General features: G+C 43.6%; 1 protein-coding gene across 2 annotated transcripts; it reads right to left on the bottom strand.

Annotated features, from left to right (window-relative positions):
- Window positions 1-15,882: 15,882 nt before the first annotated feature.
- Window positions 15,883-42,355, bottom strand: CNDP2 (carnosine dipeptidase 2). 2 transcript variants are annotated; one of them, XM_048840102.2, is made up of 12 exons: window positions 42,199-42,355; window positions 33,756-33,845; window positions 32,407-32,550; window positions 30,331-30,493; window positions 25,999-26,087; window positions 23,371-23,571; window positions 22,569-22,653; window positions 21,585-21,745; window positions 18,972-19,136; window positions 17,930-18,071; window positions 17,268-17,415; window positions 15,883-16,728 (listed from the first exon to the last, which is right to left on the bottom strand). In XM_048840102.2, the coding sequence occupies exons 2-12, from the start codon at window positions 33,813-33,815 to the stop codon at window positions 16,659-16,661; spliced, it is 1,428 nt and encodes a 475-aa protein (XP_048696059.1). In that variant the 5' UTR covers window positions 33,816-33,845; window positions 42,199-42,355; the 3' UTR covers window positions 15,883-16,658. The 2 variants fall into 2 exon arrangements, with proteins under 2 accessions (XP_048696059.1, XP_048696058.1); XM_048840101.2 differs by lacking the exon at window positions 42,199-42,355 and adding an exon at window positions 41,863-42,013.
- Between the last annotated feature and the right edge of the window lie 27,796 nt (window positions 42,356-70,151).

The following is a 70,151-nucleotide window of genomic DNA, read 5'->3' as shown; positions in this document are numbered from 1 at the left end:
CAATAACATGTCGACTTCGACCTAACTCTGTAGTGTAGACCAGGCTGTAGTAAATACATACAGTTATCACTTCTACAACTTAAAAACAGACAAAGCTCATACCTTAGACCGCTTCCGCATCTAAGTCTTGCCAGAAGCCTGACCAGACTCATACTTATGGCTTTGTCTATATGAACACTTAGCTTTCAGCAGGCTAAGGTGTAAATCTACCTCCCGCTAGCTTGCCGTACAGTAGCTCTCCATGTGGACCCTGCTGCCGTACGCTAGAAGTTCCCCAGTGCACTTTGATCTGCCCTACATTGAAACCAGAGTAGATTAAAGTACACTAGGAACTTTTAGTGGATGGCAACAGGGTCAAACACGGACAGTTAGTGCTTGGCAGACAAGTGTGAGGTGGATTTACACTCCAGCCTGCCACAAACTGAGCGTTCGTCTCGACAAGCCCTAAGCGGAGCACCTTCAAAGTTAAAGTGTTGTGCAATCTCTAACAAAACTGACAATTGACAGCGCATGAAACGTGATACTGCCACACCGAAAGCAAAGAGGCAAACATTTGAATTTGGGCGCCTAAAGTTTAATCCAGGGGTCAGCAACCTTTCAGAAGTGGTGGGCCGAGTCTTCCTTTATCCACTCTAATTTAAGATTTTGCGTGCCGGTAATGCATTTTAACGTTTTTAGAAGGTCTCTTTCTATAAGTCTATAATCTATAACTAAACTATGGTTGTATGTAAAGTAAATAAGGTTTTTAAAATGTTTAAGAGCTTCATTTAAAATTAAATTAAAATGCAGAGTCCCCCAGACTGGTGGCCAGGACCCGGGCAATTTGAGTGCCACTGAAAATCAGCTCGTGTGCCAACTTTGGCACGTGTGCCATAGGTTGCTGACCCGTGGTTTAATCCATATTTAGACACCTTAAAAAGTGCCTGTATTTAAGCTCGGATCCTGCTGCTACTGAAGTGAATGGCAAAAAGTCCCATTGACTTCAATGGTTCTGGACCAGGCCCTTAAATACGGATTTAAGGGTCTAACTTTAGGCACAAAAGTTTGAAATTTCAGCCAGACTGTTCAGGAGAATCCTGGGAGGTGAGCAAAAGTTCCTTTCCTTTTATTTACTGTATTTCAAAAGGGATTAGGTTTCAGAGTAAGTTAAAATGCTAAACGTTTATCTAGAGTTATGGACTCAAGACCACACTGAGGGGAAAGTATTCCAGAGGAAACCCCAGCATCACCTAAAAGGAGTTTACTGGTCTAATCCTAATTTCTATTTGATATCCATCTCACTGTGCCATCATATAAACAGCAACTTCTAGCAAGAAAAGCCCACCATTTGAGAAGTAGAGGTTGTGTGGGTTAGGGCTAAAGCGCTGTGGCAAGGGTGTTTTTGAGAAGCAGGCATGAGGACTAGAACACCATGTTTGGCTCTGACCAGTAGCATTAGGTCCCAATCCACTAAATTACCTAAGAACACCCTTAAATTAAGTACCTGAGTAGTTTTATTGTAGTTAATGGAACTGTTCATGTGCTTAAAGGGCTGCTTTGCTGCACCCAGGCTTTAGTCTCTTTCTTCCAAGAGCAACAAATACACTCCAGATTTTAGAAATGGCGAGAAACAGAACAAAAAAAATTATATATCAAAGTATGTACATGTGTGTGTTTTTATTAGAGAAGAGAAGACAGGAGACATGCAGAAAAGAGATAAGGAAAACCATGGCTACTCCCACTGGCAAAACAAACAAGGAATAAAGGAATTTATGATGTACATGCCTTTTTAGTGGTAAAAACTGGAACAGTTACATCTTGGTTATATAAAAGGTAAATTCAACCAAAACACGGCTCGAGGAGACAGACCATAGTTGCTAATGTGGTCAAAGTTATTATGCAATTTTTTTTTTAAGAAAAAAAAATATCCCCAGTTAAGGGAAATGGAGAGGATATGAGAATTAGCCCCCTCTTTAATAGGGCTGTGCATGGATTGCTGTTTAATATCGTAGCTAAACACAACCCCTTTGGTGATGCCATTTTTAACTTTCACAACATGGATCTGACTTTTTTGCGGTTCTCTCACATTTCAAACTGGACATTCAAATTTTGCAGTTGCAGTTCTTTATCTAAATCCAGGGCACACTGTTAATTAAAAGGACTTACCATGATGTAGTATTGAAGCTAAAAATTTTTGCAATTCTTTCCCACTTCTTCTCTTCCTACATGGAAAGCCACACCTGGTTGGTCTTTTTCTTTGTTATCCCTTTTTATAAAAATATGTATGTTTTGCTCATCAGTGTTAACATTTCTCATACCACAGGTTAATATCCAGGGTTACAGAAAAGGACTTAGAACATGTCAACAAAAGCTTATGTGCACAAGAAAGATTAGATAACATAACTGAACTCAGAATACATCTCTCTCTCTAGGCCAGGGGTGGCCAACCTGAGCCTGAGAAGGAGACAGAATTTACCAGTGCACATTGCCAAAGAGCCACAGGAATACGTCAGGAGCCCCGCAGCCACTCCCTAGTGCCTCCTGCCTCCTGGCAGCCCCCAACAATCAGGGCCTATTCCCCCTTCCCCCCGCAATCAGCTGTTTCACATGCGCAGGAGGCTATGGGGGGGAAGAGGGGAGGAGCAAGGGCATAGCAGGCTCAGGGGAAGGGGCAGGGGCCTTGGGGGAAGAGGTAGAATGGGGACAGGGCTTGGGGCAGAGCAGGTGGTTGAGCAGTGAGCACCCCCCGGTACATTGGAAAGTTAGCATCTAGATATCCAGCCCTGGAATCAGTGCCTAGCTAAGGAGCCGCATATTAACGTCTGAAGCACCGCATGCGGCTCCAGAGCCATAGGTTGGCCACCTCTGCTCTAGGCTATGTATGTTGGTTCGACAACGCTGACTGGAATAAAAAGCAGTAAACTTACTTTATCACTAAAATCAGCAGATTTGATTGAATCCAACTGGGAGCAGGTCTATTAAGAAAGAAAGTACTTTTTCTTATATACATAGTCACTTTTTATAGTAGAATCACACTTTTGGTAAATGGTGTAACATTAGCCATAATGCATGAGTGATACCCCTTGATACCCCTTGATTTCATAATTCAGCGTATGCAAAATTTATCTCAGTAGGTTATAATTCTACCTAGAGATTTCATTCATCCTCGTGGTTGGTAATTCAGCCTTAAACTGGACAAGCGATTTAGTAAGGTCAGATTCTCAATTTTAGAGTGATGTGAAAATTAACAGGGTTTTTTTTAAAATAGAAAGATAAATGGCTGTTTTCCAAACCATAAAATACCAAATTTAAATATTATGAAAAGTATTAGATCACTTGTAAATCACTTACTGTTGTGATTTTTCTTAAGTGTGTAGCCAATGATTCTACTTTATTATCCATTTATGGTGTGATATGATTAATCAATATGTTATATTGTATATATTAATTTATGTTAAATAGAGTTAATTTGTAAGATTATAGAAGTATAAGATAGATCAGTAGAGGAATCATGTATTAGATACAAGTAAGACAATGCAAGAAACGCAAGGCCTTGGAGACAAGAAATGCTGACACAAATAAATGACCGAGGAATAACCTGATGCCCTAAGATTATAGGAAAAGAGATATCAAGTGATAATATTGCAAAAATCTAGCCGGAAGATGAATTTTAAATTATAAAAAATGCTGTAAAATCACTCTTGTCTTCAACATGTGTCTTAACTACAGGATAAAGGTGGTACATCCATGTTCCCCCACCCCCCCATTACAGCCATGATTTGTCGTCTTCACTATTCAAAGTAAAAATAAGAGACCCTGGCCGGGCGGAGGTGCCAGCTGATCCCAGCTCAGGGGACCCACCCAGCTGCATCTGTTTCCAGTCTCACAGGACATGTCCAAATCCCACCTTGAGCCCTTGTGCAGCATCCTTCCCCGGCCCAGGGCCACAGCAACTGCAGGGGTGTTGCCATACAGGTCCCACCCTAAAACTTCTTGCTCTTGCTCAGGTTATTGCAGCACCAGATGTTGTGCTTCCGCAGGAGCCTCCAGTACTGGGGCATCTCGGGGTCCAGCTCCTCCAGTTTCTTGGAGGGGCTGAGGTGCACCTGGAAAAGCCAGTCGGGATACTTAGAGTCGGCCTTCGGAACCATCTCTGGGCCCTGTCTGTAGAAGTTCACTCCGATGAATGGGAGATATATGTATATCCCTATTTAAACAAACATATGGATTCATTTGACCATGCAATGCTCCAAATATTCACACCTTTAGTTATTGATATGACTAAATATTCAAATAAATTGTTGTGGAAAACGAGTCACACCATCTGTTTGGTTCAAACTGTCTGAGGTCCTTTATTGAATACAAGCATGCAGGGAGAAGGAGACAGAGATGGTCACACGTAGGTGCCACCCTGGTCTCTCTCTGCCCTGCCCTGCCCCTAGAATACCAGACTTATATAGGTACAAATTCAAGCCAAATGATACATTTCCTTACCAAGCAAGCATTATTAATAAAGCCTTATAAGGAATTAATGGAAGGGCAGTTTCATACCTAGCACCGTGCTGACACACCGTGTTATTATCAAAATCTTATCAAGATCTGCAGTTTGCTGTGGCAGCATTTTGACTAGAGACTTTTGCGGGGTGGAGGGTGCATATAATGGACAGCTAGGGACTTTTCCGGAGGCCCTTTGGTTCTTTTCTAGTTAGAGATTGGCCTAGTCCATTATCTGGGTCAAGTGTCACAGCCTGGCATATGTAAATGCTTTAGCTTAAGCCAAGTCTTACAGGATACGGGGCTGTAGGCCTCTTGTGTTACAGCTCTTGCATATAGTGCATAGATTTTGCTGCAGAATGAGATGGGGTCAGTTTCAACAGCAAGGATAACAGCTATTTTCCCCACAAAATGCAGGTGCTTAAAGTATTATGAATGAGGAAGGATGTGATGAAGACGCTGGACTGGAACTTAGCAGCACTAGGTTCTATTCGCAGCGCCGACCCAGACCTGTTTACTTATATTTTTTGGTGTGTGCGTTTGATCTTGAGAAAGTTTGCTGTATTATGACTGTCTGAGTTACAGCATATACAAGCCTACTAAAGTCACTAATATAATTGTGATTATATAAATCAGGGAAAAATTTGATCCACTGTATGAGACCGATATTAACTCTCAAATGTTACATTAAGTACAGAATATTAACAAGCTCATAATCCTGGTTACATAGAATCTATTACACTCTTAGGAGTTTCACGGTCTAAGGCTTCATCTTCTGTGCAGTCTATCTGTACAGTGGCAAGAGAACAAATAAACTACTGATAAGAGCTCAGGTTTGATTTTTATTTCATCAGTGTTGAATCATATATAGTTAATTCCTTAGGAATTTCCAAGCTATTTTCTAAATTCAGCTATTAATGCTAAACTCTATACATTGATCAAGAATTTATCTCCCTCAATAAATAACAATAGACCAACCAACACCCTAAGATCCATTGATTTTCCAGTTCCCAATCCTAAAAAAAAAAAGTCATATTGTTTTTGGAGCTGTTGAAGTTTTCACAGGTTCAGGGCAAAATCCTGGCTCTATTAAAGTCAATGAGAGTTCACAGATGATTCTAATGGGACCAGGATTTCAACTACAAAGTAGATTACCAACTTCACCCTCCCCTTCTCTTCCTTTAAATCTCCCTCAAAAGAAAATGACTTGGGAACACTTTAGATCTTTGGCCCATAAACTCATTTCTGTTCAATAAAGTTATCAGCCCCTGCAACCTCACTGTTCTTCACAGTAACAAAACCAAGTTATGTTTTGTTTTATTATTCTACTTCACTTAACATAGATGGACCCCAAAGGACCTCTAAAATTCATGTTGAAAATAGAGAGTTAAGTTAACCAGTATCTTCATCTTGAGACCTTCCAGAAGAATAAAGGAAAAAGAAGTCTTTCTCGTCAAAACCACCTTACCATTTTCTCCTGTTTGCAAGATAAATCTAGAAATAACTGTTCCATCCAGAGCTCACTTGATGATGCTGGTCTTCAAGTCCAGTAGCTGTGGCTGAATTAGAACATATCCTTTAGAAAGGTATCCAATCTGGATTTGTAGATTTCCAGTGATGGAGAACCAACCCAAGCCTTGGTAAGTTGCTCCAATGATTAATTACCATCACCGTTCAAAATTTGTGCCTTATTTCTAGTCTGACTATGTCCAGCTTCAACTTCCAGCTTAATAAAGGGTGGGGCGGCGGTGTGGGAATGGGACAGAGAAGGCATAAATTAGCTGACTGCTAGGCTAGAGAGAAGGGTAAAAAATTCCTATTATAAGAATCTGTAAAAAGCAGCAGCAACATATATGTGCTGTGAGAGAGATATGGCAATTTCCTGCGATATCTTTGGGAGATTTTACTGTATTAAGTTTACATATTATTACAGGACAAGGAGTGTGTGTAACTCCAGGAGAGTGGGTAGCTACAGCCCTCCAGGAACCAAGAACAACTGGGGAGGGGTGTGATTAGGCACATTCACTCAGGTGGTAACAGTTCCAGAGAAGTACCACCACATGGAAAGGCTTGTATATACTGGTTCAAACTGGGAGCCTCCAAAGACGAAACACCCAAAGGAAGGATTTTTGGATAATTAGCCTGACTCAGGGCCATCTTTCTGATCCAGCAAATGCGGGTGCGGTGCCCCACAGACAGCTCACAAAAGGCTGGAAAGACTGACACCTGCCCAAACCTGAGGCTGGAGTTGGGATGACCACCAGTAAGCTTAGTAGCTTGCCTGTCATTTCATTTCTTGTTTTTAATAGGTTTTCTCTGGAATGCTCTCACCTTAAGAATGAGCATGCTTGCTTTGAAAGAGCTGTGTGGTAATTTGTAACTGTGGGCAACTACAGCTATTCACAGCCCCTGAAGAGAAAGCAAAAGCTCAGATATTGGCCTGTTTATGCAGTCTGGCTTGCTGAGAACACCATCGTGTAGTCTGGGACCTGTGGTCTGGAAATACCCCAGGGTCAGGAAGGAGAGACATAAAGAGGTCTCTGCCCAGAAGAGGTGACAGTCAAGCCCCCAGAAGCTTAGAATGGGTTCCTTTGCTGGATAGCAGAGAGTATAAAGGTACATGTGCCTTACTAGAACTTTATTAATTTCCTCTAATAAACCTTCACTCCATCCCTCATGCTGGCCATTACCCCAGATACCAAAGAGTGCATGTGTCCCTCTTCTTTACTATTTCTTCTGGTTTCACCTTGATGGCTCCAGTTTCCCAGCACAGTCTACTTTATTCTCTAAAAACAGAATACTGCTATTTAGCATTGAGAAATGCCCACAGGTAGCTGGGGACACTGGATGTTATTCATTGCATTGAAGCAAAAGAGCTTGAACAATAATTTTATTTTAACCATTTGATCACTAACACATCAGCCAGAGCCTGATCTGACTCCTGCACTTCAGATCCCTGCCTTCCAAAATGGAGAAAGATCTCTGGTTTCTGCACCCACACCCTGACACAAAGACAGCGGGAGGCAGAGAGGGTAAATAATTTGCCTAAGCCCAGTGAGAGTGAGCCAGTGTCTAAACCAGGCCTAGGACTCTGGCTTTTCTAGGACTCAGCTCAACTCACTAGACTATGCTTTTCCAGTGCAAGCTGCAGTCTGGGTCACAGCAGCCCCACTAACTTTACTATGTAAAAAAGGCCTGTTTTTAAAGCTTGCCTTTGATGGTTATCCATCCGATTACAGATCCCTTCTCTTTCTTTTTTAATGTTTTGGGCTGTATTTTCAGAATGCTGCTTTTACTTCCTTAAATAATTTTGCTTTGGTTGTGGCAGGGATTCTGGCCATAAAACTTTCCCCTTATGAATTCAATTACTGGAAGGAGCTAGAGGAACAGAGTATTACTGAGCCTCTTGTCTCCCTCTAATGAAGTCAGAGATGCTGAACCTGTTTTACATTTGGAATGGATAATAATCAACTGTTACAGAGTACAGCTTCAGGGTGACTGTGTCCCACTAAATCTATGTCATATTTGTGCATAGAAAGATGTGGAATGATAGCCTGTGATAGAAAGGTAGAATATATCTTCAATATAAATGCTTTATGTTAATGACTTTACTACTTACCTTCCCATTTAGGGATGAGCTTTCAAAGAGCTAAACACAGCACGTTCTATAGGACTTAGGGCTACCACTTCCCATGATTCCAGTCAAGGAAGTTATTGGCCTGAGTTATGGTTGATTTTTTTTTTTTATTATTATTAAATAGCCAATTTACTTCCCCCTTTTCCCCCAGACTGCACTTGAAGAAACACATCTGTCTTTGTGTCAAAGAGACAAAAAAAAACAAAACTGATGTTTGGCCACTGCTTGCAGACTGCAATGGATTCATGCAATTGAAAAGAGATGGTCTTATTTACTCTGTTGCTACCCAGGGAGCAAACGGTAGGACCCTGCAGAGGAAAATGCTTTTTTGCTAACTCTATGGCAATGGAGGTTAGGCTGAAATAGGTATAAAATGAAGTGATCTTGCTACCCTAGTTTGAAGGTTGTAGACTAACCAGAGTCAGCTACCCAATGAGCTTGTTTTAGGAAGAGTTAAAAATTAAGGCAAGTGGCCATCAAATTGGTTTCTTCCCCTCTATAGTTTAGATTTTCGCAACAACCAACAACAGTGTGGTGGAAACAGACTAAAGATAAAGCTCAATTTCCAAGGGCAGATATTTCAGTAAGACGGTGAATTCATTGTAAATCAATGCAGTTCCTTCTTAGTTTTTCCTGAATTACTGTGCATGAACATTTAAACAGATTTTTCATGTTGGCAAGGTAACAGGATATTTTAATCCCTTAAAAACTAGTTAGTCCTCAATCCAAGGAAGACACTGATATCATTAGTGTCTTTGGACATAAAGAGAGACTGCGCTGTACTCCAAGGGACAAGAGTCATTTGCAGTTACTTTACTGTACTGATTAATAAAGATTTTAGCCAATTTCTCAAATTTAGATGCTTTAGAAATTATGCTGCTGCTTTCCAAGTTACTGAAATTGTTGTTAGGAACAAAGTAGTTGTAAAATTTGTTTTATACCCATTTGATTGAAGTTCAGAAATGGATACTCCAGCAGGCCATAGTCCTTCTGTCAGGCTTCAGAACAGAGTCACCAAGGGAAGAAGCAATTCCATTTCATAACTCCCTCCATTTTTGGCTTGACTCTTCAACTGAATTTATTTTCAATCAACTAGAATTAGCTTCTTTATATAGGAAAGAGTTTGCTTGGGTTTGAGCACTTAGGTATCAAGCTTTAGAAATTTTGTATTCTAATGTATAAACAGTAAGAAAGCAGCACTGTCCAAAGCATCTTTGCTAAAGTACCACACCTACATTGCTTATACATACTCTGTCCTTATTAACCCTGCTTCTTCTAATTCACTAGAAATCAAGGAATGTGGATAGCCATTGTTAAACAACTGTACTTCCAAAGGCAGCACCAGTTTGGAAGAGAGGCCAACCCTCCCCTTCACCCACACACTTTTAATTCTTCTCATTTTAAGAGCTGGAAGTATAAACACTATATTTTAAGCACTTGACCCAAAACACTAAAGTTTGTTTCTATCAACAACTCACTAGTCATTGGTTTAGTCGTTCAGGAGCTGTTGCATTGATGACAGTTTTTCATTTATGTGCAAGAGATCAAACACAACAACAACAGGTTTCCATGATTCAAATGTGATACCTATAGGACAGCCACATTCCCCAAAGGAGAGGACAGTACAGTAACGATGACAAAGGAAGCCATTCAAATGTCTGTGTTCTCATCTTTCAGTCTTGAGGGCAGAAGTTTAAGTGGTCCATGCTGCTGTCTGATTGAGATGAACATAAGCCTGCTCAGACAGAATGAGGACATTGTGTAATATATCAGCATCCGTTGGTCCATTTCATTGGCATGCATTTTGATTAGTCTGCAAGAAGTCTCAAAACCTCCAGGGATATGCAAAAATTAATTAAATACCTAAATGAATATTTGAAACTACTAGAAAACATACATTAGCATTCAGGGTTTGTCATAAGCCAACATGATGCAGAATGGTATAAGCAAGCTAGCAAGGGATCCACAGCCTCAGAAACAACTCTGACATCATAATCAAAAAGGCTGACAAAGGAGGTGCTGTTGTCATCATGACTAGGTCAGAATACGAACAAGAGGCTGCTTGGCAGCTCTCCAACACCACTTTCTACAAGCCATTACCCTTCGATCCCACTGAGGGTTAACAAAAGAAACTACAGCATTTGCTCAAGAAACTCCCTGAAAAAGCACAAGAACAAATCCGCACAGACACACCCCTGGAACCCCAACCTGGGGTATTCTATCTGGAAATCCTGGGCACCCCATCATCTCAGGCATTGGCACCCTGACAGCAGGATTGTCTGGCTATGTAGATCCCTCCTCAGGCCCTACGCTACCAGCACTCCCAGCTATCTTCGAGACACCACTGACTTCCTGAGGAAACTACAATCCATCGGTGATCTTCCTGAAAACACCATCCTGGCCACTATGGATGTAGAAGCCGTCTACACCAACATTCCACACAAAGATGGACTACAAGCCATCAGGAAGAGTATCCCCGATAAGGTCACGGCAAACCTGGTGGCTGAACTTTGTGACTTTGTCCTCACCCATAACTATTTTACATTTGGGGACAATGTATACCTTCAAATCAGCAGCACTGCTATGGGTACCCGCATGGCCCCACAGTATGCCAACATTTTTATGGCTGACTTAGAACAACCCTTCCTCAGCTCTCGTCCCCTAATGCCCCTATTCTACTTGCGCTATATTGATGACATATTCATCATCTGGACCCATGGAAAAGAAGCCCTTGAGGAATTCCACCATGATTTCAACGATTTCCATCCCACCGTCAACCTCAGCCTGGACCAGTCCACACAAGAGATCAACTTCCTGGACACTACAGTGCTAATAAGCGATGATCACATAAACACCACCCTACACTGGAAACCTACTGACCGCTATTCCTATCGACATGCCTCCAGCTTTCACCCAGACCACACCACACGATCCATTGTCTACAGCCAAGCTCTACAATACAACCGCATTTGCTCCAACCCCTCAGACAGAGACAAACATCTACAAGATCGCTATCAAGCATTCTTACAACTACAATACCCACCTGCTGAAGTGAAGAAACAGATTGACAGAACCAGAAGAGTACCCAGAAGTCACCTACTACAAGACAGGCCCAACAAAGAAAATAACAGAACGCCACTCACCGTCACCTTCAGCCCCCAACTAAAACCTCTCCAATGCATTATCAAGCATCTACAACCTATCCTGAAGGATGACCCATCACTCTCACAGATCTTGGGAGACAGGCCAGTCCTTGCCTACAGACAGTCCCCCAACCTGAAGCAAATACTCACCAGCAACCACACACCACACTACAAAAACACTAACCCAGGAACCTATCCTTGCAACAAAGCCCGTTGCCAACTGTGTCCACATATCTATTCAGGGGACACCAACATACGGCCTAATCACATCAGCCACACGATCAGAGGCTCGTTCACCTGCACATCCACCAATGTGATATATGCCATCATGTGCCAGCAATGCCCCTCTGCCATGTACATTGGTCAAACTGGACAGTCTCTACGTAAAAGAATAAATGGACACAAATCAGATGTCAAGAATTATAACATTCATAAACCAGTCGGAGAACACTTCAATCTCTCTGGTCACTCGATTTCTGATCTCAAAGTGAGTATCCTTCAACAAAAAAAACTTCGAAAACAGACTCCAACGAGAGACTGCTGAATTGGAATTCATTTGCAAATTGGATACAATTAACTTAGGCTTGAATAGAGATTGGGAGTGGTTGAGTCATTATACTAAGTGAAACTATTTCCCCTTGTTTTTTCTCCCCCCCCCCACCACTGTTCCTCAGACATTCTTGTTAACTCCTGGAAATGGCCCACCTTGATTATCACTTTAAAAGGTTCTCTCTCCCCCAACCCCACTCTCCTGCTGGTAATAGCTCATCTTAAGTGATCACTCTCCTTACAAAGTATATTTTTTTCATGGTCTGTATGTATATATAAAGTCTCCTCCCTGTACTTTCCATTTTATGCATCCGATGAAGTGATCTGTAGCTCACAAACGCTTATGCTCAAATAAATTTGTTAGTCTCTAAGGTGCCACAAGTACTCCTTTTCTTTTAGGAAGGGACTGTAATCAAAATTATCTACTACTAAGCTCTCCTATATGGCCTAAGCATTTCTACTAAGAGTGATTAAAAACCTCTGCATAATTGTATTCGTGATCAGGAAGATGATTTATTCAGGTTAAAGAGTGACTCAATGCAAAAGTATATTTAGCACATTTTAATTTAATGTGTTCAGCTGACAGGGGAAAAATTAAGGTTTTTTTTGAAAGCTAATATTTAAGATGTGGGCAAACTCAAACTAATGTTCTAGATAAACAAAATGTTTTCCTTTCCCACAAAGGGATCACAAAGCTGACATTAAGTTAGGATGATACAGCAGGAGTTCTTTAGGAAAAGCTACCAATAAATAGATTTAGCATTATCAAATTCATTATACTAAAGCAAAGACTTCTAAAGAAGGCTGATCTATTTTTTTACCAATTAAATACATCTGCACTTTAAAAAGAGGCACAGTTAATTTTGGCCTAACAAGACTGACTTTGGCAGTGGTGCGATCTATCTAGAAGGCTGTACTGAACCTTTGGGAGAAGTTCATCATTGTATTTTCTGCCCTCAAAACCAGCGTTTGTTATTGTACAAACGGAAATGGATGATTAACACTATGCAGCTTTTCAGAATGTCAGCTAATTAGTCCTCAAGATGCCACAGTTGGGTAGGAAAGAGTCATGCATTATGATCCCTCCTTCTTTTTCCAGGGGGAGTGAACTCAGACACACAAGTTGACTTGCCCAAGTCTACACAACAAGCAGATGACATTCAGGGTTTCCTGGTGGTCAGTCAGTACTCAGCCCACTACTCCACATTTCAAATCAGAGTAAAACCAGAGATCATCTGAGGGAAGCGATAAGCAGCGCAACTGCACCAATGCAGCTGCGACGCTGTAGCACATCCAATAAAGATGCTCTATGCTGACAGGTGAGCGCTCACCTGTAAGCATAGTTTACTCCACCTCAGAGGCGGAAGCTATGTCGGTGGGAGAGCGCACTTGGGTCACTGTAACTTGTGTCACTTAAGGGGCAGGGAAGGTGTCTTTCACACCCGAGTGATGCAAGTTACATTGATTTAAGCGATGTAGTGCAGAGCTGCCCTGTGTTATACGAGGGTGACAAATGGACATCCCATTTGGTTTGCATAGCTGTTTTAATAAGAATTAAAAAGACTGCAATTGGATATATTGTTCCATGTGCTACAGGAAGCTTCAGATTTTTTTTAAACCTCTCCTTCCCTCCACACACACACGTGAATTGAGCCTCCAACCAGAGCAGAAGCTGGAAACAACTGTATGATCCATGTACATGGAAGAGAATCTGCACACACTAAACCAACCAGAACTAACTATTAAGTGTAGGGAGAAAAGTGATCTGATCAATAACTATTTTCTCTAGTATTTACTAGAAATCACCTTGTAGGTAGAGGGTTAATACTGGAGTTGAGCCAATTGGCACAAGAGAGGCCTTATTCTGAGGCATCAAATGTAAACAAAATCATCTTCAAGACAGCAGTTGACCAAGTTATTTTCTGTTCTGGTTGTGTGATTTGATTGCAAAAACCTGAATAGTTATCCTGACCAATTTTCTAGTTTGTTAGTATAGGATATAAGACACAAATAGTACAATACTATTAGTTGCTGTTAAGGCAAGTTAATAAAACTAAATTCAACTCTCAAGGCCTTATGTTTAGTTGAGCACTCAAATCAGAGCCCGAAGATGGAATGCATATTTAGTTGAGGAGTTGCTCAGCAAAGGTTTGTTCTATACCCGCTCTTACACTGGCAAGCAGTAAAGATAGCCTGTTCATTGCTGTGCATAATGTATATGGATGATTACTTACAGTCTTCAGAGGAACAGCTGTGTTAGTCTGTATTTGCAAAAAGAAAAGGAGGGCTTGTGGCACCTTAGAGACTAACCAATTTATTTGAGCATAAGCTTTCGTGAGCTAGAGCTCACTTCACTGGATGAAGTGAGCTGTAGCTCACGAAAGCTTATGCTCAAATAAATTGGTTAGTCTCTAAGGTGCCACAAGTACTCCTTTTTCTTTTTACTTACAGTCTGTTCACCCAGCAGATGGTGCTAGGACATTCTACATTTCACTAAATGTACTTGGGGTTTCTGCCATTAAAAGAATTCTCATTTCATGTATACAAGCCACTACTAGGATCTAGAAGATTGCTACAATTCAGACAAAAAGGAAGATGTTTGTATCAACAAGCAATGATTACAAGATTATTTAGTGCATGCCCTCAGCAGTGTAATGGGAAATCTAATCTAACTCCAAATTGCCAAGTAAAAAGCAAGTAAATCCAGTTTACTCTCAACTACACTACGGCATAGGCTTCAATGTCCAAAAAACTTTATTCAAACCATGGCTGTCTGTGTGGATAACAGTAGCCATCTGTCAGCAATCAAATACCATCCTAAGAAAGCAATGTTTTTAGTGGGGGAGAATTAGGTTTAATTTTAGGTCAATCTTGTCTGGTGTTCCTTGTAGGCAAGCCAAAGCCTGCTGCTGCTTCTTCCTCCTCCCTCAGCATTTCAGAGTAGGCCTCTTTCATTTTCTTTGAACAGCAAAAACTTCATCCATACCCAGTTTTGTATGTTCATCTGACACCCACTCATGTACAGGATCACACATTGCCAGGCCACCTGGCCAGATCAGCCCCCCTCTTCAAGTCCCTGCACTGCCCTTACCTCTTTTTATTTAAAAAACTAAAAGAAAAACAAAATCCACTACAAACACACACACACCAAATATAAAATTCTAGCCCTAATAGTTTGTCCTCACCCCGCCGAGGCCAGTAGTGACCCACCATTTCTCTGCTTCTCCTGCTGTGGTCTCATGCCTGGGGTACTGTAGAAGACTGCAAGACACCCTTCCTGAGCATGGACATGTATACAACTGTACATGTCACAACCTTCTCCTCAATATCCCTCATTGAGAGGTACATGTATTTAGCTGAACAGGACATTTAGTCTCCCACCCCACATTCACCTTCTTTAGCAGGTCATGCACTACTCCTTACCACAGTCAGGGATGTTGTCCTATGCCTTACATCATGGCTGGTATTTTCTCCCTGCCCCAGAGGGGTTTAGTCATATTTTGATTGTATTACAGAGGTAGTTAACTCTGTCCATCGTCCAGAAGATTAAGAAGTGTCAAGGCAAGGGGAGTGGAGCGTTGAGAGATGGAACTGCATTTTATCTGGAATGTTTTTGCATGGTTCAGGAATAAGCACACCTAGAAATTGAACCATTGCATGCAAAGTCAGTATTTAAAAAAAAGACACACACACTTCCAGAACTAGAGGTAGGCTATAAAGGAAAGCCTTCCACCTATTAATGAATCCTATATGGTCAACCAGAAGTTCATTATGAGCATTTCCACAGCAAGCAGATAAGATTTAATACTTCATTTCACTCTTAGATGGTTTATAATCATGCTCACATCTACAGTAGCTTCCCCAGGGCTGCCAAGGCGTCGTGCAACAGATATGATTGCCCATAGCACTCAGTGCTGCCCTCCCTCCTCCCTGCTTTTCCTTCTAAGCAGGATATTCTCGCACCAAAAAAGCCACTTAGTTCTTTCATGGCCTTTATGGGGGTGGGCTGGTGTTCATGGGCCAGAATAGACCTTTACAGTCTCAGATAAAGTATTTGAAAGAAACCCAACAGCCAAGTGATAGAGCCATCTTTTTTTTTTTTAATTTAGCAGAATTTACATAAGAACAAAGCCAGCTTTAGAAAAATGCCAGTTTCATTGCATGCTTTATATCCAGATTTGTCTGCAGACCTTGATGCAACAAGCATGAGCAGCAAGAGCTACATACAACAAATTAGCAATCCCACCCCTCTCCTCGTCAGCGTGGCAGCAGAGATGGCCCCATTACAGCTTGCAGGAATTCCAGTATACCCTTTGTAGTCTGTCATGGAGTGCTTCCAGGACTTACCATGGAGTCTAGATTAACCTCCTTCAGTAACTGCTGATGGTCAAGATGTTGAGTTCTTTAGTGGATTAGCTAGTTTAATTAAGTTGGAGGAGAGTTGTTAGTTCTCACTTCAGTTTTAAACAAGCCAGGAGAAAGAATGCCTATGACAAGCTATAGGCTTGATTCAAAGAAGCAGAAAGGGCAGGTGTGAAGTGATTCAGAACCACTTGTCAGATTTTGGAGACAGTCCTTAGAAAGGGTCTCTTCATTCCATTTCTTCAGCTACAGAAGATGTGGAGTGTGCACTGGAAGAGTATTTTGCTACTGGGTGTTCCAAGATTTCTAGAGTGGGGGCCTGATGCTTTTCCGCTGCAGGAGTTTGAGTGTTGGTGGGTGAAAAATGGAGGGGGGGCGGGGGGAGAGAGAAGTAAAGCTGTAGGTATTCGGTAGTCTAAGCTCGCTCGTCAGCAGGATTTCCAGAACTCTGAACCACAAAATGATTTCATGTTTGGGATTTTCACCTCCTTAGCTCAGTCCCTTAGTTGTGATACCTCATATAGGTATGCGCCAAGCAGCTTCACTCCCTGGATGTAGTTATACCTGGGGAGAAGAGTTCTGTGCATTAGTATGATCTGGTCTCTTGTGAGTGCCCACGGACATCATTCTGCCTGCATCAAGAGCTGCCAGATCAACAGTGTGAGAGAAGTTATGTGAAGAGGAAGCTAGCAAGACTGTAGAATTGCAAGTGACTGTATGCAGTGAGCATTTAGTATACAGAGGTACATAGCCAGCCACAGCTCCTCTACAGAAGGAACAAAAAAATCTTTGAGAGAAAAGAGATTGCAACCAGCGCCACAGGTAGGTACTGGTGCATTTCAAGACTTGTACAGTAACAAGCAGAGCTGTGCAGATAGCTGCTTTTTTTGGTATGGTTGCAATTCCAAAACTACACTTGACCAAACCAATGAAATGTTTTGTTCAACCCGAAACCATTTTGATTTGGGGGCATTTAATATTTGTTTTAAAATAAAATTGAAGGAAAACAAAGTGAAAAATTGAAGTGCTTTGGCTGTTGCTAAATTTGCCTTTTTGGTCAAAAAATTTCACCCAGTTTGTCCAGACACCACAGTGTCCCTTACCTGTTCAGTTTCTCATTTTGAGAATGGGCACCATCATCTGCAGCTCCAACAGGAAGCAGCATTACGTTTTTGCCTGTTGCCTCTTGGAAGGTGAGAGTGACAGGAATACTTCCTCCCTCTCTCGTCAAGTCTGGCTCAACTCCAAAAACTAAAAAATAGTTTGTGTCAGTTTTCCTGAGTTAGTGCATCTTCCCCAGCATGCTTCCTTACTAGATCACCTGCCATCTTTAGGGATCCCAAAGAACTCGGAAGGGCAGATTTGACCCACTGGTGGCAAATGTTTTGCTGCTATCAGGAGGACCTATATGGGTGCAACCAAAGGTAGAACTGGCTTCCTGATTCCAACTTCTAAAGCTTAATGCACAAAAACATTAAGCCAGAGTAATGGACTGGTTTTAGTATGATGCTAAGGGAAAACACTTCCTATTGAACCACTACTTGCTGCAGCCCCTTGGCTTTTCATCCTAGTATTGACCAAATATGACCATGCACATCTTGTTATTACACCTGCATAGCTCCATGTTAACCAGCCATACTGTGTGTACAATCCTGACATCTTGCTGCTACATTGATATCACCATTTAGTGCTGGTACTAGCGAGATCAACATTTGATGTGTCAGAACGGGCTAGACTTAAATTCCCAAGTTTTAATTCTACTGACCTGTCCTCATTGCTCTTCTGCCAGCCATATAGTGGGGATGATTGAAGTCTGACACCCAAGGTTTTCCACCATGGCCCATGTATACTTTGAACTTATTGGGACTTTGCAGCTCAGCAAATTTCTTGGTGAGGTAATCCTGAACCTTTGGTACCAAAGGATTGAGCAATTAGAAGTCTAGGATTAACACATTCAGAAGTGTCATACAAAGTTCCTGTTGGGTTGTCTTACTAGACAGGTTGTAAGTAAAGCTAATGTAGCAGGAAAGGTCTGCCTGGAGGCTGTTATTGTAACACAAACGCCGAGCAGGGACAGTGTCTTCCTGGATATTGGAAGCACCTTGCGAGCAGTGCTAGAATTATAAAAGGTCACAAATCTAGACTAGCAAGAGGCCAACTTCCAGAACAAAAAGTATTAGCTAGTTTAAGAGTCGGCTAGATTGCCGTTAGAATTATAGTAACACGCAGAAGCCCCAAATCAGCTTGGAACCCTACACAGGGCTAGGTACTGCACAGAGACAACCCCTACCTCAAGGAGCTTCTCCATATGATGGCCAGATCTTCAGAAAAGCCCCACCTCCTTGGTGGTTCTCCGTGGGGGTTTCTGGATGCTGAGCTATTGAAAGTCTGACCCTGAAAGTTGCCACCCCCTGTAAGATCCAACCTTAAAGTGAAAGCTCACTAAGCCAACTCCAGAAGTTATTCACCTTCAGCGGATGTCAACCCACTAGGTATCAGATTTATGCAAGTGATGCTTTCAAGTAGTGCATAATGCACGCTGGAGTTAGGTATTTATGAACTATTTATCACAGCTGGACTAAGACACCAACACCATATCAAAAACTTCAGTTTATGGTCAGGTCAGAGCTAAGATGCATCCTACATCTGCTGGATCCAAATAAAGGTCTTGGAGGTAAAGGACAGCAGAGAAGACAGAACTGCTGCTGTGGTTGCAGGGTTTTAACATGGTTCCACCCGTGTACAAGGGTGGAAGTGGGAATTTTTTTAAGAAAGCAAAGATTCAGCCATTCCCAACTTATACCTACCTGGTTGGCAACATCTGCTGGAGTCATGTCTGGCACTAGCCTGATTGAGAATTTGCCAGTTACTTTCCTTGGAATCACAGTCTTGGCTCCTGATGCAGAGAAGGCTCCTTCAATTCCGTGGAGAGATAAGGATGGGTATCTCCACCTGTGCATTAGGATATCTTTCTGCAGAAGAATGGAAAAATTATTAAAGTTACTTATAGCCATAATTTCAAGACCAAAAGTAGTTACCCAAGGTGGGCAAGACAACCTGCATTAAACCATGTCGGTCTGGTTCAAGCATAGATAGCAACTGAAGCAGCAATTTGCACAAGATGTCCGTATACAGTATCTGAATTAGTCCTCTCTGAAAGAGATCGTCAGTTAATTCCTACCCTGAAAATTCAGTTTAGGCCTGATAAAAGCAGTCTTGAAAGGAGACGTTTGCCCAGTGGTGGGGCAACAGCTCTTCTCAATAAGTTCCATACGATGCGCAACATTAAGTGGACTGCCACTTAATCAAAAATTCATCTTGAAATTGCATTTACCTAGGATTTCTGACTGGCTAAGGTGCTCAGATAGTAGGAAAAGCTTTGCCAACCGATTTGATTCTTCCTTCATATCTAATCTGGAAACAGTTGGTGATGTGTAGAACGGCCAGTGAAGCATAGGGTCAGCCTGGGAAGTCAGTTTTGTCGTCAGTATTTGACAGACCAGTATTTTTTTGGGGAGGTGGGGGAAGGGGTGCAGAGTGCAAAATTTGTGGGAAAGGATTATACAAGGCTGAGAAAGCAATGTTCTGCCTTTTAGGATCAGAGATGAATAGGCATAGGAAACTTTGTGTACGTTCAGCTTGCAGACCTGTAATACGCGTGTACCTTACGACATGTGAACAGCATGCAGAGGAATTCTGTGTTGTTTTGGAGTGGTCCCACAATTCCTGTGGAGATGTTATGCATGGGAAGTTCAGACTTAACATGTCACCAGACTCTCAAACTTTAGAAACAAGCTTGCTAAGAACTAGCTATGGGACTTTGTCAGATTATGCAGTCATGCCAACAGTAATCAGCACTAGAAGAGCACCAACATTTATTAGTTGCATCTGAGATAGTAGTGTTTCCTCTACATTTAATAGGTAGAGAAATAGGATATTTATTCACCTTTTAAGAGTGATTATTTTATCTACAACACCCTTCCACCTCTATCCAGGCTCAATGGAGTAAGGATGCAGATTGCCTTCTCATTGGCTCTCTCACACAGGAGATTTGGGGAAGTGAAACTGCTGCTAGGAGACATTAGATCTAAGAATGTGTAAAGGAATGACACTTAGGAACCTAGACTAACCTAGTTAGCCAAGATCAGTGCTCTTCTTAGGGAGACTCTGAATATTACCTTAACATAAGGTACATCAAGACCGAGGTGTTTCAGGTCATCTTGAAAACTAGTGTAAGCCATACACTAGAAAAGTCTGATATGTGTTTGTACTATGATGATAGTACATTACTGTAGGTAACAATTTTATACAACAACAGGAAGAGACTTCCATGGGAGATACATGCCATCTACCCTTTGGGATAGGTTTTATAGCAAAACCAGAAGCCAGTTTTTCCTAGTTCACTACAAATGCAGTGCACACTAGCATGTAGTGTGATGATCCGAGGAATGGAAAACTTGCCTTATGAAAGGAGACTCAGGGAGCTTGGCTTGTTTAGCCTAACTAAAAGAAGGTTGAGGGGAGATATGATTGCTCTCTATAAATATATCAGAGGGATAAATACCAGAGAGGGAGAGGAATTATTTAAACTCAGTACCAATGTGGACACAAGAACAAATGGATATAAACTGGCCACTAGGAAATTTAGATTAGAAATTAGACGAAGGTTTCTAACCATCAGAGGAGTGAAGTTTTGGAATAGCCTTCCGAGGGAAGTAGTGGGGGCAAAAGATCTATCTTGCTTTAAGATTAAACTCGATAAGTTTATGGAGGAGATGGTATGATGGGATAACATGGTTTTGGTAATTAAATATTCATGGTAAATAGGCCCAATGGCCTGTGATGGGTTTTTAGATGGGGTAAGATCCAAGTTACCCGGGAAAGAATTTTCTGTAGTATCTGGCTGATGAATCTTGCCCATATGCTCAGGGTTTAGCTGATCGCCATATTTGGGGTCGGGAAGGAATTTTCCTCCAGGGCAGATTGGAAGGCCCTGGAGGTTTTTCGCCTTCCTCTGTAGCATGGGGCACGGGTCACTTGCTGGAGGATTCTCTGCTCCTTGAGGTCTTCAAACTACAATTTGAGGACTTCAATAGCACAGATATAGGTGTGAGGTCTTTTTTAGGAGTGGTGGGTGAAATTCTGTGGCCTGCATTGTGCAGGAGGTCAGACTAGATGATCATAATGGTCCCTTCTGGCCTAAATATCTATGAATCTATGTAGCAGCAGGAGCTTTGTGCTGAAGTCAAGATATTCTGCCTATGGAAAAAAAACTAATTCAGTGCCAAATTCATCTATTGAGGCAGCTGTAAGTGTCCCTCACAGATGCAGTGAATGTTTCAGTCTAGAATACCTTGAATTTGTACAGCAGAAAGAGGAATTTGAGGTGGGAACAGAAAAAAGAAAGAAAGGCACTGTACCTTTGTGTCATGCAGTAGTTTCGTTGCTCCCACATCTTTTGCATATTCCTTCAGGTCAAAGTCAATCTTCTGATACAACTCCAGCTCCTCATCAGTGACTGGCACCACTGCTTCATTAATGCCAGGAATGAGGATTTCCCCCCTCTTATCCAGCAGAGAGCCTGCAAAAGAAAATCCTGTAAGATCAGTGTCTGAAACCAGACTTAAGTACCACTCTTCAGAGAGTGTTGCTTCCATGTTACTGTTAAAAATTGCAACCCATGTCATTTGAAATCTTGCTTTCTTTAAAGGCTTCCTTTGTCAGGAGACAGAAAGGAAGAAATGCAGTTCTAGAGACACAGGTTAGAGGCTACTCCTGAGGACTAGTTAACCCACTGAAAGCCTTCTCTATATACCATAAATAGGGTAGCTACAACTGGCGTACAACCCAATTAAGGGATACTTGTCAATTCAGGTCAGCTCTAGTTGTGAAGTGACTCATTCAATAGGTATATTCAAGACCTGCATTTCCTTGAATTATAAACCTCTTTGTCAGACTCCATGGAAGAACCTGATTTCAAACACAGAGTTGTATATTACATTTTAATAAGATGGCTGGCAGGGAAGCAGCCATTTATGGACAAGTGTGAGCTCCAGGACCATAAGTCAACATCTTCCTCAGCTTTCCCTAAAAACCCTTGATGAAAAAACATCAACACAACTCCTCCTTCCTCAGATGGGTATTTCAGCGACCAGGGCATTTTGCTTGCAGTTTCTCCTGCCTGTCTCTCCTGGAAAGCCACCGTTTCAGTGGGGTTGGCTAATTTTAAAGTCAGTCAAATAGTGCCTAGTAAATTTTATATTGGAGCCTTTTACAGTGTAAATTAATAGTTTTAACTTTAACGGAAGAGCTTCTTTACTATGCATTATATGTAGGACAGTTACTCAAGCATGGACTGGGCAACATTGATGCTGTAGCATAAAAGGCAAATATGTTTCTCTTACCCATCAGAGCAATGAGATCGGTCATGGCCTCATGTACTGAGCCGCCATAAACTCCAGAGTGAAGGTCTTTGTCACTGCATTCCACCTGGTTAGACGCAAACAAGCTTGTAATCAGACATTAGTTTCGTCAGTTTTTTTAATAGCCCCTCAATGGCCTATACCCCAAGTAAAGGTCAGCAAACACAGAGGTAACAGTGCTATACTGCAAGCATCTGGAGCAGAGAGACAGTTTATTATTTGAGTGTGATAGCAACAAGAGGCCTCCATCAGGACTGGGGCCATATTGTGCCAGAAATTGTACAAGTGTAGCATAGGACATTTCCTACTCCAAAGGCCTTACAATCTGATTCAATGGCATAAGTCTACAGTACTTATAAAAACATCTGCCATGTTGTTCAACCTATATATCTTAGCTCACTTACAGGACGTCAGTTGCCTAGATTAAAAGATCCATGCTACAACTTGGCACTAGAGATGTTTGAATCATTGCTAATGTCAACAAAATATCCTGTACAACAGTTTTAGAGGTACACCCTCCTCCCAAAGTATGACAGTTGTTCATGGGGAGTTGGGGGCGGGGGTGAGGGTGCTATGCTTGGGGCATACAGGAATAGAGCTAGTTCTATCATACTGGAAGACATAAGTGCTCATCTTAAAAATAAAAGTGTAGATCAGCAATGGATATTAATGCCAAGAATTAAAAATAACAGCTCTTTAAAACAAAAAAAGGAGATGAGATTCAGTTTGTAAGCAACAGGAGTTTAAAATACAGAAATGAAGGGTTTACTCTTCAGGACTTTACCTCTATGAAAAAGTAGCAGATTCCCCTGAGGCCATATGTAATACAGGGCTTCTTCTTGCCTAGCCAGTAGTTGTCAGAGATGCAAACATAGTCCACATCTTTGAAGAAAGTGTCTTTTTGAGCAAAAATCAGTTCATCTAGGCCTTCAGAGCCAGACTCCTCCATGCCTTCCAGACAGAACTTGATGTTCACTGGGATTTCCTTTGGAGTGAAACAAGCATGGAGACATTCAACATTGCTCAGATACCAGTTCATGCATATTTGTTAGGTGTGCTTGCGATTAAAGTATAGAATACAGGCATTCTAGTTCCATGACACAAACACTAGTGTAACTTTAGGGAGTGCTTGCAGTTCTACTGATGCAAAGTCCTTATTATCAGCAAAAGCTCAGAGTACACAGTTCCCAAGACGACAGGCCAGACTTGCTATGTTCTATTTGAAGAATATTTTCACTGTTAGGGTGGGATTCACAAGGGGGACTTGAGCATTGCAGCTCCCTCCTGCTTAGTGGAATTCACAACCCTGAAACAGAAATCCAGGCTGCCCACAGGATGCATAGGGAGAGGTATGTGCCAAAGGGGATTCATGAATGCTGCGCAATCCAAATAAGCTAGCCAGTAGGAACTGCTGAGTAGAGAGGTGTGGCCAAAGCCCTGCTCCTCAAAGGGAGTTAGGCCCATGGCACTAGGTCTGAGTTATGTGCTTCCCTCTACTCAGGATTCACTCCTGGAGAGAGATGCCTAAATCAGGTCAGTCCTTTTTCAAAGGGGGTAGTGGTGGGGATACCAGCAGCCCCCAGTGGTTGAGTATTTATCCAGGATATGGGAGATCTGGGTTTGAATCCTCACTTTGCCTGATGTGGAGCAGGGATTTGAACTCAGGTCTCCCACCTCCCAGGCAAGAGTCCTGACCACTACAGAGTCACTTATTCTCTGGACCAGTTTGTGTTTATTTTACAGTGGAACAAGTTCCAACAGAAGAGAATGAGATGCCTACCCCACAATTCCCCCATAGTCCAGTGGATAGGAGGTCTTCTGGAATGTGGGAGGTTCAAGTCCCTGATCCACCTCAGGTGGAATCTGAGCCCTGGGTCTCACACAGCCCAGAGAAGTGCTCCTACCCCTGTCCTGAGGGATAAGGGCACCCCCTTCTCCTTTTGTCTGGTTGTGGTGTGCTCAGAGAGTACCCACTGGATCAAGTCCCAAAGGCAAAACAGACAGCCTAATCTGTGATCCCTATCAGAGCTTGGGTATCAGACACATGAGCTGCTGGGCAGTATCAGGTCTTGGGCAGCACTGGTCCAGCCCAGGTGCTGAAATGTAGGTACCTTCGTGAATTTGTTGGTGGAAACTTATGTGCCTTGGGACTTTAGCTGCTGCTTGACTCTGTAGGTAACCAAGCAGGGGTTGGTAATGCCAGTGGTGCCTAACTGTTGTATTCAGGCACCTCTGTCCCCCTTGCAACTTCTGTGGTCCCTTTTGTGCTTGTTTTAAGAGCTAGTTGCTTTTTCAGCAGTTATGCTTACCATTCTTTCCCACAGAAACATATCCCATCTTGGCAGTACTTGCAGAGATCTTCCCCATCCATGATCTTAGTTACATTTTGTGTAATTCATTGTGTTAGAATTAGGAAGAGGATTTTGGCATTAAATTAGCTTTCAACAAGAGTAGTTGTATATATACACACCTCTAGTTGTATGTACTATTTTAAATAAATAGTTTAGTCAGTCATCCACATTACTACAGGTGGAGAAATGGAGGCAGAGGGATAGAGTCTGCCAAAGACATCAGACCCCAGATCTCCTAGGCAGATGCTATTAGCATAAGAGAAGCCCATAGAGACTGCCTACTACAGAGAGGAGAACAGTTCAATCTACTCATAATTCCTTTGAAAACAGAGGCAGCTGGTACCAAAGTGTTATTTAAAGAAGGATGATGATGATTGCATGTAAGGAACATGCAGTGAACTTTACTAAAAAGAAAAAACAGACGTGTCACTTCTCAGAGTGTCAGCTTTATTGTGCTACTATAATATAGAGCTTGTTGAGGCTCAGTAGTGATTTTCAATAGGCAAGCTGAACTACATTTCTGATCATATTCCTATTTCAAGTTAGATGATCTTCCTAAACTTGGCAGAGTTGCAAATTCAGAGGCAATCTCAACTCATCTGCCTCTCCCAGCCTCAAATTGCAGTGTCAGTTTTACTCCTCAGAGTCAAACTTTGTTAAAAATCAGAGCAGAGCAGCTTTTGACAAAAAGTCCTTAGTGGACCTGGCTAGGCTTGACTGATTCTCCTGCAAGAGGTTTCAGCATTTTTTCCCCCCCCATTTGTCTCATTCCATGTTTGGCTAATAAGAAACACTGAGGGAGTAAGACTAACAAGTGTCCTAATTGCTGCTCAGAAAGACACAAAGCTGACCTGTCAATGAACTAGTTATGCTAGAGCTAAATTGAGCAATTAGAATAGAATGTCCACCTACACAAAATGACAGTACTAATTTAATCTTAGACTGATACCACACAATTACTGTATCATTCACTAGACTTGACTAATCTGTGGCTAGGATAACCTTTGAACTGCCTTATACTAACAAGCTGAGTTTAGCAGAATATACTCTAGGTACAATACCTGTTTAGTTTGTTGATAAGCTTCTAGGGCATTCAGCCAGGCAAGCACTGGACCTTTGTCATCTGTTGACCCTCGCCCGTACAGTTTTCCTACGGCAGCCAGATACAGGGAGAAGAACATCTGTATGAAGTCTTGTGCATACAGCTCGTCCCAGATATACTTTAACCCACACAGGCAAGCCTTAATATGCTAGCAATATGCTGCTCACATCAGACATTCTTAGCACTAGTGTGTCTTCAGCTTTGCCTCAGATTCTGCCAGCGTCACTTGACGCTTTAGGCTCAGAGTTGTGGCCTAGCATCAGGTTTGACAGAAACTGAAGTTTTCCACTGGAAAAAAAAAAAATCTTTACAAGATCGAAAACTCATTTTCATGAAAATGCAGCAGAAAAAAAGCATAGTTGGAGAACATTTAAGTGATCAAGTCACAAGAGCTCTAAATTGACTTTAGGGCCAAGTCCTTGCTATTTCCTCCACAGCCAAGTACGGACCGTCAGACAGTGAAACTAGTACTACCAGGAAAGTATTCTAAATCCCAGGTACTAAAGGACTCTGATCTACCAGAGAAAGACATAAGAGCTGGTGGCTGGAAGCTGATGCCAGACCAATTCAAATGAGAATTAAGGCATGTTTTTAAAATAGTGAGAATAATTAACAACTGGAACAAGCTACCAAGAGAAGGGGTGGATTCTCCTTGAAGTCATTAAATCAAGACTAGATGCCTTTCTGGAAGATATGCTTTAGTCTAACAAGTTATTGAGTTCAACACAGGGCCTAGTAACAGAGAGAAATCCAATGGCCTGCGATATACAGGAGGTCAAAATAGAGAATTTAATGATCCCTTCTGAGCTTAAAAAATCTGTAACTTCGCATAGAATTCCTTCCCCTCCCCCACAAACATATATATTCAGAAATATGGGTATTCTGCAGGGTACTGCTTTTTAAAATCATTTAGTGTTTAAAGAGGTATTTTGTAGACCAGGTTCACCTTCATACCAAGGAATAGAATATACTAGGTATATACATTTATTTTGCTAGCAAAATTTTAATGGTATAGTCCAGAAATATACTTTATAATTAGTGCTTTCCTACATAGTTCAACTTCCAATCTCTGATATGATTGTATAAATTGAACACAGACTGACAGCAAGAGCAACTACAGCTAGACTGCATTTGAAGTCTCAGCCTTGTACATTTAGAAGTCTAATCATCAAGCATTTGGTGCTATTTCAGAGGTGGGCAAACTGCGGCCCACAAGACTGTCCTACCCAGCCCCTGAGCTCCTGGCTAGGGATGCTAGCCCCCTGGACCCTCCCCCGCTGTCTCCCCTCCCCTGCAGCCTCAGCGCGACGTGACGTAACGCCAGCACTCTGGCCTGCTCCTGCCGGGCAGTGCGGCTGGCTCTGGCCAGGCGGCAGGGCTTTGCTGCTCTGAGCAGCATGGTAAAGGGGGGGTTGGATAAGGGACAAAGGGTCCTGGGGGGCAGGGAGTGGTTGGATGGGGCAAAGGGGCAGTCAGGGGGGTTTGGATAGGTGTGGGAGTTCTGGGTGGGGGGGCGGCTCTTTGAGGGTAGGAGTGTGAATAGGGGTCGGTGTAGTCAGGGGACAAGGAGCATTGGATGGGTTGGGGGTTCTGAGGGTGTGTGTGCGCGCGCGTGTGTCAGGCTCTTTGGGGAGGCACAGCCTTCCCTACCCGGCCCTCCATACAGTTTCACAATGCTGATGTGGCCCTTGGGCCAAAAAGTTTGCCCACCCCTGTCTTAGCCGCTGTGAAAGCTGCATTCCTTACCGGCAGCGCAGCGGTTGCGGACTTCCCCCCAAAGAAAGTGTGGTGAAAGAACCAGTTTGAAAGACGGAGCAAGCAGAAGCCTGGGCATGAGCAGGTGTAAGAACAAGGGGGTCTAGAGCCCATGTAGGTGATAGGAGACGGGCCAGGGCTGTGGCACAGGTCAGAAATGGAGCTAAAACAGCGTTTGGTCTCATGTAATAGACAGAGACCAACTGGTTTATATCAAGATTGGGCCACTAATAAGATTGTAAGTGGGGAGTATAGTTCGGTTGCTGTGGACGGGCCCTTGAGAAGCACTCACTCTCCTGTCCCTCCTGCTGTACCCAGATGGGTAGTTGCATGCTCCATCCCACACCAGAACGTAAAGGATGAGGCTGCTGGCTTCAGCGGAGTCCAGGGTTCATCAAGGCTCGGCTGAGGTTGTGAGGAGAATTGTTGATTTAGCACTTTCAACAGAAAGGCTGACAACTGGCATTGGGAAAAAACGGAAAGGAACCTTTTGGGCAGAGTTGGGCAAACTATGGCCTGCGGGACCATCCTGTCTGGCCCCTGAGCTCCCAGCCAGGGATGCTAGCCCCCGGCCCCCGCTGTCCCACCTCCCCTGTAGCTATGCCACCGAGCGGGCAGCACAACTTGCACCCGCCCACCTCCCAGGCTTTCTAATAAGCTTATCCTGCCGCTCTGAGCGGCACAGTAAGGGACGGTGGGGAGTGAGGTGTTGGATAAGAGGCAGGAGGTCCTGGGGGGCAGTCAGGGGACGGGGAGGGGTTGAATGGGTCGAGGGTCCCAGGGGGAAGAAGTCAGGCTGTTTGGGGAAGCACAGCCTTCCCTACCCAGCCCTCCATACTGTTTCGCAACCCTGATGTGGCCTTTGGGCCAAAAAAGTTTGCCCACCCCTGTGCTATTTTATTAAAATGATACTTTAACACATTTCTGAAGAGACACCACATACTTTCTCTAAACATAGGTAATAGTCAAAAGGCAAAGTTTTACACTGTTTTTGCTTCATTGAAATATTTAGAAGACTTGAAGGTTGTTAATATAGTTCACTTGAGCCAAGAAGTTTTACATGAATAGGCACCTCTTTAAGCACTATGAGCTCAGTCCTGGAGTCTAACCAAGATGTGCTCAGCAGAAGAGCTAAGAGTAAAGGTGTCTATATGCTGCCTTTATGCATCTTCCATCCTTACAAACCTAAGGCCAGCCTGGGCTGGTTCAGGAACCAGAACAGAGCAGTCTCAGGACTCCTAGACACGTTACACTGGGAGGACTGCCCGATTGCAGCAGAGCTCTGGCTATGCCCCCTACATGCCAGCACTGGCAAGGCAAGGCAAGGCAGAACCAATTCCAGCAAGCCTCAGGTTTCATTACACTAGAGGAACCATCAGCCCTTGTTATGCACCGCTTTACTACCCCCTTTGTGCTGCTTCAGTGGCACAGTGGAGCCAAAAACAAGGACACACTGCACGCAGCCCTTTGCTCTAACTACCAGCAATGATTTAGACAGACTTACTATACACGATCAAGTCCAAGTTACTCCAGCACATGAAGCTGGCTAACACCAAGTGATTATCAAAAAGCGATAAGAGGCTTAAGTAGCCTGTTTGCAAGGCACGGATTGTTAGCTTTGATGCATATGCATCAAGATCAATTTAAACTAATGTAGCCTATCTTTCCAATAGATTTTGTCATACAGCCTTTGAATCTCAGGACCATAAAAATAGCTTGTGGTCTGCTGAAACATGGGGAGGGACCACTGTAGCAGGGCGGGCGTTAAAGAATCAGGAGAGAGGGAGAAAGTATTTTCAGCATGCTTTACTATTGGTGGCTGTGGGTGAGATCTTGCAACTACTCCTGCTCACAAAGAGGTGTGTGGCCCTCATCCCTATAGCCCTTTGATGCCAGTCTGTCCAGGGGGAAAAATTCCCCTGGGCACAGGTTTTGTGCAAGACAGCTTGCAGTCTTCTGTGATGCCACCTAGTGCAGTGGCCAAACCCCACCTAGCTAAGCCAAAGCAGATGCCAGAATGGCCATTCTGGCTTGTGCTGCAAGGCACAGGGCAGCCCAGGGAAGGTGCTGTAACCATGGCATAGGGGACTGTTTAAATTCTGCCAGAAGTGGTTTTTGTGCCTGCTGCAGCCCAGAATCCCAGGGTCAAAAGGTGATGCAGAGCTACTTGCCTTGCTCTGGCCTGCTAGTTTTGACAGCACAAGAATTCAGCCCTAGCGAACAACTGTTTAGGACCAGTGAGTTACCATGGAAACCGATGGCAAATTCAACACCGCCATTTCACTGTGGGTATGAACACTACTTGGACCGTCCGAGAGGGAAGAAAACATGTCGAACGTGGACATTTGAGGGTTCACATTTTCCCCCTTACTTCAAGGGCAGGGCTTGTTTACCATTTTGTTCTTAACACTTTTAGAGGAAGGTTTGAAAATTAGTGCTGCAAGCTCTTCCATTCTCCACTCCTCCCCACAGGAGAGATCGTCCCATTTTAAGAGAACACTTGCTGGACTCTTCCCAGGAAGTCTATAGCACTTACCATCTCTTTCTACCAAGGTGAAGGGTTCACTGTCCCAGCCATCGTCCAGGGCTGCAGGTTGGACATCCAGATGCCCATAAACACACACTGTTTTCTTTTGTGGATCTGAGCCAAGTTTGCCGAGAATAATTGGAGGCAGTGGGATCTCTGATCCATCAGGGAGCTAGAAATAAGAGGAATTTTAGCATAGGATGCATTTTAATAGAGGAGAGGATAAAGTACTTAGAAGCACAGTTTTTAGATCCTTAATTTGGCTCTGTAGAGTAATTAAATACCAATGCATGCACACTCGGTTTTGTTAAAAACAACGTATGCTTTGAGTAGTTTTGACTGACTCTTTCCCCGCAAGTTTTTGACAAACTAAGCACTCCAGCACTGTGCAGGTGAGAGAGAATCAATGATTTTACAAGCCACGTGAAAGTAGCAAAACACTGACGTGGTCTAAGCTACAGTGGACAGTGAAGTTAATACTATCAAAACGATCACGTGGCTACAATTCAAAATAGGACCAGTTTAGCCAGGTAAACTGCATCACAAACCAGTTACAAAACCATGGCTGTACATGTAGTAGAGGCCGAGCCTAAAAACACAGTAAGATATTTGTTGAAGCGTTAGGCAACATGCCATGTGTTTACTGTACCACATCAAATAAGGAGATTAAATATTTATACGAAACCAACACTTTTGAGGCGGTCTTAAAATACATGTTCAAATGCACTTCAGTGGAGAACTGAATACAGCAGCCTGAAGTTTTATATTCACTGGATGAAATTCCAACAGTCAATTTAACACTCAGTAAACTCCTCAGGTGAGCAGGTTTTTTGTGGGGCCAGAAGTTTAAAATAATTGCTTTGCATCACGTCAAGAAATTCAGGACGGATGCTTCACTTTCAGTGCAGCTTCACCATATCCTTCATTTGGCTGGAATTAAGCAACAGGAGACCTCTGAAGCCAAATCCTATTCCTTCAGTCATTTTTGGTACTGCTTATGTGTAATAAGCATAATGAGGCTAGGGATGGTGCTATTTAGAGAAATAAATGTATAGCATCATGTTCTTTCAGGGATCTTTATGTTTGGAAGGCCTCCATGTACAAATATTTAACTTTTGATTAGTCACCTCACTACCTGGAACAAGCTTTAAATTCCCTTTAAGATTAAGGAACTAGATTTTAATCTAGATAAAAAGAAAATAGGGCAAGGATCATTCTTTAGACTATGTATGAGGAAGAGCAATTTATAAGGGACTATGCATGACCAAAGTAGCCACAGTTATGTTGGAATGGTCTGTGCAGTTCCAAAAACCTAGGCATAATTTAGTTACAGGACAAAGTACTTTTAACTTTTACCAAGGAAGTCATGTGCATTGTAAGTATAAGGGAAAATATGCACACACTCGGCTGTGCCGTTTTCCTGGTAACCGCAGTTTACCAGTTTAATATGAGAAATATGGTCAGTGTTGCTTTAGCTGCATCCAGCCCTGCCTGGACTAGATGTAGCATATTCTAAATTAAAGGTTCTGAGGTAAGAGGAACAAGATTTTAAACCTAGAAGATCCAGTTAGTGAGAGAACCTATCAGACTAGCATCTGCTAGTCACTCATGGAAGCAGCAGTATGTATGAAAGCCAACATTTAAGATCTGCTGGCCTGGATTTAAGTTGTGTGGTCACACATGTTGTAACATATTGCTTGTACTGTGACTCTTCACATTCAGTTGTTCCCAATATATCCCAGACTCTTGTTACTACGGTGCTTCAGAGAAAATCCCAGCTCACAGAACATTTGAAGTTGTAGCACAGATTCCCACCATACCTAATTCAGGGATCAGGTCTGGGATCTGAAGTGGACTAGTTCTCAGCAGCTGAGCAAGTTAGTGTCAACAAGAGGCTTCAGTCTGGGGAGTAGGGAGCAGGCTCATATGTCTCCATTTGGGCAACTGCTGGTCACCCACATATAGGCTGCAGCCTATAGTTAGTTGCTTTGTCAGGAATCTACCTGGCATGCAGGATGCAAGTAATTCTGCTTGAGAATTATTTTCTAGTAATGGGGTAGCAACTAGGTGAGCATCTCTTCATACCTTTTGGGTGCCAATATTCATCAGTTGAGTTGTGCCACCCAGCCGCTCGATGTCCTTGGCAGCAACTTCCATCATTCGTTTGATTTCATCCCTCTTCTCGGGCCATGCCGACACACTCTGGATTGCCACCCATTGGGCCAGCCGCTATTTATAGGGGAAAAAGGTTTGAGTGGTTTTACAGCATTCGTGTGCAATCCAGATTGTTCAGAGTAGCTGATGAAAGACACTTTAGAAATACATTACTTAATGGGCAAAAAAACCCCTCAAAACCCTGATATTAACCCTTTGCTGACTCTGGCCTTCTCTGTTTTAAGAGGGTTAGTAATATATGATGGCTGCTATAATTGGAAAAGCTTCCTTTAGAGCTGGCTTTTGAAGAACACCCCACCCCCCAATCACATACAGTAGCAAGAGGAGGAAAGCGTTAACTCTTTCCTGACTTAGTACTAGGTTGTAAATGCACTACAGCAAAAACATGCCGTACCTCAAGTCTATACAAGGTCTTTCTACCAGTGGTGCTTTGTTTCAACATCTAGTGCCAGCTATAGTTTTCTGAAAGATATTAGTCCTTCGCCTTACCACCAGAGGGCCCAGGAATACAATCTTGGGCACCTGTGCTGATTACTCCTATATTCTTATAGACACAAGAGCTATACAACATTTAAGCACTATATTGTAGTTAAGTCTCTCCAGAGTTTTAGATAAGAGAATTGCAATACAATCCTCATTTAGTAACATGTGAAGATCTAGCATGCAGCAGCCTGTTTTGTACTGTCCAGATATTCCCAGAGTGATCAGACACATGTCAAAGGCATTAGCTAATGGGATGTTTGGTAATGCAGCAATATTTCTAGTTTCTCCATATTTACTGAAGTAAGAGAAAGACGGTCAGCAGCACAGGACTGGAATCTAGGAACTACTAAATCCTAATCCTGGCTCTGACACCAACTCCCTCTAGGCCTTGTTCATGGCAAGTTGAACATTTTCCCCACTGTAAAAGCATTTACCTTGTAGGTCTGTTGTGAAATTCAGTTGCAATTTATGACGCACTTTGAAAATGATTGGTTTTAGTATAAAGTTCTCCTACTTGTTCACTAGAAGTTTAGACATTTTACTATAATAGGGTAGTATACAATTATATTTAAAATTATGCTGTTTATAGTCTCTCCAACCATAAGTTACATGCCACTTAAATCACTGGGAAACCAATAGAACCAAAGGATACAAATCACCAAGCTGACCTTTAATCAGTCTCACCTGTTGAGATGCTTTTCAATTTCATACAAATTTATTTGTCCTGTATTACAGTAGAACTAAGTAGTTTAATAGCTGTGTGGAAGAATTCTTACCTGAACATAGAGATCCTGGTGTTCATCAATGTGCTGAAAAAGTCTTTCAAGGACAGACATTTTCTTATCACAATGAAGTTGTTGAAAACTCTAAGAGGAAAGAGAAGTAGTTCAGTGTCTAGAGCCTTAAGCGTGATACAGCCAAGCTGGTAAAGCAGTTCAGATAAACTGACTTCCTCTTTAAAGTTTAACACTAGAGCTCCACCCTCCTTCGAAACTGCAACACAGCAAAATAGTCAAGTCCTGGGAGTTCTTGCTGTGTCAGTCCAGAGATCACATGACAGGAGAGTGCAGCTGAATGGAAGCAGATTAAATGAATTCTTAAACAAAAAAGCAGTGACAACATTGGAAACCAATACTATGAAAGCATAATTCAAATTATTTCAGCAGAAAGAATGTATGCAATTGATTTTGAGCAGTTATCAATTTAAAGCCAACTTATTCTAGCAAGATCATGTATCATGTATCTTGCTTGTTTTTTTTTTTTTTTTTTTTAAAAAAAAACTTTAAATCTATACCTTTTTGTAAAGAGACAGCAATTCCATTACAATATGTAAATATACTGTACTGGAAGTACAGCTTGAGTTGTAATTTTAATCTGAAGTATTCTTTCATAGTATTCTGTTTATTCTGCATAAGGTACTCTTTCCAAAGTTGTATTTTCGAGAATTAGACAAGGAACATAACATATTGCAAGTTTAAATGCAAGACAGCACCTAGATAGCAAATACTGTGTTACCATTTACACTACACCAACTCTTGCCCATTCTTGTACTCCTACAAAATACTAGAACACCTGTATTTAGGAGCGGATTTCCTTTCCACTGCTTGCAAGAGAGTTAAGGAACAAGAAACATTCAGGGACAGTTAGTAGCAAATAACTATTTCTTAGTCATTCTTGACCACTCAGCCTTCTAGATTTTCAAAACATAATAAAACTATCTGTGGAGTCACGGACAGGGCTGGCCCACAACATTTTGGCACCTGAGGCAGGGAGCTCAACTGACGCCCCATGTCCCCTCGCTTGGGTCAAAACTTTGAAAGGTCTCACTTTGCCCTCTTCTTGTTCTACTCCTCTGCTACCTACCCCAGTAAAGGAGAACTTAAAATACCTTGTTCAAAAATCTTAACACTTAACTTTCAAATGCCTGAACAGCAAATGTAACTTTTCTTGACTGCATAGTAAACACTGACATTTTTATCTGTTTGAATAATCAAAGTAGTTCTTTCCATGCCTTCTTGGTTGCAAAGATTTGAACTGCTTCCTGAAGGTCCACTCTGGGCCAGCTCATACTCTACTGATATGGTTGCAAGGCTGACCAACCTGTGTCATTGTGGAGCACAGATCTGTTAACTTCAGCTTTGAGAATCTGCATTCTCCACTGGCAACTGTTACAGGAAGTGTGAGAATAGAATAGCGCAGAACAACAAAAGCATTTGGCAAGAGGAAGGCATCTTATTTGTGCACATATTCCAGAAGAGCCTTTGGAGTTGATCCTGCTGAAATGTATCTTGAAAGGGCTTTCAGTTCATCAACTAAATCACTTGCATCAATATCACACGTCATCATGTGTCACTTTCTCTAGTGCCTGCATTGCTGGTGTAGGTCTTCTTCAGGTATAGTGAGGCATTTTGGAATATCGTACAACCATCCCAAATATACTGCGGTGTTTCTTGAGCTGCATGAAATGTTCAACTGACTGTATTGCACAATCTAGCACCTGGTTAAAGAATTCAACTTTGAATTGTTGTTTGGGATCTCTTATGGGATTATCCCATGCCTCGTAATCAAAGTGTCGTCTTCTTCGGTGACTTATTCTTGAATGGGTGGGAAAATAGCTTCAGTGTGAACTTCTGTGCACTCTTCAGAGCATTTTGAAATCCCGCATCTGACCACTAAGACTGTAGTTATGTCTTTGCTTTGTTCAGTTGTTCCATTGCTCCCGATACATCACGGTCAACACCTTGGAGTCTCTTGCTTCGAACATTTATTTCGAACAGTGTGTCATGCCACAACACTAAGTCACACAGAAATGTGAAGTTATGTATGTTTCTGGTGATTCCATTTCCCTCTGCCACTGTTCTCTCATGAACTGTTCTGGTCACAGCATTATCCTCCATAATGGCAACTATGGCACCATCTATCTTCCCAATTTGGTGTTTGATAGGCTTTATCACCTCCACTCGACTTTCCCATCATGTGGCACTCAGTGGTTTCAGTGTCAGACAGGATGTTCCCACATGTTGCTTCAAAATTTGCCATCGATGAATTGATGCAGACAAAAATACATAGATGCTTTGCATTACATTAAAAAATTCAGCAGCCTCACTAGAAGCTGATGCTGCACCACTGACCACCAAGTTCAATGAAGGAGAACTTCATGGGACAAAAAACAAAAAAAACAGCCCCTCCCCCCAAAAAAACACCTCAAGGGTTTAAACTGTCGGATCCATGTCTGCACTCCTCTGTTCTTTCCTCTCACGTTGGCACCATTATTGTAGCTCTGACCTCTCATGGCAGCTATCGCAATTCCCATATCTTCCAGCTTTTTAAGAAGCACGTTTGTCATACCAGCTCCTGCAGTATCATCGATGTCAATAAATTGTTCTCCGACAGTCACCATTGCAGGGACATTTTCACTAGGTTCTGTTATTACAGAATGCACCATTAAAGCCATTTGTTCCGTATGGCTGATGTCAGGTGTGCAGTCCAGAACAACAGAGTACTATCTTGCGGACTTCAGATCTGCCACAATCTTCTGTTTGACTTTTGTTGCCAGTAACTGTATGATCTCATTTTGAATGGTTTTTCCATGGTAGTGGTGTGTGTACATTTTTTGGGTGGTGACTCTTCTTGGATGCTGCTGGAGTACAGCTTCAAACTCAGCCAACAGCTCCACAATTTTAAGGAAGTTTCCACTGTTTGGCACATACAGATGATCTGAAGTGCCATGCAGTGCTAGGTTTTGGGTAGCAAGCATTCTCACAATGGCAACAAGCCTTTTCAGAACAGTTTGCCAGTAAAGAGACTCTGATGCAATCTTCTCTTGATGCTGATCATCTATGGTGGCCTTTAACCTTAGTCTCATCTCAAGCTCTTTCCACCTATGGAATGCTCTCTGGTGATTTGCTGCCTTCTCAAGGCATTCCAGATTCCTAGCCAGATTTTTCCAGTCCTTTGTTCCTGTAGAACCCAATGTGGCTGGAACATTAGACTGGAAGAGTTTGCAACAACAGTATGCAGCATTCTGGGTTTTAGAGTACATAAGCCATGGCCTCTCCACTTTGTCACCATTGGGTATTTTATGCCAGTGATGTGTTGGATGGAAACTTCTATTTTCATTGTCTTTGGGGAACATGAAGTTTTTCACTTGCTGTGACTCATGCAGTACAAGGAAGTCCCTCAGGCTACTGCTCAATGATACAGTCCTGATAGATGATACAGTCCTGGATCATCTAGAGTTAAGGAACTGAACTCAGCAGCAGCTGTTTCTTGTGACTCCACAACACTCTTCTCTGATCTACACTTTTCTTCAGGAATGTGCATGGTTACATCCATTTGAGATGGATGCTGCAGTAGCTCCCGTCACCTGCACTCTGACTAACTGGAAGATCAGGCATCTCCTCACCACTCACATCCTCACTGGGGCCAGAAGGCTCACCGTGAACATTTGTGTTTATGTATCTCAGGAGAGCTCCTTCCTGCTTAGTTAGAAAAGCGTCCTTTTTCTGAATCCTACCCCAGAGGGGCATTTTCTTCTTTCACTCATGACTGCTGTTCTGTGCCAGCTATAGTGGCTCTCAACACTCAATTGAAGGGGACAAATAAGCAGGCTGGTAGTAGGGCCTGAGTGAGGGAAGATATCAGCGTCTCAAGGGCCTAACTGGCTCCTACTACTTCAGTTGACTGCCTGTTCTCCTCAAGTGGGATCAGGGAAGCAGCAGGAAACAGGAAGCTCCCCGAGAAGCTGGTGTTAATCAGTCCAAGCTCCTGGGTGTGCTACAGAGGTACATAAGAGGCTCCTCCTCGTCTCTCTCCCTGCAGCTCCTGCTGCTTTCTGTTATTCCCTCTCTCCTTTTCTCCTGCCTGCCTGTTATGTCTCTTGTGCCCTCCTTCCTCCAGCACAGCACTCCACCATCTCTGTGCATCTAGAGCAGAGAGAATACAAATGCACCAGCAGCAGACAATTTTCTACACTCTGGGTCCTAGTGGCGCCCTCCCAAAGTCTGGCACTCAGTTTGCCTCATGGTAAGGCCTGCCCTCAGTTACTCAAAAGCAGTCTGCAGAGACTGACTGATCTCATCATGCTACTTAGCATGAAGTCAGTGTATAGCCAGATGATACCATGTGACATCAGCCTTGAGTTTTATGCTTGACCAAGTTTTGTGGTGTTAGGGGAGGAGGAAGAAGAGAATCTTTAGTCTTTTAAAGAAACTTTATTCACCTCTGCCCTCCCATGGGGATAATCAGCACTTTCTCAGTAGTTAGATTTCAGAACAGTATATTCAAAATGGTCTCATTCAACCCACCCAATAAATACCTCTTCTGTATAAAGAGTAAACTCTGGTGCAGTATTAAGAGGATCTGACCCAAAAAATGAAAACCATTTCCGATAAGAGACTTAACCAGGAATTTCTAGCTTTTCCCCCCTGCAATAAAAATAAGCTTTACAAATACTTCATGGGATTGCATTTATTTCCAAATATTTAGATGCCAAAGTGTGCCAGCATCAGATGCTGTCTCGGACAAAAAACTGAGTACACAGTGAGCATCTACATGGTAGAAATTGGCATTTTCTGCTTGTGCAAAAAAAGTAACGAGCAAGAAAAACTTGTACTGGCGTGTCACAGTCACTATGCTAATTACCCTCGCAAAAAACTCTTTGGCAGGCCCTTTTCAGCAGAAGTTTTGTGGAGTCTCTTCAGCCTTTTTCCCCCTCCACACACAGAGCTGAACGTTTATGGAACTGTTGATAGCATTCTGTTCAGCAATGAGAGAGGATGACAGCACTGAACTTAAGTCAGATAACTGATTTATCCTCCTTGAGGTTGAAAGCACCGGCACCCTTAAACTGAAGTTAAGGTAGAGCCCTGCAAATCTGCAGATATCTATTCATGGACCATGTTTGTGGGTCAGATGCAGATACAAATTTTGTATCTGCACAGGACTCTACAGTTAAGCCATCTAAGGGCATGGCTACACTTGCAGATGTAGAGCGCTTTGAGTTAAACCAGCCTTCGGAGAGCGCAGTAGGGAAAGCGCTGCAGTCTGTCCACACTGACACCTTCAAGCACACTGGCATGGCCACATTTGTGGCACTTGCAGCAGCACTGGGAGCGATGCACTATGGGCAGCTATCCCATCATGCAAGTGACTGCAACGTGCTTGTCAAATGTGGAGGAGGGGGGGTGGAATGTGACAGGGAGTGTGTTGTGTGTATGTGGGGGGAGAGTGGGTTTTTGGGGGGCTGAGAGCATGTCTGCATGCTGTCTTGTAAGTTCAGACAGCAGCAGACCCCCCAGCCGCCCCCTCTCTCTCTCACACACACACTCTAATGGCTTGCTTTCTCTTGGAGAAGATAAGCAGCCGGCTGTCAGAAACAGAGCTTTCAAAGGGCATATCTGCATTCCTGCAGTGTTTCAAAAACAAGGACAAGAGTGGCCACTTGACTTAAGGGGATTATGGGACATTTCCAGAGGCTGATCAGAGCGCAGTAAAGCAACACCTCGTTCACACTGGCGCTGCGGCGCTCCAGCGGTGGAGCAGCAAACGTTATGCCACTTGCCAAAGTGGAGTACCAGCAGCGCTGTAGCCGCAGAGTCAGAGCGCTCTACGTGCCTTGCCAGTGTGGACGGGTAGTGAGCTAATGCACCTGGGGCTCCTTTATTGCGCTGTAACTTGCAAGTGTAGCCAAGCCCTAAGTTTGAAAAAAAAAAAAAAAACCTGCTTCATAACTGCATATTGTGGAACATTCTTGCCTCACTAGAATGGGAACACACTGAGGCATGGAACTCCAGAAAGACATTTACATATTCAAACCCTAATGCCTTTCATCTGAGCATCACTCACAGCGGTGTCTTCACTGCGGTGAGTCGACTGCTGCCGCTCCCCCATTGACTCGGCCTGCGCCTCTCGCAGTGGTGGAGTACAGGAGAGCACTCGGGGGGGGGGGGGAGGGTTGATTTATCGCGTCTAGTCTAGACACGATAAATCGACTCCCGCTGGATCGATCGCTGCCCGCTAATTTGGCGGGTAGTATAGACATACCCTATAATGTCTTTCACCTGAGCACTCATTAATATAGTTAAACAGTTAACACTTAAGACACTGTGATAAGATGTGAAACTTAACTAAAGTCACTCAGTTTTGAGGGGGAATCTGGGATTTTCAGTACCTATGATTGAATTTGGTCAGGGCCCAGACTCTTCCAAAAAAAATGCTCAAGTTCTCTAGTGACCACATATTTTCCATCTCATTCAGCGTTCTTGCCCAAATAGCCAGAAACTGATTCAGCCTGGACCAGAGGAAGGAATGCCATCGACACATAACTCTTGTTCAAATCAGGATCAAATCAATTTAGCCCATCAGATTTCCCAGAAAAGCCAACAGCCATCATCTCCAGGTGTAGTCAGTGAGCCTACTATGTGTAATCCACTATTATAATCCAGGGAGGTTGTGGAATATCCATCATTGGAGATTAAGATCAGGTTGGACAAACACCTGTCAGGATCGGTCTAGATAATACTTAATCCTGCCATGAGTGCAGGGGACTGGACTAGATGACCTCTCAAGGTCCTATGATTATTCACTTGTGATTTTTCCCCGTTAAAAGGGAATTAAATGCAGAAAGTGATGTCAGTGCTCCATGGTTGAACTTTAAAAATTCTACAAGACCTACACAATAATAAACATGGTGAGCTGTGGTTCCCATAGCAACCCCAGTGGGTAAGTGGTAATGTCTAGGATACAAAGATACTATGTGTTCTGTTCAGGGGGAATCATGTTTGAGTCAGCTGGTAAAAATGTACATCTCTACCCCCCCTCACCCCAGAATTGGTTTTAAGCCACACTTAAAAGTAGTACTTGATCATGCTAGCTTTGTGGGTCAGTACTGAAAGACCCATGTCTATATTCTGGAAGGAGCTTAAGACTCCTGCGCCCCAGATTCCAAAGGGGATTGGCTAGTCATACCAAAGAAGACATGGCTAGAATATTACAGTTATTGATAAGCATTACAAAGGAACCAGCTAAATACTATGAAGTACTGTCACTAATTTCTCAGATTTCTTTTTGCACGACCACTGAGATTACATGATTGCATAAGTTATGCTTTTCATAAGAGGAAGTGTGGCTTGACTGTAAAGTAGGAAAATGTGTTCTCAGCCCACAGGATGGAGCCCCAGATGATAGCACTGTTTTTGGGGGCCTATTTAATAGCACCTGCTCTAGGTTAGCTGGAAGCATTAGACCTATTGACAGCCAAAGTCATTATATTGTCTGCTATTTTTTGCCACCACCTCTTTCCTTTAGATGGGGAAAACTGCCCTTTGATCTACAAATAATGCACTGCAGAGATGACATCCTATTGAACAGCTTCCTGAAATGAAAGGCAGGACATGGTGAGTTTCTTGCAGCTACAGACGCAGACATACTGCATCATATGGTGACCAGTTTCCACGGTCAGTCAGTGCAAGCCACAGGCTAGAGAACTGGGCATGAGGGCCAAGGCTAGATAGTGGGTCAGGACATTGAGTTCCCCAGGTTTCCTTCACCAGACCGTTTAACCACTGGCAGGGTCTGGGTATTTAAGACGCAGCGGTTGGAGGAGACAGCACCCCCCGCCCAGTACGAAGTGGCAGACACGTCATGTCCCAGTGTGGCCCGTATCCCCACCCACGTCGAGAGCCCCCGTCTGCGGGCGCGGATTGCGGCTGGGAGGACGGGTTAAACGGCCCGATCCCTGCTCTCCGAACAAGGGACGCGGACTTGGGGAAGGGCAAAGAACCTGCTTACGGCCCACGCATCTCAGAGAGGGATGCCGTCAGAGTCATGCGCAGCATGGCAAGGGGAATCCCCACCAAACACACACATCCCCACCCTACTCACCACCAAGCGGAGCGGGGCAGGTCTCCATCTGCGAGGCCGCAGGCCGCCACGCACCAGCGACCGGCAGCCGCGGGACAGAATCAGCGCCGCGGCCATGAGTGACACAGCTTCCCCGTCAGCTGCTGCTGCAGCTTACTCCCAGCAGCACCAGGGGGGATTTGTCTGCCCCCTCCCCACCATCTGGCCGCCCGGAGAATCATGGGGAAACAGAGCCTGAGCAAACTTTGCCAGACCGGGTGCAAAGTGACCACCAAAGCCTCGAGCTAGGGCGGACCCCGCAACTAACAGGCGGAGACAGGGAGCCCCATTCCACCCTGGCGGGGGGCTGCCACTTACCCGGAGCGACCTCACCACGTGGCACCAGGCTATCTCAGCAGAACGAGAGCCTTTCCGAACCTTGCGGTCAGCTGCAGTTTAAATCCCCCCGTGAGCCCGCCCCTTTGGAACGCCGCGAGCCCCAATCAGCGCAGGGCAGAAGCAAGAAGAACCAGGAAGGCGTCAGAAAGGAAGGGGGCGTGGCTACCTCCCGGGTGGGGCAGGGCAGAGAGCGGCAGGTTCAGGGGGAAAGGAGGGAGCTGGACGGGGGCTGCGGCTCTCTAGTGACTCCTCTGGTGGCTCCTTCCAGCGGAAGCCACAGCCAGGGACCCGGGGATACGGGGAGAGGATCCTGGAGAAGGGGAGGGAGGAGAATGTAAATTAATGAGGAAAGGGTTCAGCTTGTCCCCTGCTGCGCACAATCTGCCCTGGAGTCTTCCGCTGCTATTGGACAGGGCCCCGGAATTCTCAACCCCAAGTGATCACAAATCACAAATCAGTTAAAAAACAACAACCAAACCCCATGAGATTAGTTTAGAAACCATAGGGATTTTTTTTAAAATGACACCTTTGGGGCTCTTTTTATTTGACTCTGGTTGTTTAGTCTTTAGGATGCACTCTGTTCCTGAGGGCAAGAAAATTAGTGTTCGTTTTTAATGAAAGGTGAAATTCTTATGTAATTGCATTATTCCAGCAGTTGGAGCTTTAAGAAAAACATCAAATATTGTCTTGCATAATGACAGGTTTCAAGTAGCAGCCGTGTTAGTCTGTATCCGCAAAAAGAAAAGGAGTTCTTGGGGCACCTTAGAGACTAACAACTTTATTTGAGCATAAGCTTTTGTGTGCTACGGCTCACTGCATCAGATGCATGCCGTGGAAAATACAGTGGGGAGATTTTATATACACAGAGAACACGAAACAATGGTTGTTACCATACACACTGTAAAGAGAGTGATCAGGTAAGGTGAGCTATTACCAGCAGGAGAGAAAAGAGACAGAGAGAGGAAAAAAAACCTTTTGTAGTGATAATCAAGGTGGGCCATTTCCATCAGGTGACAAGAGCATGTGAGGAATGGCGGGGGGGGGGGGGGAAGGGAAATAAACATGGGGAAATAGTTTTACTTTGTGTTATGACCCATCCACTCCCAGTCTTTATTCAAGCCTAATGTAATGGTATGCAGTTTGCAAATAAATTCCAATTCAGCAGTCTCTTGTTGGAGTCTGTTTTTGAAGTTTTTTTGTTGAAGAATTGCCACTTTTAGGTCTGTAATCGAGTGACCAGAGAGACTGAAGTGTTCTCCGACTGGTTTTTGAATGTTATAATTCCTGATGTCTGATTTGTGTCCATTTATTCCTTTACGAAGAGACTGTCCAATTTGGCCAATGTACATGGCAGAGGGGCATTGCTGGCACATGATGGCATATATCACATTGGTGGATGTGCAGGTGAACGAGCCTCTGATAGTGTGGCTGATGTTATTAGGCCCTGTGATGGTGTCCCCTGAGTAGATATGTGGGTACAGTTGGCAATGGGCTTTGTTGCAAGGATAGGTACCCGGGTTAGTGTTTTTGTAGTGTGGTGTGTGGTTGCTGGTGAGTATTTGCTTTAGGTTGGGGGGCTGTCTGTAAGCAAGGACTGGCCTGTCTCCCAAGATCTGTGAGAGTGATGGGTCATCCTTCAGGATAGGTTGTAGATCCTTGATGATGCGCTGGAGAGGTTTTAGTTGGGGGCTGAAGGTGATGGCTAGTGGCATTCTGTTATTTTCTTTGTTGGGCCTGTCCTGTAGTAGGTAACTTCTGGATACTCTTCTGGCTCTGTCAATCTGTTTCTTCACTTCAGCAGGTGGGTATTGTAGTTGTAAGAACTCTTGATAGAGATCTTTAGGTGTTTGTCTCTGTCTGAGGAGAGACTGCTGAATTGGAATTAATTTGCAAACTGGACACCATTACGTTAGGCTTGAATAAAGACTGGGAGTGGATGTGTCATCACACAAAGTAAAACTATTTCCCTATGTTTACCCCTCCCCCCCCCGGCCGTTCCTCACACGTTCTTGTCAACGGCTGGAAATGGCCCACCTTGATTATCACTACAAAAGGTTTTTTTCTCTCTTTTTCTTTTCTCTCCTGCTGGTAATGGCTCACCTTACCTGATCACTCTCTTTACAGTGTGTACGGTAACCCCTATTGTTTCATGTTCTCTGTGTATATAAAATCTCCCCACTGTATTTTCCACTGCATGCATCCGATGAAGTGAGCTGTAGCTCACGAAAGCTCATGCTCAAATAAATTTGTTAGTCTCTAAGGTGCCACAAGTCCTCCTTTTCTTTTTATCAAATACTGTGAGATTTGCAGTAAAGTTGTAACATTGGTTACCCTGGATAGCTAAACAGTCTGTTCTAAAGATGGTGCCTATTACTGGGCAGCTCTGTCAGCACTGCATTTTCTGCATTGAGTATGAATTAGCACGGGGTTCCAAATCCATCATCTGCTTTATTAAGAACAATAAATACATTGCCTTTAAATAGTGTTTCATCCACAGATCTCAGGGCACTATATAAAGATGATGAGGCATAATCATCCCTAATTTAGAGATAGATTAACTGACCTAGAAAGAGGTTAGGTGACTTGTTCAAGGTCACACAGCAAATCAGTGGCACAGACAGAAAGAAAACTCGAGTCTTCTGACTCTTAGCCCAGTGTCATATCTATACTGTTGAGTGTGTGTGAGAAAGAAAGATATCACACTGAGCTTTGTGGGTGTCGGTCTGTGAGAGGAAGTGAAAGATCCCATGTCAGCCTGTGGGTTTGTGAAATAAGTCCTGGTGGAAGCTGCTGGCTTGGCAGCCATGGAGACTCAAGTTCTCATTTTATCAGGAAATAGGTACAGCATGGGTGGCAGTGCTGAAAAATTCCCCAGGGTGCCTTTAACTGTATCTCAACCTGACCTGGAGGGTCTGTTTCTCGGGGTCTTCATAACCATTCAGTCTTTGGCCTCTATCAAAATGATCAACAAATGCCTCAGTCCTGCAAATTGTTCCATGCAGGTGGACCCCTTGTTCATGCAGAGATCCACTGAAGTCAGTGGGGCTCTGCACAGGTGCAGGACTCTGTGTGGAACAACTTGCAGGACTCAAGGGCAAACGTACACATTAGTGACAATAGTGGGAGTGATTTCTGTGGCTGAGAACACCTGCTCTCAGGGAAATGGACTTACTTCACTTATTAAGCCACCTAAAAGTCATCAGATCAGTATCGGGTTTACAGTGGCGCCATGTCCACACTCAGAGGAGCTCCGGTGCCTGGACCTTGCCCCATAGCTCTGCTCTGAGGCCCCATCCCCACTTGGCTTCTTCCCTCCAAGGCTCTGCTAACCGCTTGCTCCTCTCTTCCCCGCACTGCTCGCTCCTCTTTGCCCCTCCCACCTGCCCGCTGCTCCCTCCTCTCTGCCCCCTCCCCCTCACCCACGTGCAGGCCACTGGCTCCTGTGAGTGGTGGGCGGGGCCTCAGGGGAAGAGGCTGAGCGGGTCAGAGCCACAGGGCAGAGCAAGGGGTGGAGTGGGGCCACGATCCAGGAAGTGGCAGGGAAGAGGCAGGGAGGGGGCAGAGCCTTGGGAGTAGGGTGGAGTGTGGGTGGAGCCTGGGGTGGAGCCGGTGGGCAGCACCCCTGGCACATTAGAAACTTGGAGCATATGATGCAATGTATAGCAAATGCAATAAGATTTGTAAACATAGTAAAGCTTGGGGGTGGGAGTGATAGCTCAGTGGTTTGAGCTTTGGCCTGCTAAACCCAGGGTTGTGAGTTCAATACTTGAAGGGGCCATTTATGGATATGGGGCAAAAACTGGGGATTAGTCCTGCTTTGAGCAGGGGGTTGGACTAGATGACCTCCTGAGGTCCCTTCCAACCCTGATAGTCTATGATTCTATGTCTATGAATAAAGAGAGAGAGTTTTTGTGTAACTCCGGTGCTGTCATGTACACTACATTTACTGCCCAACTCCCCGCGTTTAAATCTAATCAGTGAAGCACTGCTGTATGACAGATAAACATATCTGAGTAACAGAGTTTGAAGTCAAACTGAGTTTTTGGGAAGCCGAGTGGAAAGAGGTCTCAGAGGGAATCCCAACAAAGCCCAGCTCTCTGATTAATAAGCCCTGTCTCCCATTGAATGAGATTGATTGTTAAAATGAAAGAAATATTTTTATCATATAAATTGATAGACAATTGATTTTTGAATTGGGTTTATTTTGTTTTCTGCACACAATGGCTTCAGTGAATTGGTGACAGTTTAAAAGGCTATCTTGTTTAGGGTGAAATCCTCATCCAAGGAATGCTGTCTTTAACCCTTTACATAGTTCATGCCCTGTCTGCCTATCAAAGAAATTCTTGTGCACCTACATACACAGTATACTTGCTGATAGTTTGATTACAATGACATTGCTTACCTTAAATATATTAATCCCAGGGTAATGACTTGGAAGGTTTAAGGTACTGGTGTCAGCAGGGTCCTTTCTCCTTTCATATCTTCCGGTGAATAGGAAGGCTGCTGAAGTTAAAGTCTGGAGAGTGTACTTGGATCAAGGAACATATATTACTCAAGCCAGCACATCCAGGTAACACAGTATGTGCTTTTGCCTCTCTGTCCTCACAGTGTTTTCCTCTCTCAGCTACTTCCTAAGATAATAGGAAGTGCTCTCAAGCTGTCTGCTTCACACCAAGTTTCCTCAAAGCAATTTAAGGGCACATTGCACATTTACAGTTATATCTGACTGTTGTTTAAGGCTAAGAGGCACTTTAATAGACTCGTAGGCTTATTCACCCCTCCTGTGGGTCTGTTACCATTGGGAATACCTCAGTACAAGCCTTGTTAAAATTCTGTGCTCTTGTTGTGCCCTATGGCAGCCTGAAATCTACTTAAAATGCTGGTGTGCTCTATTATTGAACACACATAACTGGTTTTATGGGCCTGTTAGCTATCTATCAGATTTATGCAGTTTCAGTCCATTCACTGACCTCTATTTCTATCCCTTTCTGCAAACAGGCACATGGTCACGAGCAGAACCATGTGCATTCTGAGTTATGAAATCTCAAAACCTGTGAGACTTGTTAGTGTTTGTTCCAAACTCTGCACTCAGGCCAGGCTGGTAGATAGGCTCTTGGAATTTCAAACCTTTTGTGCAAACATGGACCATGCCAGGTTCTGACAACCCCTCCTTTCCCAAAGCTCTGAAGAGAGACTGCTGGGCGTATTTGACAGAATGCAAAATTTACTTTTGTTTTCGGGTTTGTTTGAACGAAACTAAAAGTGAAACGCGGCGGGAGTTGGCAGCACCCACTTAAACTAAAACAACCAAATACGGTTGTATCAATCTAATATAATTGAGGCACTACACATTAGAAACATAAGACCAGAGCCTCAGCTAGTATAGCTCCACTGAAGGAAAGGATACTGTAATGTCCCAGGCATCTTACAGGTAAATTATTCTAAAGAAAAATAGTGGCATTTTGAATCTGGCCAACCCCAAGTGTTTAAAAAGTATGAGTCAGGCCTCCCAAAATCATGAGACTGGCTTAAAATCCATCCTCAGCCCTCCTCACAAATGCTGCTCCTGTTCCCAGACACCCTGTCTCATTAGCTGCCAAGCCAGGTTTTTCTGTAGCTATTGCAGCCCTCAGTTTCCTCCCTCCCACGCCCCTCCAGGCGATTAGGTTACAGCTTCTACATTTAAAAATGCACTCAGTCAACCTGCTGCTCCCTCAAGTCCTCCTGCTCTAGAGTCCAGGTGACCTTGCCTCCTCCTGCAAGACCAGGCTCCAATGATCAGAGGCCTCTAGGGGGCACAGCTCTAGGAGACAATGGATTTAGAGGTTTCTCTTCTTAGCACCGCAAGAGAATGCAAGCACAAGACAGAACACACAGGCTCTACTACACACTGCTGGCTGGCTCCTTGTCCTTTTCTTCTTTCCTTTGGCAGATCTCCCTTTGTCTCCCCCTATTAGGGTGACCAGATGTCCCGATTTTATAGGGACAGTCCCGATATTCAGGGCTTTTTCTTATATAGGGACCTATTACCCCCGCACCCTCTGTCCCAATTTTTCACCCTTGCTGTCTGGTCACCCTATGCCCTATAAACTCTTTTCCGCCTAGACCGGATGTTGTTACAATCCACACTTTCTGCATCCTGCTGTCAGGATGCCACAGCAACACAGTGGGGCTTCAGCTAGCCTGTGGGAGTACAAAATAAACCTGGATTTCTGATGGCCTTTCTCGAGGGCTGTCTGAAGGCTAAAGACAAGGTGACTGCTCTAGTATTAATTTGTGGGTTGCCACAGTGTTAATGTCATTTTGGCATGGTATTTCCCATTGCAGTGCCCTAATGTGGCCCTGGCCTGGTATATACAGGCAGCCTTTCTGGGATCTCAGGCTGGGATCTCAGCTCAGGAACTGCCTTCCCCCTTCTGAGTTGACTGACACATGTGCGTGGTCTGTCAGTAAGTTGTTTCTTCCCCAGGACTTGAGAGAACTGGTCCATGGGTTGCAGAGCCAGAATGTTTTGTAAAGCGTCCAACATGGGGCCCAAAGTGGTTGCTTGCCGTACTCAAGTTTAAGGACAGTCTCGGTAGTACTCTACAGTGTAGTGAAGATTCGCACCTGTGTCCATCTCTTCCGCAGTTGTCCCACTGCTCAACTGTCAGAAGTTCCTGCTTCTGTCTGCTCCTCTGGGTTCATAAATCCAGGAAACGGGTCCAGCACAGACAAAAATAGTGGAGTATTTGTAACATGACAGAATCCTGGATGAGAAATGCAGCAGGCAGGCAAGCCAAGAGTCAATGGCCCAAGAAAACGTGATGTGGCTGCAAATTAGTCCCACAAACTTGGGACACAGCTGCAGCACAGATCTTCACTTTGGAATGACCATGTAGCCCACGGGCCATAACATTTACCCTCTTGCCCCTTGATCTGAACTATGCTTCTTTTTTCGCCAAGTCAGACACTCTGCCCAGTCTATCCTCAAACAAAGTTCCTAGAAGTGGCTGTGAATCTCAGGAAATGTCATTTTCAAGTTCTCACAGTGTATGTTTTAGAGTGTTGGGAGACTTGATTTCAGTCTTTTATAAATTGTTGATTTGTCAAAGTACTAGAGAAATACTGAAGAGCCTTGGACCACACCACAGGCTGTCAAAGTTTAAGTGCTTCCACAAATGAAATTTTCAACTTTCCTTCCATGTTCCAGCTCTGCTCTGGTGTTCTACTATGCCTGTTCCAGGCCTAGTGTGGTTCCTTACTCCATCATTTTGTGAAGCTGCCCTCTACCCAGTTTGGGGATCACATCCAGAATAAGCTAGGCTACAAGCAAAACTCCCCTGTGATGTTCACTTTGGGGTAGTGTCATCTTCCCATAGATAGCTTACCACGCCTTTCTTCATGGCAAGGAAATACGGTCTGATTTTAAAATGGGCTGAGAGCAGAAGAGCAATGTATTTATATACAGAAACATAGGACTTGCCTTATCGGACCAGATTAATGGTTCACTAAGTCATGGCCTTTGTGTCCGCTTTTTCTGTGACTTATGTTTATAAATCAAAAGTAACTTCACTGAAGTCAATGGAGTTATACCAAAACAAGTAAGATCAGAATCAGGCTTCCATCTCCAGAAGAGGCCTACACTTAACGATTCAAAGGAAAATCAAACTCTCCTACAATGCAAATATCCTGCTGGGGAGAGAGAATTTAGAAATACAATGGGAGCAGGAACCAGATAAGTGAGACGTCTGGACAACAGAGGGAAAACAATGGAGGAAAAGGACAAAACAGAGAAATATAGAGAAAAGTGAAAAAAGATGAAAATATAGAAATAGTGAGAAAATGGATTGAAACTGAAGAGGCAGAAAGCAGAGGAGAAGAAAGGAAGATGATAAAAATCCATCTCATCAGGCACAGTTTCTTGGGAGTCTCAGGAAGGGGGCTGTCTCCCAAGAAAAGCCAATTAAGTTCTCAGACGTGCAGGAACAAGAGACCAGGGCTTCATCACACAAACAAAGGAAAATTTAAGGATTGTATGAAGTCCTGCTTGTGGGAAGAGGGACAAAATCTGGACCATCTCACACAAACTGAGACAGATGACAACCAGATGTCCCAGTCCCGTAGGGCTGAATATCCTGAGCACATTTCTCATCATGTCACATGTTAGAGGGCTTATTCCTTCACCCACTTACTTCCCTGGTCCTTCTCACATGAACAGAGAGCAACAATACCCGAAGTCCAAAGGTGCAAACAATTTGATGTTTATTGGGGTGAACTTCCAGCAAGCATGATTCCAGTTTCCTTCCTTAGTATCCTCCTTCCCAGCTCTGACACCACAGAGCCTTACACCTATGTCCCTGTTCCCATTCTACCCTTAGCCAAACATGATTCCAACTTCCTTACTCCCATTCCCTGTTCCCATTTCCCCCTTTAGCAAAACATGATTCCAATTTTCTTACCCCCATTCCCTGTTCCCATCTCCCCCTTTAGCAAAACATGATTCCAATTTTCTTACCCCTGTTCCCATCTCACACACCCACATGTCCACCCCCACCCACACCCAGTCACTTACTCATTGACTACAGATTATATAATAAAACTTGAGTTCTGCTTAGCTATACCTTAACCAATCATTTTCCTGAAATTTAACTAACCAATCCTAACATATTGTAACATGATTATGTAACCAATTATATCCCACCACCTTAATTAGTTTACACCCAGCAAAATTAATTATACAGCAGACAGGAACAATCACAGAACCAGACAGAGATTATACAGACAAACAACAGCAAAGTAGGAACTATAATGACAAGACAATACAGAAGTGAGGATTTCACATCCCAGCTATTGATAAGTGAGTTCTTGCCAGACAGGATGCTATCAAACTAACTAGTTTTCCACGGTATGCATCCGATGAAGTGAGCTGTAGCTCATGAAAGCTCATGCTCAAATAAATTGGTTAGTCTCCAAGGTGCCACAAGTACTCCTTTTCTTTTTGCGAATACAGGCTAACACGGCTGTTACTCTGAAACCTATCAAACTAAGTTTCCTTTTACATTTTCTAGGCACTTCCCTTTCTCGGAGGTGATAGGAACTATCAGGACAGGATTGTATTCCTAACAGCCGAATAGCACCTTATTTCAGTGTGACTAGTTTGGAATGTGAGGATGTGACTGTTTGCTTCCCAGCTTATGGCTGCCTCTGCTGCTTAGCCAAAGGCCTTAGCCTAAGAACAGGGCCTCAGACTGTCACAGTAAGAGAAGGCCCTTACACCAGCAGACAGTGATTTTGATTCTTTCTTTTGTACCTCTATCACTAGCCAAGTGATAAGAATACACCTACATTCTTAGAGTATAGGCCTTTACAGACAGGCCTGAATATCTATATCCTAACATCACACACATCCTTTATAATAGGGATGCAATCAGAAAGCCAAAAAAAGCCCATTGAAATCAGTGGAACAACTTCCATTGACATCAGTGGCCACTGGATCAGACCCACAGCAAGTGAAGCTTACACATAATTTTCTTGTATAGTGTTTCTCAACCAGGTCCCAAAAGGCAATCAAAGGTGTCACCAGATATTGGAAAATGTTGTTAGAGTTTAAAGCAAAGAAATTCTCACTCCTCCACTTCCTACACACATTTACCCTTCAAGTTCATCCGTCATCCTCTTGAAACACACACAAACCAGCTAGATAGTCTTATCATTGTTACCCCTGACACTTTTTTTACTCTTGCTTTTAACATAAATGTAGGGGGGTGTGACAGGTTTCAATCGGTTCACTGAGCCTCTAGGGGGCGATGGAGAGCTACTGTCCCACTGGCAAGCCTTAGTCACACCTTTCGGGCACTGGGGAATTAGCAGAGAAGGTGTGCCAGCACGGGTCTGCGGCGCGCCCCTCCGGCAGGGGAGCGCCGGCACAAGCCTGCAGTGTTTGGGATTCTGCTACCCAAGGCGGGTTGGCCAGGGTAGGGGAACGCAGGCCCACCCAACTCCTCTGCGTTCCAGCCCAAGGCCCTGACAGTGGCGGGAGGAGAGGTTCCTGCCGCTGGGTCAGCGGAGAACCATCCACGCCCCGCTGACCAAATACGTCCACCATACTGTGCAGTTCTGCCCTGGGCTACTTCCTACCGGTCTCTCCAGCGGGCCTCTCTGGTCCCTCCAGCTCATCCGGGTATTCAGCTGCTGGCAGCTCCAGCTCCCCCTCTGTGTTGGGCTCACGCTGGCCTGGGCTACAGCCTGGCCCTTCCAGGTCCTCCGGGTACTCAGCGGCTGGCAGTCCTGATCGCCTCAGTCCTTCCTCCAGGTCAGGTTCCTCCTGGCCCAGGGCCTCCCCTGGGTTGGCAGCAGGGTCTGGAGGGAGCAGCCAGCAGCCTGTGTCTGTCTCCCTCCCTGGTGCTGCCCCCACTGGGCAAAGGGCCCTGCCCTTTGTACTTCCTGTCCCACCCCTCCCCTTCTGGGGATTGGTGTAAGCTTGGTCTGGCCGTGCCCACTCAGGCTGAGAGGGTGGCTCTTTACCCTCTGGTTTGGAGGGAAGCCACCCTGGCTCCCTACAGAGGGTCATGACAATTTGCAGCTTCAAGTAAGGGGTCACCAACCTGAAAAGGTAGAGAAACGTGGCTCCTGTAGAAAGCAATCCTGTTTAAAAATGTGAGGCCTGTACTCAATGCCAGCTTCCAATATCCGGACAGGAAAAGATGTGGAGATGTGTGAAATTGCCTGGAAAACACATCTGCAAAGTGAGCCTAACAAAGCGTTTTGTCTTTGTGACTGACGGTCAGATTCTCCCCTGTGTACATTATTCTTGGACGGGGAGTGGAAACTCAATGAACAGCAGTTTGTGGCGTTCCTTTGCCATTATTTCTTGGGGATCAGAGTTTGCCCCCTGTGGAAGTGGCCAGGGTTCCACCTCCTAGGCTTCTAGATCTTGGGGGATCTGCTTGAAACAAGGGGCATTTGTGTAGTTGTCCTTCATCCATATGGCCCAGGGGTTCCCTCTCTCAACCCTGGGTGCTCCTGGTGCCTTTCTCAGAGCAGCCATAATGGTGTTTCCATACACAAAGACGGAAGCAGTATAAGTTTCTCTATGCTCTGTCTGCAATGACTCAATGTTCTGCACCATGCTACCACTTCATAATCTAGGGAGCCTGTACTACTTAAAGGATGCTTCTGTGGAGTATAGGAAGAAGTGAAAGGAGCACACTGTGAAGGAGGCACTACCTCCTCTTGTGCAGCCCAAACCATATCCCCACGTGCAGGCTCTGCTCCACAGGAGGAACAAGTGGAGCACTTGGGGGCCATTAACAGTGACGGATATTTAACATTATTACTAAAACTGTAAGAAATACAATTGCTGAGTTGGCCACCAATCTCTAAACAAATATAATACGATATTGGATGTATGAAAAACTTTGGTATATTATCCTAAATAAAACCAATTAATTGTAAAGCTTAATAAAAAATTGAAAGTAAATAATGGATCGCTGTGCATTTTTCTCCATGTGCAGTCATTTATAATTCACAAGGAAACTGCTAGCACAGCTCCAAGGAAGTAACAAAGTAATTTAGTCATGAGGAACTAATATAGAAAGTAGGGCTGTCTATTAATCGCAGTTAACTCACGCAATTAACTAAAAAAAATTAATCATGATTAATCACAGTTTTAATTGCACTGCTCAACAATAAAACACCAATTTAAATTTATTAAATATTTTGGATGTTTTTCTACATTTTCAAATATATTGATTTCAGTTACAACACAGAATACAAAGTGTACAGTGCTCACTTTATATTATTATTTTTGATTTCAAATATTTGTACTGTAAAATTGATAAACAAAAGAAATAGAATTTTTCAATTAACCTCATACAAGTACTGTAATGCAATCTCTTTATTGTGAAAGTGCAACTTACAATTGTTACATAACTGCCCTCAAAACCAAAACAATATAAAACTTGAGAGCCTATAAGTCCACTCAGTCCTACTTCTTGTTCAGCCAATCACTAAGACAAACAAGTTCGTTTACATTTATGGGAAATAATGCTGCCCGCTTATTTACAATGTCACCTGAAAGTGAGAACAGGCATTCGCATGACACTTTTGTAGCAGGCATTGCAAGGTATTTTACGTGCCAGATATGCTAAACATTCATGCTTCAATGCTTCAACCACCATTCCAGAAGACGTGCTTCCACGCTGATGACGCTCATTTAAAAAAGAATGCGTTAATTATATTTGTGACTGTACTCCTTGGGGGAGAATTGTATGTCTCCTGCTCTGTGTTACCCACATTCTGCCATATCTTTCATGTTATAGCAGTCTCAGATTATTACCCAGTACATGTTGTTCATTTCAAGAACACTTTCACTGCAGATTTGACATAATGCAAAGAAGGTACCAATGTAAGATTTCTAAAGAAATCTACAGCAATCGACCCAAGGTTTAAGAATCTGAAGTGCCAAAATCTGAGAGGGGTGCGGTATGGTGCATGCTTTTAGAAGTCATAAAAGAGCAACACTCCGATGCGGAAACTACAGAACCTGAACCACCACCACCAAAAAAAAAAAATCAACCTTCTGCTGGTGGCATCTGACTCATATGATGAAAATGAACGTATGTTGGTCCACACTGCTTTCGACTGTTGTCGAGCAGAACCCGTCATCAGCATGACAGAAAGATTGCACTATAGTACTTGTATAAGGTGAATTGAAAAAATACTATTTCTTTTGTTTTTTACAGTGCAAATATTTGTAATAAAAAATAAATACATAGTGAACACTGTACACTTTGTATTCTGTGTTGTAATTTAAATCAGTATACTTGAAAATGTACAAAACAGCCAAAATATTTAAATAAATGGTATTCTATTATTATTGTAATCAGTGCAATTAATTGCAATTAATTTTTTTAATTGCTTGACAGCCCTAATTGAAAGTGGTTCATGATCCTGCTCAACCCTAATACCGTGAGAATGTTCCATGTCCCCTATGCATCTGAACTGGGTTTACAGGAGGTAGAATCAAGACCTGTTTGGGATGGGCATGTGCATTTGAAGAGTTACTTAGCCGCACATCATATACTTTGAAAGTATAGAATACCAGCTTACGCAACCCATGAGCCAAATAAAAGATTCATGATCTAAGTTCAGATTCATTCATGTGTAAGCAGAGTCTGGATGAGCTCTCCCCTGACATCTAGTGGTTAGCTGTGGTAAAAGACTTCAGAAGCTGATCTCATTTGCATGGACACACCCGCCCTGCCTAGGTGCTCAGCATGCTGAGACTGATTGCCCAAATGATCACTTGTGACTGGTGTTGGATCTCCAGTCTCCTTGTTATTGGAGCAGGAGTAGTAAAGGATTGCTATCCTTGTTGTGTAAACTGAGGGCAGCAGAACTGTACCTGGCATACCCCAATGGAGGGACTCACCCTCAACTCAACAGCACTCGCTAGGTAGGGGACATGGGTTCCAAAGCCTAATGAGTTGAGAGAGGGTGGGGACAGGTACTTGTATCTGGAGGTGTGGGCTGTGTTTAAGGGTACTAGACACCATTTGACCTTTCCCGTATCCATGATATAATAAAAGAGCTGATGGGCGATCACTTGTTACGAGTATGCTCATTTTCCATGTGAGTTATGGTCCTCAGGTGGCTAATAAGGCCAATCCTTGAACCACAAGTTCTATTACAATGACAACAGATGTTTTCAGGCTCAGCAGGAGACCGTTGACCATGACTGGAGACCAGTCTCTCCTTCCTCCTATGCGGCTTGTCCTTTTTGGCTTGTCAGTGAGCAAATTCAAAATGCAGGGGACTATCATGTAGGACTTCACTCAATTTTAAGCGATCCTGGACAAGTGTCTCCCAAGTATCAATGTCAATATTACATTTTTTTTAGGTTGTCCTTCAGCAAGTCCTTACAACACTTCTGTTGTCTTCCCATGTTACGGTACCCTTCTTTCAGCTGAGAGAACAGGACCTGTTTTGGGAGGCGATGGTCTGGCATCCAGACAACATGACCAGTCCAGTGGAATTGCTGATGGATGATCATTGCCTCGATACTGGGGATCTTTGCCTCTTCCAGAACACTAATATTGGTGCACCTGTCTTCCCATTTGATCTTCAGAATCTTACGAAGGCAGCGTTGATGGTGCCTCTCAAGGATTTTCAAGTGGTGACTATAGGTTGTTCAAGTTTCAGACCCATACAACAATGTTGGGAGAATAAAGGCTTGATAAACAAGAAGCTTGGTGTCTGTTCGAATGTCGTGATCTTCAAAGACCCTGTGCCGTAAATGAGAAAAAGCTACGCTGGCACAGCTCAGGTGATGTTGAATTTCTGCATCAACATCTGCCTTGGATGAAAGATGACTTCCAAGGTAGAGGAAATGATCGACATTCTCCAGTGCCACTCCATTGATTTTGATAGATGGGGCATGTAATACCTCATTCGGAGAGGGCTGATAGAGTACTTTAGTCTTTTTGATGTTGAGTGAGCCCAAGACATGCGTAAGCATTGGCAAACACATTCAAGATAGTTTGAAGATCTTTCTTGGAGTGGGCAAAGATTGCATTGTCATCAGCATACTGAAGTTCCACAATAGATGTTGTGGAGATCTTACTCTTGGCTTTTAGCCTGCTAAGCCTGAACAGCTTTCCATCAATTCTGTAAGTGATTTCAACGCCAGTTGTAAACTTCCCAGCAATTAGGTAAAGAATGATGGCAATAAAAACTGAAAACATGGTTGGAGCGATAATGCAGCCCTGTTTGACTCCTGTTTGTACTTTGAAAAGTACAAAATAAAATAAAAGCCATGTACAGTGGTCGGTTTTTCTCCCGACACTTTTCTTGCAGCTGCCGTGCTGTGAAGATCATATCCACAGTTCCACGACATGGTCGGAAACCACTCTGTGACTCCGGTAAAATTTCTTCTGACAGGGGCAGAAGGCAGGTTGCAAGGATCCGCACCAGAACTTTGCTTGCAATGGCTCAGAGGGAGATACCATGATAATTTGCACAATCCACTTTATCCCCTTTCTTGAAGAGGATGACAATCAAGGCATCCCTCATTTCACTGGGTATCTCCTCCTTTATCCAGATTTTAAAGATAAGCATGTAAAGATGCCAAATTAGCTCTGGTCCACCATTTTTAAAGATTTCAGCGGAGATCCCATCTAGACCTACTGCCCTATTGTTCTTCATCTGGATGGTGGTATTGTGTACCTCATACAAATTGGGAGGGCTCTGAGCACATCTCTAAATGGTCGTTGAGGGATTTGCTCAAGGACTTCATCTACAACCATAGAATTACGGTTAAGGAGATCTTCAGAATGTTCTTACCAGTGAGAATTGATGGCTTCGTTGTCCTTCAGAAGTGTGGTTCCGTCCTTAGAGCGAAGAGGATTCATACCATAACAAACTGGCCCCAAACCAACCTTGGTGGCACTAAAGAAACCACATATATTGCGGATGTCCGTGAGATGTTGGAGTTCTTGTGCTTTCTCAGTCCACCATTTGTTCTTAAGTTCTCTGATTTTACGTTGTACTTCTGACCTCGCCTTGGCACAGGCTTCTTTCTTTATATTACAATTTATGTCGTTCTGCAAAGCACAAAATGTCATTCTCTTCTCATTCATGAGTTGCTCAATTTCAGCATCATTCTCATCAAACCAGTCCTGATGTTTTCTGGTTTGGTAGCCTATGGGTTCCTCACAGGCATTGATGATTACTGCTTTCAACTGGCTCCAGAGTTCCTCAATTTCTTCAGGAAACTCTGATGGGAGCTTTTCTTCTAAGACTTCTTGGAAGTGGTCATGCTTAATAGGGTCCTTCAAATCTAGCACCTTCAGCTTGTGCCTGACCTGCTTCTTTTGCAGCCTCCATTTTGGAGCGATCTTAATTTTCATTGTGGATCAATGATCAGTCCAACAGTCATCACCACTTGTCATTGCTCTTGTGAGAAGTATGTCACTACGATCTTGGGCACGAACTATGACGTAGTCTAGGAGATGCCAGTGCTTTGACCATGGGTGTCTCTAAAATGTTCTGAACTTTTCCTTTTGTCAGAAAAGGGTTTTTGTAATAATAAGTTCATGTTCAGCACACCTGGTCAGGAGCAGAATTCCATTTTAATTGCTTTTGCCAACTCCTTCTTTCCCTATTGTGTCTTTCCACAGGTCTGAGTCTCGTCCAATCCCCCAGAAGGATTGAAATCCCCCAGAATTGAAATCCCCCAGAAGGATGATCTTGTCTTCTGTAGGGGTCTCTGATAAAATGGTTTCAAACTGAGAATAAAAATCTTTCTTTACATTCTCATTGGCATCCAGTGTTGATGCATAGGCGCTCACAATAGTTGCCTGTTGATTTTTGGTGAGCCTCAATCGGAGTGTCATAAACTGCTCATTGATGCCAACTGGTACCACAGAGAGGCACCTGATGAGCTTGTTTTTTATAGCAAGCCCACTCCATGCAATCAGGGTTCATCTATAGATTTTTTCTTCCAGAAGTAGGTGTATCCTCTTTTCTCCTCCCTCACCTGTCCTTCATCAGCTCTTCTAGTTTCAGACAAAGCAGCAATATCGATGTTAAACTGACTCAATTCAAGAGCAATAATGGCTGTACATCACTCTGGTCATTTGCTGTTTGAATTGTCCATCAGGGTACTGTGACAAAGTTCCTCCTCTGCCTTGGTGGGTCCTGCGCTTATTGGTGGATTTGCTCACCTCAGAGGTTCATGGCAGCCCTCAGTTTGGCCACTTTCGTGGCTCAAATCTGCCTTTCACTCAGTTAGCCTCATCACTGGCCAGCATGGGGACAGGAAGAACAATCCCCGCAGTCTCTGCTGATCCATCTGGTGGATTGGGGAAGAGGCCAGAGACCTTTCCCACTGGTGAAACCCACAGTCCAATTCAACTCCTCCAGTATCAAGTAGGGAGTTGGGGGAATGGAGGGATGGGGGAAACCCGGGCCCACCCTCTACTCCGGGTTCCAGCCCAGGGCCCTGTGGAATGCAGCTGTCTACAGTGGCTCCTGTAACAGCTGCATGACAGCTACAATTCCCTAGGCTACTTCCCCATGGCCTCCTCCCAACACCTTCTTTATTCTCACCACAGAACCTTCCTCCTGATGTCTGGTAATGCTTGTACTTCTCAGTCTTCCAGTAGTACACCTTCTCACTGTCAGCCTCTTGCTCCCAGCTCCTCGCACGCATGCCACAAACTGAAGTGAACTCCTTTTTAAACCCAGGTGCCCTGATTAGCCTGCCTGTCTTAATTGATTCTGGCAGCATCTTGATTGGCTGCTTGTGTTCTAATCAGCCTGTCTGCCTTAATTGTTTCCAGAAAGTTCCTGATTATTCTGGAACCTTCCCTGTTACCTTACCCAGGGAAAATGGACCTACTTAACCTGGGGCTAATATATCTACCTTCTATCACTCTCCTGTAGCCATCTGGCCTGACCCTGTCACAGTACGTACATTCCAAGTTCCAAAGTTGAAAACTTTCTTACATTTTTGACCCCAGAGGTGGTGATCCTGCTGGATGTGGCTATCCAGCCAGGAAAAACAGAGGCAAGACTATTTTTAGGGTACCTTTTCTAACCCCCTCCCCATGTGGGGTGAGCAGAGTGGATCCTAAAAAGGACCACTCAGTAGTGGGTGCAACTGCCGAGATGCTCGACCCGCCTCAATCCTCGAGTAAGACGACTGTATCACACACCCACCACCTGTGAGTTGGTCTGTGACTACGAAATTCCAGATTTCACTGTCCTGTTCCTGTCACCACTTGTCGATTGCCACCGGACTTTTGACTTGTGCAAATGTCATTTTCCCAAAATCTAGAAGATGCTTGTGCAGGACTTTGTTTAAAGAGGGGAGACTGGTGCACAACAGTCACCACACTATCCTTGACAGATAGAGGACTTGAAACCAATGGCATGGACACCATGACGATTGGAAATCCTCTATTTGCTGCAGCCTTCATCCACCTTCACAGCTGTTGTAATATTACACAACAGTTTTATCTCCGTTGTGCAGTTATCCTTCGTCTGCTCTGCTGTTAGGGACTTCCTGGATCACACTTTGTCTGGAACCTCGCCCTTGACCATTCTGCCATGGGTGACCCTAAGGGAGTACACGATTCCAGGCAGCATTGCTCTCGGGGTCATTGAGACACACAAGCCTCTCCACCACTACAAGGTGATGATCCATGGAGAGGAATAAAAGAGCTAATTTAGACTCAATTGAGAGTCTTGTTACACTCTGCAGAGCTGAAATCACTGATACCTAGGTCTAAGTATTAGACCTACTTTGGGACAGTGTCTCTATTGCAAGAGACTGCCCAGTGTGCACCAGCGGTGAGGCTCCCCACTAACAGCTGAAATAACTGATAGCTGTGTTAAGTGCGGGGGGTGGGGGGGAGCTGAAGATAGCTTGGTGAGCAGGCAGCTGGTGGAGAGGCGTGGCAAGTGGCTAGCAGGGCAGCTGGCGGAGAGGCGCGACCAGCAGGGCGGCTGGCGGAGAGGCGCGACAAGCAGGGCGGCTAGCAGGGCAGTTGGCAGAGAGATGTGGAAAGCGGCCAGCAGGGAGGCTGGTGGAGAGACGTGGCCAGCAGCCAGCAGAAAAGCTGATGGAGAGGACCAGAGCAGAGCCCTGCAGAGGCGTGGCGATTGGCTGTTGGGGCGACGAGCGAGTGCCCGAGCAGTGCTGTGCATTAGGTGCCTCCTTACCCCCCCTGCCTTCCACACATGGTGGAAGGTGAACTCTGCAGATGAACCTCTGAACTCTGGGGCTGCACTGGCCAAGGACAGCAACTGTGAGTGGGGTACAGAGAAGGGACGGGCCCGTTAAAGGGACTTTTGGGTTGCTGGACTTAAGACTGCCCAACTTACTTGGGGGTGGGTCTTTTGCTCATGGTTTGTGTTCATGAGCCCTTCTTGCAGTGTTTTCCCAAATTAATGCTGAGTTAATTCCCTCTTTTTATTAAAAGTTTTTGCTTCACTCAGACTCTGTGCTTGCAAGAGGGGAAGTATTGCCTCTTAGAGGCGCCCAGGGGGTGGTGTGTAATTGTTCCAGGTCACTGTGTGGGGGCTCGAGCCGGTTTTGTGTTGTATTGGTGAAAAGGAACCCCTACATACTGAACCCGGCCCTTGTTGCTGCTGGCTTCACCTGGTAGAAGAGTTACACATGTGAATGCGAAGGGGCAGAGCAGCTTGTTTCCAAAAGGTGTATTTCCAGTTTACAAAACCTCAAGTATGTAGTACCAAAAATATCCACATGGTGGTCTCTTATGCCTGCAATGAAGATGCCTTTTTCCATATGCAAAACTTAATATTTGTTTTTCATTTCTCTCCTAGTAACAGAAAACATTCAAAACTCTGGAAACACCTGTGCCAGATTCTTTAAATTTAAAACACAATAACATAACAAAATGCAAGCTTCAGACCTTGTCTACGTCACAAAAGTTGCATTTGTGTAATGAAATGGATTTCAAATCAGTCTAGTTACATAGGTGAAAACCTGTAATGTAAATGCAGTTAAACTGGTCAGCACATATGTAACTAGACTAGTTTAAAATTGAGTTCAACACTGTAACTTTTCTAAAATAGTCCAAGCCTTTAGAATCTTCCCCTTATGTGGGGGACATATGTCATAGTGACATACTGTAGGAAAAGGAAAGATTACCTCTCCTTCCCTTTTGCTGTACTATGTAACTAAATGCTTGATCCTGCCCTGAAATACCCACAGGACTATCGTGAAAACATGGAAGAATCTGTGTGTGTTTGAGGGACTTTGGATTCATGGAATCTGTAAATAAATACAGGAGATGAAAAGCAATGGAGAATCAGACCTGTATTTTTTATTCTGTAATGATGTAGTATGAATGATGGTCTTTGTGTGTTAAATAACCCTTGCACAATTTTAAACAAGTTACTAATATAGGTTAGGCCAGTGGTTCTCAAACTTTTTTTTTCACGGCCCAGTGTCTCAGCGGATCACTTAATGATCTTTCCAAATGTTGTTTGTCCCATTAGCTAACTATGGAAAAGTGCTTTGGATAAAAGCGCTATATATAAAAAAAATAAACATTTTTTGTTCTACAAATAAAAGCACACAACTCATATTTTAATATCAGTAGTCTTACCTTTCTAATGCAATGGATGTGCCCTCTCTCCCCCACCGCTGCAGCCCCCGAGCTGGGGCTGGGAAGGAGGGCTGTCTCTCCCCAGCAGCCACAGCCCTCGAGCTAGGGAAAGATGCCTCTTTCTCTGGCCGCCGCAACCCTGTACATCCCAAATTCCCCACACCCCCTCTTCTCACTGCACTGCCCCCTCCCACCTACCCCCCATTCCCCCCAAGGCCACCACCTCGCCTTGCGTCTTCTCCTGGGTCCAGGCACCTAATTAGTGGAGCCACGCCTGTGCGGCTCCACTAATTAGGTGGGTGGCCCTTCATTCTCTCGTGTGCAGCCACCCAGGTGTGCACCTTTGAGGGAACTGTCCGCAGACCAGCTGACTGGAGCTTGTGGACCACAGATTGCACTTTGAGAACCTCTGGGTTAGACAGTTAAAAATGTTTATTCAATTGTTTCAGAACCCCATGTGGGAGAACACAAAGAGCCAGGTTCAGCACATAGCCTTATCTATAGTTATGTGTTACTTTAACCAATCACCCTCTCCAAAGTGAGGGTTTACACCTCCCTTAATCTGTGACTCTTCAGCTCCAAGACTGACAACAGCAGGGAGGTTATCAATGGAAGGGGGACCCCATGGTGTACCACCGGAACAACACAGTGCTCTTTTTATAATAACTACTTTAGCTAGCCAAGCCCATAACGATACACACACTGCAATCTGGTAAAGGAGAGAGAGAGAGAGAGAGACACCAACACAGAACACAGAGTATTTGCATTATTCACACCATGCCTTGTGGAAAAACCCAAAACATTACTCATCATCCTCACCAGTGTCATCATCCTGGAATCACACAGGCCGGGATACACCTTTTATGATAAAAAGAAAAGGAGTACTTGTGGCACCTTAGAGACTAACCAATTTATTTGAGCATGAGCTTTCGTGAGCTACCTTTTTTTTTTTTTTTAGAGACTAACCAATTTATTTGAGCATGAGCTTTCGTGAGCTACAGCTCACTTCATCAGATGCATACCGTGGAAACTGCAGCAGACTTTATATATACACGGAGAATATGAAACAATACCTCCTCCCATCCCACTGTCCTGCTGGTAATAGCTTATCTAAAGTGATCAACAGGTGGGCCATTTCCAGCACAAATCCAGGTTTTCTCACCCTCCACCCCCCCACACAAATTCACTCTCCTGCTGGTGCTAGCCCATCCAAAGTGACAACTCTTTACATAAGTCCACACAAGAGATCCACTTCCTGGACACTACAGTGCTAATAAACAATGGCCACATAAACACCACCCTATACCAGAAACCTACTGACCGCTATTTCTACCTGCATGCCTCCAGCTTTCACCCTGACCACACCACACGATCCATCGTCTACAGCCAAGCTCTGCGATACAACCGCATTTGCTCCAACCCCTCAGACAGAGACAAACACCTACAAGATCTCTGTCAAGCTTTCTTACAACTACAATACCCACCTGCAGAAGTAAAGAAACAGATTGATAGAGCCAGAAGAGTTCCCAGAAGTTACCTACTACAGGACAGGCCTAACAAAGAAAATAACAGAACGCCACTAGCGGTCACCTTCAGCCCCCAACTAAAACCCCTCCAACGCATTATTAAGGATCTACAACCTATCCTAAAGGATGACCCAACACTCTCACAAGTCTTGGGAGACAGGCCAGTCCTTGCCTACAGACAGCCCCGCAACCTGAAGCAAATACTCACCAACAACCACATACCACACAACAGAACCACTAACCCAGGAACTTATCCTTGCAACAAAGCCCGTTGCCAATTGTGCCCACATATCTATTCAGGGGACACCATCACAGGGCCTAATAACATCAGCCACACTATCAGAGGCTCGTTCACCTGCACATCCACCAATGTGATATATGCCATCATGTGCCAGGAATGCCCCTCTGCCATGTACATTGGTCAAACTGGACAGTCTCTACGTAAAAGAATAAATGGACACAAATCAGATGTCAAGAATTATAACATTCATAAACCAGTCGGAGAACACTTCAATCTCTCTGGTCACGCAATCACAGACATGAAGGTCGCTATCTTAAAACAAAAAAACTTCAAATCCAGACTCCAGCGAGAAACTGCTGAATTGGAATTCATTTGCAAATTGGATACTATTAATTTAGGCTTAAATAGAGACTGGGAGTGGCTAAGTCATTATGCAAGGTAGCCTGTTTCCTCTTGTTTTTTCCTTCCCCCCCCCCAGATGTTCTGGTTTAACTTGGATTTAAACTTGGAGAGTGGTCAGTTTAGATGAGCTATTACCAGCAGGAGAGTGAGTTTGTGTGTGTATGGGGGTGGGGGGGATGTGAGAAAACCTGGATTTATGCAGGAAATAGCCCGACTTGATTATGTAAAGAGTTGTCACTTTGGATGGGCTAGCACCAGCAGGAGAGTGAATTTGTGTGGGGGGGTGGAGGGTGAGAAAACCTGGATTTGTGCTGGAAATGGCCCACCTGTTGATCACTTTAGATAAGCTATTATCAGCAGGACAGTGGGGTGGGAGGAGGTATTGTTTCATATTCTCCGTGTATATATAAAGTCTGCTGCAGTTTCCACGGTATGCATCTGATGAAGTGAGCTGTAGCTCACGAAAGCTCATGCTCAAATAAATTGGTTAGTCTCTAAGGTGCCACAAGTACTCCTTTTCTTTTTGCGAATACAGACTAACACGGCTGTTCCTCTGAAACCTTTTATGATGTGTTAGGCGGATGCCCACTGGTGTTCATACGTATTTATGAAGATTTTTACCCCTTTTCCTTATTTGAACTTCCACACCCTACTACTTCTGGGGTGCCCTGTTTTCCATTGGCTAACTTGTTAGTTTCCCTTATGCTCATTAGCATTTATATCACCTTATCACCACAGTAAAAGGCAGTAACCTTAAGGAAGTCTCTCACATTTCACTCTGGCTACCAACCGTCATCTTGGGGTGTCTACTAATCTTTCCTACACATTATTATCCAAACTCAGTAGTTATTTTCAAAACATCAGCATATCGCAAACATAGACAGAAGCTCAGCACATTTATTATTAACTTACTTATGCTCACATATCTGTATACTATAGCTAATTTAGCCTAAATCCTAAAGCCTATTTTGGCAAAGCTAAATATTTTACAAGCCTGAGTCCTGTAGGTCCTGTGTTACAGCATTAATTAATACTTATATTTCACCACTATATCCTAAATATACCTTATATCCTGTGTCCTTGGCTACAAGTACTAGTGTAAAATGGCTGTACCACCACAGCTGAATTTGACCCAAAGAACAGAAATTTTTTATGCAAAATGTTGGAAGCAGTTGTAGCAGTTTATTCTGAGATGTTCATAAATGATCTGGAAAAAGGAGTAAACAGTGAGGCGGCAAAATTTGCAGATGATACAAAACTACTCAAGATAGTTAAGTCCCAGGCAGACTGCGAAGAGCTACAAAAGGATCTCACAAAACTGGGTGACTGGGCAACAAAATGGCAGATGAAATTTAATGTTGATAAATGCAAAGCAATGCACATTGGAAAACATAATCCTAACTATATATATAAAATGATGGGGTCAAAATTAGCTGTTACCACCCAAGAAAGAGATCTTGGAGTCATTGTGGTTAGTTCTCTGAAATCATCCACTCAATGCGCAGCAGCAGTCAAAAAAGTGAACAGAATTTTGGGAATCATCAAGAAAGGGATAGATAATAAGACAGAAAATATCATATTGCCTCTATATAAATCCATGGCACGCCTACACCTTGAATACTGCGTGCAGATGTGGTCGCCCCATCTCAAAAAAGATATATTGGAATTGGAGAAGGTTCAGAAAAGGGCAACAAAAATGATTAGGGGTATAGAACGGCTTCCATATGAGGAGAGAGTAATAAGACTGGGACTTTTCAGCTTGGAAAAGTGGCGAGTAAGGGGAGATATGATCGAGGTCTATAAAATCATGAGTGGTATAGAGAAAGTAAATAAGGAAGTATTATTTACTCCTTCTCATAATACAAGAACAAGGGGCCACCAAATGAAATTAATAGGTAGCTAATTTAAAACAAACACAAGAAAGTATTTTTTCATGCAATGCACTGTCAACCTCTGGAACTCCTTGCCAGAGGGTGTTGTGAAGGCCAATACTATAACGGGGTTCAACATGCTACACCACACAGCTTTTAGGGAACCTAACCTCTTGATGAGAGGCAACATGAATTGACAGAGGAGAGAACCACAGAGATTACATGATCTCTGGAAGTATTGGGATTTAAAACATTTTTGGTACATGGAATAATATTCCTGGTTTTGAGGGAGGTTTTGGATCCTGGTTGTTTTGTCTAATCCAGTCTTATCTATCTAGGCATGTATACCACAGTCACTGCCATGATACCTGATTCTCTTCCTAAAGTGACACTGTTTCCAGTTGAGATGGACAAAGCTGGCGCAAGACAAGCCATTGATTCCAGATTGATATCTGAAGAGAAGAACAAGGTAAGTTGTACATCTAAAACATGTAGGCTGTGAGAGGGCAAGGTCCTGCCCTTGTCTTCTGCTCTGTCTACACACAGTATTCAGAGTGTTCAGCTGTTAAACATCACAGTGTAGTTTATTTACATTGCTCTTCACATCACCTTACTGATCCATACACCACATCATTTACAGCTTCAGTTTCTCCTCAGCCATCTGGCAAAGAGAGGGAAGAGGTCTTGTCACCCAGAGATCCTTCTTGGTTCTGACTCTCCTACTCTGACCCTCTTCCCCAGCACTGCCTTCCAGTGCTTTCTTCTACTCTCTGTGTTAATGGGCTAATTAGCTCTTTAATCCTCCCCAGCCCATTCTAAACTGCTAATTAGGCAGGGTGGTGGTGGGGAATTAATTAGTGTTTAAGTGATCAGAATGCAGGCTCAAGTATTGGTTCCCAGCACTCTGTCACAGGTGGAATCCATAAAAGAGCAAAGGAGAATAAGGAAAACAAAACAGGTTTGGGGTCACATGGGCAACTATACCTACGGAACATTTGCAAGCAAGTGAAATACAACCAGAGTAGGCCACTATCTACTATAAATCCCATCATCCTCATGACATACTAATGTGACAAAGTTTTTCCATTTACACACTTTTCTTGTTCAAAGGAATGCATGATTTCCAGTTTCCCCTGCAGCCCCAGAAGCTACATGCATTCTGAAATGAATTCTTTATATTATACCATCTGTCTCACTGTGGTCTGCAATATAAAGAAACAGCACAGAATGCTGTGAAAATCTTGTTAACAGCCCGCAACATTTTATTTTTGATTAGTGGCATGAATGAGGAAAATATATTTTGGTTTCCCTGCTAGACCTAGCGCTCAGCAGGAAAATTACATGCCTGAAGGATATGTTCAAATGTACGCCAAACTTTGTGATGTTTCCAGATTACTTAACTTCGCCACAGGAAATCGAAAGAAATATTTATATGCTACAATGTATTTTTGAACTGCAGTCCAGTGGGGTTTGCAAGTTTTCTGAGCTTCCAGCAGAAATAGTAGACTTGTTTGTGCTGAGTGGAAGATAACTGAAACCATATCACATTTTCAAAGACAAGTCCCACAACTTTCATGCTAATGACATTAAAAATATACTTGGTGATGAGCTTTTTCAGACATAATGAATCAACTGCACAGTTCATTAATTTGGGTGTGAGTGGTGAGTCTTATTTATTTATTCTTTTTAAAATCAGATAATGAATTGCGTGCTCATGAAAATGAAGACTAAGGGCCCAATCCTGCTATGGACTGAGCAAAGTCAATTCCTATTGAAGTCAATGGGAGAGGTGTGTGCTCAGCTCCTACCAATATTGAGTCCTAATGGTCCTGGCTTGAGCCAGGTGGTAGGCACCATGCCAGGTTTCTCCACACAGTTCTGCCAAGGCATCTCACCTCTGGCCCTCAAACTCTCTGGCTATTCCAACCCTGAACTGTGCCAAAATGCATGGTGGTTTTGTGATGTGCCCAAATGGAGATGAAGATGAGACCAAGAATGTTTTCATTGTGTCCTTTCCAACTTTTCAACAGTTTAATTGGACATGAATTGATACATTTACCCCAGGTTTATTTTTACTATTCTTTATGGCATTTGCTTTGACTTGGGACTTTCTGTTTAATTTTCATCATGCTTATTTCTCAATCAAAATATGACAAAACCATTGCTTCCTCCAGTAATATATTCTGTGTTGCAATGTGACATAATCCTATTTCTATATTTTAATATATACAGGAAACAAAAGCTTTTTGCTTCAGAGTCTATAACTTTTGAGGGGATGTTGAAGAAAAATTGCAATAGTGCATGGATACAAATGGATTCATATTATACAGGACCAGTATTATTCTTAAAAAGTAAAGATGGGCTGAGATCAATATCCCCCATCTAAACATCCCTGAATGTTGGTGAAGTTTGAATCCAGATCTGAAATTTGCAGTTATAGCCTCATCAGTATAATGGCTTTTATCTAAACACTTGGAAATGTTTGGCTCCATGCCTGAGCCACAACTTTCTAGCTCTGATTCCATTCTGCTCAAAAGGTCCCCAGTGTTAGTACACATTGTAACTACAATGCTACATAGACATCATTGTTCTTTTGGTGCTTAGTTACCAATAAGGTCCAAAGTCCTGAAGTCCTTTCATGCATAAAACTCCTTCTAAAGTCAATGGGATTTTTGTATCTTCAAGAACTGCAAAGTTAGGTGAAACATACTACTCCACTGACAGAGTGCTCTATGGAAATCTCCTGGAAGGAGAGCTTTGTTCCTGTGGGTTTTGCCACATTATGAAGGAGTGGGTGTTGTGGCACCAGATGTGTAGCTTTGATTTGCTGTCGGCAGACATGTTTTTGGGAGCAGCACGCAAAAAGATAAAGACAAAGAGAAAATTGCCAGATATTTGTAACAGATTTCTAACTGTATTAGGTTTTTTCCAATCTTCTTTAACCTTTTTCTCCTGCATTAATGTCTCCAATGTTGTCATAAATCTCGTGGTCCCAAACCAGCAGAGCAGTAACTTTAGTTAGATGGGTTTGAGGTTGAAGGATCGAACCTTGAGTGAGCATGAAGGGAGCCATCCTGGGTTCCTTGCACATTCCAAACTCCCACTGATTTCAGAGGGTGTTTTGAGTGCAAAAGGAATGCAGGTTCAAGCTCCAAAAGTCTGTGTCCCCTTTCCGAGTCACAAAATCAATATGTCAGGAATCACTCAAGTGTGTTTCAGAACCAGGGTTAAAAAAGAATGATACTTAAATAATACTTTACAAACGTTAACTAATTAACTTGGAAGTACCATAGGTCCATAAGGGCTGTTATCCTCATGTTATGCATGGAGATACTGACACACCCACAGTTTGAGATTCACATTTTCAAAGGCCGTCTCTAATTTTTTGTGGTGCCTCAGCTACTGGATGCCCATCCTGAGACAGGTCGAAGTCACAAGCTGGCCACTCGAATACTGGGCACACACTTAGAGACAGCTTCTGAAAAATTCTCTTAGAGTGAGAACTAGGATTAAAAATCCAGAGCTGCTGGCTCCCAGCCCGTTGCTCACACTACTCACATCACTAATTCCCCTACAACCGCACTGTGCCCCCAGCAGTTAAAATCAAGTCTACCTTTCGGTGTGATGGGAAAAAACAAACATGTTATGGTGCCTGGGTGTGGTGCTGTGTCAGCATGTAGATGTGGAAAGAGGAAAAAGGTCAATAAAACACAGTAAAAATAGAAATCATGGCTAGTGCTAGTGTTTCAGCCCCAGGGGCTCTTTCAGG

Source organism: Caretta caretta, chromosome 2 (assembly GCF_965140235.1).
Source record: "Caretta caretta isolate rCarCar2 chromosome 2, rCarCar1.hap1, whole genome shotgun sequence".
NCBI classification, from domain to species: Eukaryota; Metazoa; Chordata; order Testudines; family Cheloniidae; genus Caretta; species Caretta caretta.
The sequence above is the reverse complement of the archived record's forward strand: the minus strand, read 5'-3'. Positions and strand labels throughout refer to the sequence as shown.

Excerpts from the sequence above, each read along its gene's own strand:
- CNDP2 (XM_048840101.2), bottom strand. The coding sequence starts at position 41,958 with ATGGCCGCGGCGCTGATTCTGTCCCGCGGCTGCCGGTCGCTGGTGCGT. Across the intron at positions 33,846-41,862 it reads CTGCCCCGCTCCGCTTGGTG|AGTTTTCAACAACTTCATTG; the intron begins GTGAGTAGGGTG and ends CTTTCCTCTTAG. Across the intron at positions 21,746-22,568 it reads CGATCTCATTGCTCTGATGG|GCTCTCTGCTGGATAAGAGG; the intron begins GTAAGAGAAACA and ends TTTCTTTTGCAG.